The 72,089-nt window shown below is 36.1% G+C and overlaps 2 protein-coding genes and 5 long non-coding RNA genes across 7 annotated transcripts in view; all 7 read right to left on the bottom strand.

The window, feature by feature from the left end:
* The window catches only part of LOC124329310, a 458-nt gene extending 433 nt beyond the window's left edge, over positions 1 to 25 (bottom strand). Inside the window, exon 1 of the long non-coding RNA XR_006916745.1 lies at positions 1 to 25. This exon is cut by the window's left edge and continues 11 nt beyond it. This is a non-coding gene — a long non-coding RNA (uncharacterized LOC124329310).
* A 32,960-nt stretch (positions 26 to 32,985) lies between these two features.
* LOC124338623 lies at positions 32,986 to 34,084 on the bottom strand. The gene is made up of 4 exons (XR_006917911.1): positions 33,968 to 34,084; positions 33,733 to 33,896; positions 33,429 to 33,669; positions 32,986 to 33,359 (listed from the first exon to the last, which is right to left on the bottom strand). It is a non-coding gene; the product is annotated as an uncharacterized LOC124338623 (long non-coding RNA).
* Positions 34,085 to 43,450: 9,366 nt separating this feature from the next.
* LOC124321047 lies at positions 43,451 to 44,244 on the bottom strand. The gene is made up of 2 exons (XM_046783957.1): positions 43,510 to 44,244; positions 43,451 to 43,465 (listed from the first exon to the last, which is right to left on the bottom strand). The coding sequence occupies exons 1-2, from the start codon at positions 44,242 to 44,244 to the stop codon at positions 43,451 to 43,453; spliced, it is 750 nt and encodes a 249-aa protein (XP_046639913.1).
* Positions 44,245 to 47,347: 3,103 nt separating this feature from the next.
* LOC124330080 (Bloom syndrome protein homolog) lies at positions 47,348 to 48,349 on the bottom strand. Its single transcript, XM_046788685.1, has 4 exons — positions 48,246 to 48,349; positions 47,921 to 48,185; positions 47,769 to 47,814; positions 47,348 to 47,705 (listed from the first exon to the last, which is right to left on the bottom strand). The coding sequence occupies exons 1-4, from the start codon at positions 48,320 to 48,322 to the stop codon at positions 47,545 to 47,547; spliced, it is 549 nt and encodes a 182-aa protein (XP_046644641.1). The 5' UTR covers positions 48,323 to 48,349; the 3' UTR covers positions 47,348 to 47,544.
* Positions 48,350 to 48,634: 285 nt separating this feature from the next.
* LOC124321304 lies at positions 48,635 to 51,228 on the bottom strand. The gene is made up of 7 exons (XR_006914244.1): positions 50,598 to 51,228; positions 50,169 to 50,538; positions 49,497 to 49,589; positions 49,234 to 49,415; positions 49,038 to 49,122; positions 48,795 to 48,972; positions 48,635 to 48,735 (listed from the first exon to the last, which is right to left on the bottom strand). It is a non-coding gene; the product is annotated as an uncharacterized LOC124321304 (long non-coding RNA).
* Positions 51,229 to 51,245: 17 nt separating this feature from the next.
* LOC124321303 lies at positions 51,246 to 51,606 on the bottom strand. Its single transcript, XR_006914243.1, has 3 exons — positions 51,564 to 51,606; positions 51,369 to 51,418; positions 51,246 to 51,275 (listed from the first exon to the last, which is right to left on the bottom strand). It is a non-coding gene; the product is annotated as an uncharacterized LOC124321303 (long non-coding RNA).
* An 11,097-nt stretch (positions 51,607 to 62,703) lies between these two features.
* On the bottom strand, positions 62,704 to 63,404 carry LOC124329306. Its single transcript, XR_006916743.1, has 3 exons — positions 63,093 to 63,404; positions 62,896 to 62,981; positions 62,704 to 62,750 (listed from the first exon to the last, which is right to left on the bottom strand). It is a non-coding gene; the product is annotated as an uncharacterized LOC124329306 (long non-coding RNA).
* Between the last annotated feature and the right edge of the window lie 8,685 nt (positions 63,405 to 72,089).

Below are 72,089 nucleotides of genomic sequence, written 5' to 3'. Positions count from 1 at the left end.
TTGGTCAAAATAAGTTTTGATTCTTCCACCTTGGAAGAATTTCGATCGTTTTCCTGCATCTGATTATCAGCAAAAATTTGTTTTGGTAACAAAACTTGGTTTCCACTTTGTTTATCTTTCTTTCGACTCCTCCTTGAGATTTTGCCATTCATCAGTGACTGTCAATTCAGTGTTTTGTACAAGATTGATGGGAGTAAATAGGATGGCCGTCGAGTAACAAACGCTCACTTTACGATCCTATAAAGATTGCGTGTCCCATAATTGCGCCACAGACGAGAGTGGCAGCTGGCACGACTTTTAATATTGTTGTCTGCTGCAATCAACGAGTTTATCATTCGATTGCTACTCGATAGTCGATACGATAGTTAGCTTCAAATTTAAAGAATAAAAAAACCATAATTCAACTTAACTTTTTAATTATTTTCCGGCAAATTTTGTCCCCATTGCTAAGCGCACAGTTGGTCACAAAGGTTTCCATGGAATAAATAAGTATAAACGAAATTCACTGAATTAAGTTCAAGTTACCTTATTATTAACTTTAAAGGCCTTCAATATGCTTTGGCTTCTTGAGGGAACCCATTCATTGGAACAAGTGTGTAGTGTTTGCTTCTATTTTAAAACCACCTAACTCGCTATAATGGAATATTTTTAAGAGGATTTGAGTTGCTTATTGTTGTGCACATTTTCTAAAATGCAATAGTCTTTCTGACAAAAGTAAAAGCGCATTAATTGTAAGAGTGTTTTTTAACGTAGTTTTATCAAAATTTCAAGGGTAACATAGCCAAGATAATCTAGACCAACTAAACTTGAATAAAAAAGTTCACGGTACCCATTTTAATCGATGAAGCTGAAACTATACGAATTTAAATTTGACAGTGCGCATATGAGAATGCACAGGATTTTTGCGTTCAAATTTAATTTAATCTCCTCTGGTTGGCTCTGCTTGAAAAAATTAATATGAACAGTGGAAAAAAGGTTGAAAATTTGAAATTCGTTTGTATTCATATTCGCAAAATGGGAATTAACTTTTTACCTTTGCGTTGATAGCGATGGCCATAAATGAAGTTCATAGGAAGTAAAATTTGAACGAAATTTTGAATGAAAATTACGTCAAAGTAGAACGGTAAATCCCCCCCCCCAAAAAAAAAACCTCTCCGGTATGGAGAAACTGCAAACTGAAACATAATATATAAAAAATAAGTATTATAAATTAGAAAAAAACACATACTTAATTTCAGAAAGTCTACTTCTGGGCTACACAGAATTACCACGTGGAATTCTTAGATGACCCATCCAATGATATTGTCTGTTTCGTCCACGATAACCCGCTGTTGCTATAATTTGGTGGTCCCCACATTTCCATACTTTCCTAATTTTCAGCTTACTTTCTACGGTTCTTCGTAGAAATAGACACTCACGAAGGAAATTTAAAAGTATTCATCGTCGTCGGTGGATTCGAAAAAGTCTTCCGAGAAAACTTTTTCGTCGCTGGAAACACTTTTGGTCATGTCCAATAGTCTGTTTCATTCCCACATTTTTTTTTATTTTCATGTGGGCCTTTCTGGATCGAGGTTATTTATAGTTATAGGTTGAAATACTGCCCTATTTTTTTTCTTAAAAAAAATAACATCTAGACCCCCCGCCAACTCATAAAGTGTCACAATGTGTGTTTTTACGGTTTTTCAGCGCGCTTGTTCTGTGTGTTAGTTTAAAAAATCGGACCTTAACAAATTATTATTTAACTAGTGAATCTACATATTTGTACCAATTTTTAACTAAATCGTTTTTAAATTTAGACCCCTTGCGATAAGTTTTAATATTCCGTTTTTTATATGAAAAGATAACTCAATGACTTTACCTGTCGGGTTGTGAAAACTTCCCTTTAGTCTTATGTCATCAGATATAATAATATTAGGCAACAATGTAATGAGTCATTAGACTCATATCCAGTCACCAAGCAGTCTGATGTGAACCTTTTTTCATGTGCCTCGCAGTGAAGTGAAATATTTTCAAATGCAGAGCCATTCTATTACCGATATCATTATTGGATGCATAGAAAATGAAAGTCTTGCTGACAAGTGTAAGCTTCCAACTAACAGAAGTGTCATGGCCCGTTATTTGCACATGAGAACTGAAAATTCTCTTAAACCCAACAACGATCTAATTAGTTTATTGTTTGGTGAAATGGAAATTGTGTGGGCGAAATCTGGCTGGTGTTTTAATCACTTGGGAATGGATACTGTATCAAATATTTAAAATAATTATGAATGAACAAAGTGAAAAACAAGTAATTCAAGATAATAAAAAATGTAAAAAAAGCTATTAAACCGCGATCAAATAGACAAATAATTCAACATTATGTTCATAATAAAAATATAATATGAATACAAGTTAATTTTGATTAGGTACTACATCCAATAGTTTTCTATTATTTTCCCATGTGTTTATTCCCCGTTCTTGATTAACACATTTCACTTTCATGTACAGTATCCTACAAAAAAATCCGAACAGCGATTTTGTTGTTTTAAGCCACCTATCCATACATCGGGAAACTGTGTTTGGCTTTTGACTTAAATTTAGGGGGCTAGGAACAAAGCGAAAGGTGGGAAGAAAGTAAAGACTGGAATAGCCTTAGGCTCGTTGTCCATTTTTGGACGTGGAAGAGGGGGAAGTGACGAAAAAACCTAAAAGCTGACAAAATCTTGCATATAAAGCGGAAAAATTTCAAAGACATCGCCATAAGTCACTTGTCAAAAAGTCGAAAATGAGCTTAAGGTGGTTATTCATTTTTCCACGCCATGAAAATTCCAGACAGTCTGTCTGATTTTGTTCATATTTTTGAGGGGGATGGGAGGGGAGACAGGACCACGGGGTAATCGAGCCTGTTACTCTTTTTTTCTTTCTTCCCAGTTCCTACCATTCGCTTTGTTCCTTGCCTCCCGAATTTGGGTCTAAAGCCAAACAGTTTCCCGAAATTTGGATAGGTTGCTCAAAACATAAAAATCGCCGTTCAGATTTTTGTGTAGGGTACTGTACTTCTCAATCTACTTCCCCCTTACAAAATCCAACTTATCAAAATGGGAAAGGGGGATATCTTCTTTGATTGAACTATGCCCATGGAGATTACCTGGACAAAGAATTAGAGTACGTAGGCTGCAAAAACCTGCCACATCGTACAGCAACTACGAGAGCTTGGACGATAAACCTATCAAAAAATGAAATAAATTAATCTTCAATGTCGATCGAAATGCTGTATGAAAAGACAAATAATTTTTGTTTTCTGTTGTTTTCAATTGAGTTCACCCAAATATTCTTACTTTATCCGACAGGTGACAGCTATTGTTGAAACAAAATTGACATGAAACTAGATGACTCATCTGGTGTCCGCCAGTTTCGGCACTTTTTTTTTGGCCCAGCAGTTTTGTCAACTTCAGCACCCTAAATAAATACACATTCCTCCCATATTAATTAAAGCATCAGTTTCGGCACTAACTTGATCACTTTTCGGAATCAATAAAAATATTTTCTGTTTTTTAAGGCTTTTATTATCTTAAACAATTTTAATTTCTTTTATTATTGCAGGCTTTATCACTTTAGTCGTCACTTTCTGTTTTTTGTTGGTGTTTTCGTGGTTTACTTGTTGACGTTTTTTCTTCTTTTATACTTTCTAGCTTTATACTTTCAATAATAGTTTTATCATATAAAAAATTTAAAATTACAATAAATTCATAAAAAATATATTTCACGAAAAAATAACATTTTTACAAACAAATCTAGGATTTACATACAAATTCATTGGAACTTTTACTCTCAACTAAAAGAAATATTATTACTGTATCAACCTTTTTTGTGTTCAACCATTTTCCCTTCACACAATCTATAATTTAATTTACATGATTAAAATAATAAAGGGGTTTAAAGGAAGACCTGTTACTGATAAATCCCATAATAAAAAAACTAAACATTGGGAGAAAAGCTTTGTTAGCAATACTTATTGACATTTTACTTCTGAACACTTTTAATTTTGAATAAACTGACGTAAAACTGGCCTTCTTCATTTGTTATGTAAGTTACCAGCAAAAGGTTAATGAGAATTCCATGCAGGCGATGCAGCCTTAACCATTTGATGTAAATGCTGATGACTGGATGGCTTCCATATTTTAAAAGATGCCTGCAAACTGCAATGGAACATTACAATTGGTAATTTATCGTGCATTCGTGTACGGTGTATTACGTTTGACGTGATCGAACATTACAAGCATAACCAGGGGAATGAAGAGAATAATTTTTAATGCTATTAAGTGTATCAAAGACCAACCACACAACTGAAACTTTACTTCTGCGTAGAGAACGAAAAACCAAGGAATTAATTTTCTGGCGAGAGAAACAGAATGGAAAATTGTGCAGCGCAGTGTGCAAAAAAAGTTTTGCTGGAAAAGTGAGAAGAAAAATGAAATTAGACGAATAGAAAAAACCGTGCGATCAATTATCGCGAGGACGACGACGATCGATTAAGCCTGCAGATAAATAAAAATATTTTAACGCATGCACAATTATTTGAGATCTTTACATTTATTTACCATTATCGCTGCGACGAGAGACGAATGGCTGGAGAGTAAGAGGAATCCGATCTCCACCGGATTACTCGGGCGCAACATTAAGTTAGTGATGAAACAGCATTAAGAAGCGAACTGAAATAAGCATCGACTTCCACATCGACTCCGTCAGCACTGCCCCTGAATCCTGCCAAATTTGTCTTTAAAAGGTTGAGGACCGTATCTCCGTTCATTTTTGCAGTGTCGAGATGACTTCCAGCAGCATGCACAAGAGCCCGGAATATGGGCCAGTTTCCATCCCGATAAGCCACTCTTCTACCTGCCATAACGTAAAACGGTGTTTGGCCATCGTCGTCTTTGGCCTTAGGATCAGCACCGAGTTGAAGAATATACTGGATGAGATCGGTTTCCAAGTTTTTTTCGGCAACTACCACGTGAATAACAGTGGTCCTGCCTTCGAAAAAGAAGTTTCGGATGTAATTCGAAAGATGCCTTTCTATTTGATGCTTGTCTTGGTTGTTTAGACGAGGGAAAATTTTCTCCAGGACGAAAACCAATTGAAAAATGATTTGGCCGAAACCGCGGTGGGATTCCGTAAATGATTGTCCCATAAATTTCAGAATACATTCAAAATCCGTGTTAGCTTGAAATACAATTGAAGACATCCCTTTTGGATTCGGACAAAAACCTTGCAATCTCGCCGATGTTGGTGAGGGCCAGAAGATTGGCGTGGGAAAGAATTACTTCTCTTCCTGGATACCCAAGCCGTTTCTTTGCCAAAAAGACTAGCCAGTAAGACGCCAAAACAAGGATTTTGATGAGAATATCAAATGATTTTTTGGGGAGCAGTTGTGGATCGAATTGATCATTCACTTGCTCCAGGATGATCAGGAAGGTGTGAATCCCTATACCATTCATCAAAGTAAAGCATTTGATGGCGGTGGTATTTAGATTTTCAACTTCTTCGTCGTCTTCGTCTTCATCTATGTCTTCATCATCTTCGTTCATTCTCAAAAGTTCACAAACGTACTCTCACTATGTAGAATTATCGGGGATAATTCCCTACCAGATTTCTCTGGGCGGTTCAACGGATAAACCGTTTGACGGGTTGTTCTAATTTAAGAACTTACTTCTCGGAAGATTAGCGTGTTTTAAGTTGAGACGATGCGTTTAGCCGAATCGCTGCTAGTTCAGATCTAAGGAGAAGAGCATAAGTCTGGTTAATAACTGGAACTGTACCGTTAATAATGACAATCAGCAAGGCTGTGGGTTTCCTGGCTGTGACACAGAGTCAAACCGAATAACTGCTATCAGAGGCGGGCTGAATGCAGGAGAATGAGGAGATGACCGTCGAACGGAGTTTTCTGGTAACCGAGGAATTGAGTCTGGGTGCAAGGTGTCTCGAACTCCCAGCAGGGCTGCAACTCTTGATCAATAGACAGAACGATCTGAATTCTGATACTTAGAAAAATATCCCTAGCTCGAGTAAATATTGTCTAAGTCCTGCAACACAAAATAAATACAAGTCCTTACCCACGACGGAGACCGGACAACATAGACAGAATATAACGGATATACAATGAGCTACTGCCCAAGGGAATTGACTCTAGACCCGATACCCAAAGGAGCAGTCTTAATAAGAACTTACTAGTTTGAGTGTGTGTGAATGAGACGGTAATGGTAATAAAAAAACGACAATACGAGATGAGACGATAATAAAATAACAAAAAATTTAAAATTTCATTTTACATTTGTCACTGTTTCGACATTGAAACGGAATTTTCATACTTTTTACATCTTATATGTTGTCACGTTAATTTATATCAACGTGCATTTCCTATTCCACCATGAATAATATACTTTTCACAATTGTTTTTCCAAGAATAGACTGACGTGACCAGTATGTCTTTGAGATATCACAAGGACACCAACGTTGTAAATTAGAGAAAAGGTTTTAACAAGCGATCCGCCACTCAAAGAGACCGTTTGGGGGGTTTTTGATTTAGCGGAAATCGTCGCTGGGGGTTCTAAAAATAAACAAATAAATGGGTTTTGTGCAAAATTTTTCGCTTAGTCGATTGCTAAAAACCGCAATCGCCTAGCTTTTGTAGTTTGGGAGATATTTAAAAAAAACTGAGAGGGGGTAGCCGAAATTTGGACTTTTTTTTCGTTTTTTGTGCAGCAGTTTTCTCGTTTTTTTCAAAATTTCAATCATTAATATCTCGGCTTCTAAGCCAAATATTTTTAAAACATTAAAATGGTTTGAAGAGACGGGCAATCCCATCATTTTAAACCAATTGGATTATTTTTAGGTGCAGCAGTTGACGAGAAAACTGCTGCACAAAAAACGAAAAAAAAGTCCAAATTTCGGCTACCCCCTCTCAGTTTTTTTTTAATATCTCCCAAACTACAAAAGCTAGGCGATTGCGGTTTTTAGCAATCGACTAAGCGAAAAATTTTGCACAAAACCCATTTATTTGTTTATTTTTAGAACCCCAAGCGACGATTTCCGCTAAATCAAAAAACCCCAAAACGGTCTCTTTGAGTGGCGGATCGCTTGTTAAGTCCTTGCGTCATTGAAATTTGTACTGATGTTGTTGGTGGAGTCGCAACCTTCTGCCTGTTTTGTCAATAAAAAAATATAAAGTAAGAGAAATGCGTAAAAAAATTTGTCAATTGTTGCCTCTACAGGTTTTGCAAGTAAAACATCTATGATGGTTTTTTCTTTTATGGTTTCACAGCGCCAATGATTCCATCTTTGGCAAGCGTTTTTTTTTTATCTTCGGGTCTTTGGAATTATCATTAATATCTTTTTAACAGTGTTGGGATTGATAATGAAGCTTATTTTGGTTATTTAGCTTCTTCATTGTAGAATGACCACATCATTTGAACACATTTTTTTACTAATGAATTTATAATTTCAATAAATAATTAAAATAAATTACGCATAGAAGTTTAGAAAAAAATACACAAATGCATTTTCTGTGGCTGCCTACAACCGGAAAATCCCAACAAACCCAGTTAGACTTTGCCCCCTAAAAATAGCCGGGTGACCGTTTTTCGAGAGGCGGGCCTTAAACTAACTTTAAAATTTATTTAAGGCTAAACCTTACATTTTCCCTATAGAAACATGATTCACAATCTCTTCTAACTCGATGAGTTTGATTACCTTCGTTGCCCTCCTTTAAAAAAAACAAAGGCGAGAACTCAAACGTGGCCTCCAAGATCAGCGTTGATTTTAAATGCAACTGCTTTCCCCCACGCTGTCACATATGACAGAAAGTAATAAATAGAAGAGAAAAGCGGAGAAACTACTAGTTGGGTGTTAGCAGTTGAAGTAGAAGCCGTATGTTACCAGACAATTTTTCTGACTGTACTTAGTACAGCACTATCCTTTATTTTAAATAAAAATACAAATACTGTATTTTAATGTAAAAATGTTGCTTTACTCATATTATTGGAAATTTTTACGATTGGAAAATTCCAATGACAATAGGGGAAAGATGAAGATTAAAAAAAAACAAAAGAACTCCCCTGCGCGAAAAACATGAAAACACAACGGAAGAGGACAGGAATGGTACAATCAAAATCGATGATAAAGTTAATAAACCTGGAGCTGCTGATTTTTAATCAAATGCAATTGGCAATAAAAATCAAACACTAATTCAAACGCACCGCTTTTTCCCTTTCAATCACCAACTCTTTTCCAAAATAGCAGATATTTTTTTGTTCGGTTATGAAATATATTGCCTGTATATATTAAGAAATGAATATGTCTATATTAATTATAATTTATATATATGAAGGAGTAATATTCTTTGTAAAAAATATGAAGTACAGTATTAATTTTTTTAAACAATTATTAAGTACTATATCTGATAATTGGTTTAATGAAAATTCAGTCCAAAAGCGATGGCAATGTGGAGGAAGAAAACTGTATGTTAAAACCCCCACAATCAAAATTTGGAAAGAGGAAAATGGAAGATGCCATTGTGGATAAACAAGAAGCTGCTGATCGAGAATCTTAGGCAAGTGGATGTTCTACCCCCAAATCAGCGAGGTCAAATCTCCTTTATATACTTTAAAATCCAATAAACAAAGTAATTTATGTATATTTTAAAAGTAGTTTATCTGTTCGTAAAAGTGAATTCAATATAAATTGTATTTGAATAGTCACGATGTTTAGTGAACATGATTTAAGTGGAGAAGATTTTGTGAAACACTGACCGAAAGAAGTTAAACCAATAAAAACAATCTCACTATCAGAATGTATGCTATACATATTTAATTTTCTAACCCCTGTCCTATTTTTTGGGTGTGTTTTGACCCACACAATGATTGTCGTTACTAATCAATTAGTCATATATTGACCGTGCTGCTGTGCAAATGGCACTGTCACTGAGTGCTGTGAATAAGAATTTCTGCTAGGCCAATCAAGCTTTAGGGGAAAATTCTGATGAGCAGTCTTTTTCACAGCAAACTTTCAGGAATAAATTATTTTACTTGGAGGGCGGGGTTGGGAAAGACTGCGAAAAAGAATTTGTGTTGGATCGTTCCAGAAATAGAAAAGAAATCTTCTTCGGAGTCTTGTTACCCAGAAACTTTCAGGAATTAATGAGTTTGCTTAACTGCGAAAAAATAATTATCTCCTAAAACTTGACATGCACATTAGAATTCTGTTTCACACTCACTACAGTATCATTTGAACAGTAGCACTTCAAATAAGATTCTTTAGGAACAGCAACATTTTTGGTAACCCCAAAACTATTGGTTGCCACCAGTTTTACGGCCCAGTGATTTCGTTAAATTCTGCACCACTTTAGTTATTTTTGCATTCGTATTTGTCATTTTCGGAACCTCTAACAGATTGAGACATTCTTACTTAGTCAGGAGTCGAGGTGAAACTTTATTTGCTTCTCACTGTGTTTGTGTGTTTTTTAGGTTTGTCACCATCCCTAGAGATGTGAACCGGATGAGATCAGACCAAATTTAACGATCGGAAGGGTTTTCCTTTTTTTTGTCTGGCCTTTGGATAAAAAAAAAAGTCATTGCCCGATTACGGAAAAACTTCAAACCCGATTACAACGACTTCAAAAAAATTCAACTGTGGAAGGAGAAGGAAGAGAATGATATGGCCATCAAATTTTCTTTTACAATCTGTTCAGTTTCAGTCATCAGTTATTTTCTTCTCAAGCAAAGTGCCGAAAATTGTGGACACCGTGAATTTTTGTTTGAATTCAGGAGTGTAAGTTTTTTTTTTATTTAATTGTTGAATTTGTTTGCAGATGGGGATTCCTAAGCTGAATATAGAAACCCAAACTTACAGCATCATCAAGCCCACTCTCGACCCATCAAATCTTAGTGAGACTCTCCCTCTATCAGATAATATTTTTAAATATTTTCCACTTTTTGATATAAAAGATGATTTGATTCCGTAATTTTAAGACTGTGGATCTATTTGCTGTTCATCATGGATCCCCTTACTCAACCAACTTACTCAACCCCTTACTCAACCACGGAAATGGGTCAGTACGAGAAGCTGTTAATCAGGTAAAATTGCAATTGAAAATAATTTATTAACAAGACATTTCATTAACGATGATTATGTTTTATTTGTTATTCATATGCAATATTGTGAGAAGCTCTTCTCACAGGGAAGCTGCAGACTTCATTCGATGGTATATTCCCGTAAAACGTAAACATAATTCAATCAAGTCGATAAATGCCTCAAAATATTGGAGGAATACACACAGGCCGTAGCCGTATAGCCAGCGTCAAGCATAGGAAAGACACAAATACGACAAGTTAAAAACGGGGAACGAGGAGACCAATAGAAGGTTGAATAAACGGCCTGACAATTGACTCGCCAAAGGGTGAATCAACACTAGACTGGGTGAACAGCCCAGCGTTGACTGAAGGAAGAATGCATTTGATGGGGTGTTATGGCAAATGACTTGTTTCCAGAAAAGAGGGGGGGGGATATTTTTTCCAAGAAACAGTGAGCTGTTGCATTCCTTACAATATGTACTCGTAGCTGAATGATTTGCATATCAAAGGATAAGGCGCTCGAAAGGTTAAGAAGGAGGAGAGAGGACGTAAAAAGGAGACGTGTTAAATGATAGGACGGGTGTAGGTCCCAAGTAAATAAATAAATATTTAGTTGTATGAGTTTTAATTTAAATTTATTTGTTTTTCCCATAAGAAATTTTCAAAAATTCAAAATTTAATTTTTCGCCCCGTATTTTCCCCTTATTCATGAAATCTATACGATAACTTCTATTTAATTGAAAAGTAATGTATCTTTAATTTTTTTTTTAAATATACTATTGATGTAATAATATATTGACATTTGTTAAAGTAAAGGAATTAAAAGTAAAACAATGGAACGAAAATATGGGTGGAAGGTGAAGAACCAGTTTGAAGTGGTGGAAGCTAATAAGGGAACTATGAAATAATGAAACCAGAAGAAGAAAAAATCCTTAAAAGTTGGGGCTGGAACTGGAAGCGTAATGATTTCCCACAGTTTCATCCAAATTTTCAGTTGCGAAATTCTGCAATGATAAAGGTGGTATAGAAAGTACTAAGTAGTAGGTAGTAGAACCGCTGAGTGTTTTCAAGTCTTAACAGGTAATATCTCTCTGGAAGGCAGGGACAGGGATTACAGGCATTTCAATACAATACAGGAAAAAAGAAGCAGATGGCCGGTTCAGGAAATTAGATCATGTTTTTGCCAGAGCTGCTCAAAAGCCAATATTGGATATCTTCAAAGAGATTTGTAAAACTTTTGACTTTAGATTACCAGTTTTTCAGAAACAACATCCCCTCAGTAACACTAAAAAACTCTGTGTATGAGTTTAACAATAAACAAAATAGGTGTTCCAGGTAAACACCTATATTTCAAGTTCTTGCCTCAACCAAGTTCATCTCTATACCTATTTTACATCCAGTCGTAGGCATTGGGAAAACCATTGACAAAGCCAAGTGGAGTCCTGCTGTAAAGATGTTAATGGAAATTAGGAAATCAACCCAAAATGGAGAATCACTCAACGAAGTTAAAACTCCAGAACTTGTTAACTGCGGGAAATGGTTGTAGAATTCCTTTTTATTAGTAGGTATTCTTTATTAATTTTTATTGTTAACAGGATGAAAAAGTATCCATCTGTGAAGGCTTTCATTCTCCACGAAGAAACACCAACTGAAGATCCCCGTCAAAAACATTCCCGTTGGATTCTCGCAAACTGGCTGAAGGAAAGACGTCGAGTCATGCCTTTTTACATGTGTGTTGCATTTGAAGACTTCACTTTTTCCATTTCATGTCACCACGCTTGTTACATAACTAAAGGTTGGGTCAACAGTCATTTAAAATTCAAAAATTTTCGATAACGACTCACTTTTCTTTCTTTTCAGGTGAAGGACAAACAATCGCGGATGGAAAGAACAATGCTGCATCAAAAATGTCGTGTGGAAATCTCACGTGTAGAAATCCCAAACGAGTTCGTTTTTTCAGTTAGCATTCAAAGTTGATTTTTAAATTCAAATGATTCGGATTTAATTTGGCTGAAATAAAGAAACAGTGTTTAACTATTCTGGGACGTTTTCTGATTTATTACTACAGAATATGGTATGATGGTATATTTTACACAGCGGTGTATTTTGCCACAGTGGTTTTGTTGCAAAAGTGTCACAAAGAATCAGGGGATCGTTAATTGTTAGCTCTAGAGTGCTTACTTTGAGTATTATGCGATGTTGACAAATAAGATTTAACAAAAGAATTAATGTTTTGAAAAAAAAACAGAAAAAAATGTTGTGCCTTATTTAAAACCCCTTAAAAACCATAAAACAAATTAATACATTGATTGAAAATGTAATCTTTTTTTTTTATTCTTATTTGGCCCATTTCGAAGGTATTCGATGCCAATTACAACTACAGATATAGTCTGTTACAATTTGGCGTTGCCAATACAATTTTTGCTGGTGCATGGCGGCATAGATAAAGACGTGGTCTTTATCTGGCGGCAGCTTTGTTAGGGGTATGGAGAGTAGGTATGGGGGTCTTTTTATACCCCTGGCTTTGTTAAACACACTTTTTGTGCCATGTCGAGAGTAGGCATGGTCGAGAGTACTCAAGGCATCATCTTATTGGTTAAAATGTGGCGTCACGTGACTTTTGGCAACGTCTATTGGGAGATCGACTGTGTGCACACTAAACGAACCCCAGGATATGCTTCGAAAGAAAATGTATTCCAGATGGCCTCACATAACTACTGAACAAATGAACTTGAGTCGCGTAAAGTGTCCGAGCAAATCCTACCATAAAAAAAGAATTGGCTGGAATATATTTTTGTATTAAGTTTAAATTCTCTTTTTTAGTTAGCTACATTAAGATCGTCCGTTTAAGATATGTCCATTCCTTTTTTGAATCCCTAAATGGAAATTCGCAATTGAAAACATTTTTGAAATTTTTAACTATAATTTCGTTGTTTTTACTTGTGAATGATTAATATCGACAAATCAAGATGTGCAAGTTAAGCTGCAAAAATAATTTGTTTGAGCCATAATTTTTTTCTCTTAATACCATTTAGTGGTTGTAACTTCAAACCAAAGTGGCAATAGCTGATGAATTCGGTAATAAACGACAAAATAGTTTTGTGGGTGCGTTAGCGAGTACAGGCTAATATACATAATTTTAGCAAGTGTAGTGGCTATTGATGACTTTTGGGACCTAAGGTTTAGCAGCTGCTGTTGTCGCTGAACGATAGGTGTAGCGAGTGTACTGGATAATTTAAGAATTCGCTACACCCGCTACGCAGCTGCTTGCATCGTCAAAGTTAATAAATAACATGGTGTTAGATTTAGAGTTTGAACCTTTAACCTCCAGAGTCATATTACGGCTCGGTAACTAATAGATCAAAGAGAACTTAATAAACCTGGCAATATGAGTGTTTTGTCAAAGTGTTTTGTCAAAAGTGTTTTCTCGTTTGGCCTTTCGGTGGCACCACCAGGGGCGCCACTAGGAGAGATCTAATCAGAATTAATTTGGGTACTACTACCCAAAAAGTACAGCTTCGCAATAAGCATCACCAGCATCGCCTAGATGTGCGCGACTATGTTGAGAAAATATTGATGTGAGTGCGTTAGCGAGTGTATTGGCTATTGTCTTAAGTTAGCGAGTGTACTCACTAATGAAATACGAAAGTCTATATGAAGACTGATAATAAGGTTACTGGCTACCCAAAAACTGATATTAATATAAACTTACTCACTATTTTAGCGAGTCGGGTGGAGGGGATTTCACAAACTCCCAAAGTCATTTCATGAAGATAGATATCCTTTCCACAAGTAATGATTGTGGTAAATAGTACGGAAATTAAAGCCATCTTTGATACAGGGGTGTCGCAAAGTCTACTACACGAGACCGTGTATAGGTCATTCATTACCTCCTTATATACAGCTGGACAGCGCAGAGACCTCAGTAACATTTTTTGATGTGCACAATAAACAGTTGACTGTTGAAGTATTGAAACAAGAATTGATTGTTACGAATGGAATTACGGAAATGTGCATTTTAGGAATAGACGCTATTTTAAAGCAAGACTTTGTCTTATGCGTCAAGACGAAGGCAATTTCTATTGCATACAAGGATGGGGGTGATCGTTCCACGTATCACAGGGAATATAAAATGGGCACCGTAAACGAGGAGATATTACTTTTACGTCCGACTTCCGAACCACTAGTACTCGGTTGTACCTCGCTGAGTATACGTATTGGAATGATTTTTTTAGTTCAATGACTTCAATAAAAAAAAATTGGCCAGAGAAAATTTGGTTACCGCAGTTTTCGCTGATTTTATTGACGTTCCAATTCCTTTAAAGGATTGTGTTCCGATTTCAATTGAAATGCAGACTCCAACATGCCAGTGATTTTTCGTTTATGTTGTGGTAAATGTAACATGGTGACAACATTAAACATTAACGACAACATTAAAGCTATTTTTTATTTATTTTTGTCTTGGTTTGTCGTGGTTTTACTAGAAAATGATGTCATTTCTTCGTTCATCTACTAACCTAATCACGCATTTCGTTTTTTTTTATAAAGTTATCTAAAAAACATTTTAACATTACCTTTATGTATTAAGAACTTATCAAGAACCTCTAAGAGGTGTACATCAATTCAACAAACTTCAAATTTTGTAACGATGGTTTTCTTTTTCATAACAAAAAAAGTTTTACGGAAAACATCGGAATTCCCTTTTCATTCGATGTACACGGCTGCTGCTGCTGCTCAAACAGATCAGCATTAGACCTTCGGGTAATCAATTTCGGTTGCAATCCTTTTTCATTCAGATAAATAAATTTTGTATCATCTTTTCCGAAAAAAATTTAAAAAAAACTGTGGATATGGAATACGTGGAAGTTTACCGTCTCGTGAGGATAAACATATTCATTTTTAGTTTGATTGTCGACAAAGTCATTCAGAGACAATAATTTAGAAGTCTTGAGATTGTGATTTAGGTTTGAGTGGAATTCTTTTTTACTGCTAATAAATCCAACGTATCATTTGAAATGATCGTTGACTTAAGTTGGAAAATTCGCCCACCCCATAGTTAGGATTTTGGATGTTAACACTCTTCCATAATCAAGGAGCCTGTAATGAGAAAAAAATAATTTAATAAAATATTATTTTTGCGAATCCTCACGAGAGGATTTTCTTTTTTGTTACCCAAATTGTAATTACTAATTACCATTTAATTTAGACAGCGATCAGGCCATAAAAGTCAACAATCCTCCGTCCGACATTATCCTACTCTCCATTTCCGTTTAGTTTCATCCCCCAACCTGCAACATATATCATTATTTGAAAATCTCTTCATGTTTCAACAAACTTCATGTTTCTTTGCCGAGTATGATTCAATCTGGCCACCCTTCCCATGATTTTTTGTTAAATTTTTCTTCCCTTAACTGCTTTGATTGTTTGTAAATATTTTTATTCAAATAAACCTTATATCGAAAAATGAAGGTCAAAGTTAAAAAAGTGTTAGAAGCCAGGAAGCATTTGATCTCATTTTGATGTCGATTTACAACTCCAATGTCATTTGACATTCATCGTCACGTTTTTTAACATTGACTCGATGTTTTCATATTTTTTACATCTAATATGCTGTCAATAAGTTAATTTATAATGACGTTCATTTCCCATTCCAACACGACTAATATACATTTCCCACTTGATGTTCCAAGAAAAGACTGACGTTGTAACCAGTATGTCTTTGAGATGACACAATGACACCAACGTTGTTAATGACGTAATTAGAGAAAACGTTTAGTCCTTGGATCATTCGAGTTTGTACTTATATTTTTTTAGTGGAGTCGCATTATAATTGTAGTTATAAAGTAAGGAAAATAGGTAAAAAAATTAGTCAATTGTTGGCTCTACAGGTTTTGCAAGTAAAACATCTTCTTTTGGGTTTTTCTCTTATGGCTTCACAGCAATAATGATCCCATCTTTTGCAAGCGTTTACAAATAACAGAATTTCTTATCGGTGGGTCTTTGGAATTATCATCATTAACTTTTTTACTTTGGTGGGATTGATATTGGAGCTTATTTTGGTTTTTTAGCTTCTACATTGTAGAATTGCTACGTAATTTGAACACATTTTTTGCTATTGAATTTTTTATTCCAATAAATAATCAATATAGACTTACTCAACTTCTAAGCGACATCCCATCCATTTTTGTAGAAACACTTTACAAACTGAGGAAATATTTTGAGAACTTCCTTTTCCTCTAGGGCTCTAGGGATTAATTTGTTCTGTCATGTTGAAGATCATATTCTCAGTTACTTTCTTGTTTTTGCTTAACAGTATATTTTATTTGATTTTCCGCCTGCAACCAATGTTAAGGTCGCTATACAGAAAATACATTTTAGAAGATTTATTTATCTAATTGTTCCTTGCTACTAGCTAGAGGCTTGTTCAAAAGTATTTTCTGAAAACAATTTGGGAAAAAACTTGATATAGTGCCTTATTCTTCATTCTCAGTCTTCCAATTCTACGTTGATCAAGAGGGGTTGTGAATTCTTCCAGTTAGCTTTTCTGTTACCGCAGGCTAAGATTGATCACTTGTCTTGTCAAAAAATGCAAGGATGCCCTGTTCCCATATAAATGAACAATTTCAGATGGTATTAGTATTTAATATGGCAGACATTGAATATTATGTAACCGTCAACAAATACTGCTGGTCCCTCTTATTCATATCTACTGTTCAGATTGCGTAACATATTCACACAACCAAGCATAACGGGTATTGGAAATCCCTGGACGGTTTTGCTAATTGATGCTAAAACTGAGTTTAGCTCCGCAAGTGCATTCCAAACATACGGTTTTGAACAACGTTTTTTTTTTGGGGACCAGCTGCGATATTGACGATATGTTGTTCTCTTATAGCAAGTAGCTCTACTTCAGAAACGGATTTGGAAACTTCCCATCTTTGATACCGGGATAGAGTTCCTTGTGTTTTTAACACAGCGTATAGAATGTGGAAAGGACGGTAGGTGTAGTTTTTTCCAAATCAACACATACACGTTCTGTAGTCGTCGTAAAGGAAGTAGTACGGTTAAAGGCGCAGAATATCAAAGAAAAACAATAGAAAAGATACGAAATGCAACTATAATAGAACATAAGAGCAGGAAAATGTGAGCGCGATGTCAAATTGGCGAATTTTTTCCTTCTCTGTTCATCACAAGAGTTGGCATACCCCCTTCCAAATTTTGTGTTTTAACTTGCATAAAATAATTATAACGATGTCTTGCACCAAAATTTTCGAAATATTTTTTTACTTTTTCACCAAAACTAAAAGTCTGGACACAATTTTTTGAAAATATTGTCAAATCATATAGTTCAACCCAATAAATTTATTCTGAACTTCTGACTTCTGATTCACGTATTTTAAAATGAATTTCGCTTTATATTTAAAAAAAATGAAAATATGACAGTGCTCTTGACCATCTAATTTTATTTTTAAATACCAGGTAATTTTCTATAATTAGCTTACGATAGTGGTTTCAAGTAGTTTTTGAAGGACACGGATAATAATAGTGCTGATTATGTCGATGATGTTTCACAAAGTTGGCGTTATGTTCAGTAGTTTTTCCAAAGAGAATATCGTTTTTAATTACTCTTGTGGTTCTGGGAAAAGAACAGAAGCCTTCAGGAAAGCATAAACAGATCCTTGACCAGATTTTTCTCCACATTCCCTTATCTTCAATTTTCTGCATTCTTCCTCTTCTTGTCTCAGATTTTTCATAACCAACTTGTTCATCGGATTTCCGGAAAGTTTTGCACAAAACGTTGTAAACAGTTGCACACAGTCATGCAAAAAAATTTGGTTTCGTTAAAACACCAAAAATATAATTAGAAGGAAGTAATGCTTGATATTCCTTTATTTCTGATCGGTGCTAACAGTAATAACCTGGAGGGATATTACCAACCACTCTACCACCTGCATAACCAAAGCCGATGAAGGCAGTAAATTCCACAAAAGATAAGCCCCCGACAGCTCAGTGACAAAGACACAGCTCATGACAAAGTGCCACAGAAACATGCGAGTCGCTAGCCAACAGGATAAATAATATAATCATTTCATTCTGACGGGTGGTTGTATCACACCCCCAAAATCTAATTTCAGCTTCTTATCGTCTCCTGGCTATCTGTTTTCTTTTAAACATCTCAAATCCGAAAAAAACCGGACATAAAGACCCTTCCTGGGACGATCAATCATCACCGGATTCCCAGGATTTTTAAAAATCCTAGACGAATACCTTGCCACTCTAGCCTATTCTAGATCTAATCCCGTGATTTCACAAGACTACTGATCGCATTAACCACCTCAACGACATACAAGGCCTACCAGACGTCTCCATCCTCTTTTCAGCAGACGTCGAGTTTCTCTATCCAAGTATACTATGTAAGAAGTTTTTAAGCTAGAATCCACATTCTTCAGCGGACAGCACGCATAGAGAAGTGACTTCCCCAATTAAGCCTCAGGATTCAAGGTCAAAGTCAAAGTCGAAGATACAAGGTTTTCAGGTGCTCAGTTTATTTCACCAGTACCTCCAAGTACTATAGGAAAAACAGCTCATTGAAAACCCATTGAAGAGGTTTATCTACCTAGGTAACTATATAGACGACCTCATTGGGATTCGTCTGCTATCGAGCGCCCTGAGTGGCTGCACTAGTTTGACGGTCCTGACTTGTATCATTTTTCCTGGTTATTTTGGTGAAATTAATGTTTGAAGGTTGGTTAATCTGTTATGGGGTATCTTGGGCATTTCTTGTGCAACATTTCTGCTCTCACGTCTTGTTCATTTTTACTCTTGCGTCCTGTGAGTCACATCATGCTGGTTGACTGTTTACTTTCTGCTCCATCGTCTGCTACCAGATTTTGTGTGCTTATTTCTCGTGAATTTATTTTGAATATAGGCAAGAACTCTCCACTTTCCTCATTGTGTGAGGTCTGGTGTGAGCTTGTTGACACACTTGGTATTGCAAAATCTGGTTCTCATAGTTCTAGTCAATGGGATGAATGCGGTTGGAAAAAAGGCAGTAGAAAATGGAGGAGTGGAAGGCAGGCAAAAAGAGCAAGAGAGGTGAAGAAATTTTTATCTTTTGGCCTTGTTAATGCAAGATCGGTGTGTTGCAAACCAGATGTAATCACGCACCACCTATTATCCAATAGACTCGATATTTTGGCAATCACTGAAACTTGGCTCACTGTTCAACATGGTGAGGATAAACTACTTGGAATTTGTCCGGATGGATTTGTTGCTGTTCACAATCCTAGGATTATGACTTCAGGTGGAGGTGTCGCGTTACTCTTTCGAAGTACCATTCGTGTTGGTTGCTTGTTTACTGTGAATTTTACAGCCTCGTCGTTCGAGTACCTGGCCACATCTCTTACAGTGAACTCTGTCTGCCTGCGTGTTGTGGTGATCTATCGTTCGACAAGGGAAAATGCTTGTCATTTTACTGAATTCTCTAACTTTCTTGATCTTTTAGTTCTATTGCCTAGTCGCCTGCTGATTGTTGGAGATTTCAACATTCATTAGGACAATCTGCCGACTCAAAAGCTATCAAATTCCTATCCTTTGTCGAGTCACATGGGTTTTTTCAACATGTAAGTGCATCCACTCATATAAGAGGCCACATCCTTGACCTTGTGCTAACGAAAGTGTCTGACAATCTGGTGATCGGCTGTGAGGTTGAGGGCTCATAAGTGACCATCTGGCAGTGACATCATTGCTGCAACTGCATCGTCCTCTCCGTCTCCATCACGTTCAGGAAACTGAAAATGATTGATCCTGTCAGGTTCAGAGAAGATCTAATCTCCATGCCTCTCATTTCCAACCCAGCCGATAATATTGATGAGATTGTTGAGAAACACAACACTATTGCTCATGTGCTTGAAAAGCATGCTCCATTAATAAAGAAGATTGTCACAATTCGCTCGGATAAACCATGGCTGACGGATGAAATCAGGTTGGCAAGGAGTCGAGCTCGGAAACTGGAAAGAAGATGGCGTCTACATGGACTTGAGTTTGACAAGGAAGAGCTGATGATTTCGAAAGATGATCTGAGAAGGTTGATTAAGGAAGCAAAAGAATCGTTCCTTAACTCCAAGATTGCTGAGTGCTCGGGCAAGAAGTCTCTGTTTAAGATCGTAGATTCTTTTCTACTGAAGAAGACTGGGCTCAAGCTACCTCAGCATGTCTCCTTGGCGAATCTTCTGAATGACTTCGGCTGCTTTTTCTCTGATAAGATCTCGGACATTCGGGCTAGTCTGGATGCTAAAGGGCCACTGGCGATGCCTGAGGAGCCAAGACTGGTGAACATGTTTTCCTGTTTTTCTCAAGTGACGGTTAGTGAAGTTGCATCCCTTCTAGACAAGTTTCCATCAAAGTCCTCGCTACGTGATCCAATTCCTACTTTCTTGTTGAAAGAATTTTCTGATATCCTTGTTCATCCCATCACAAATATTATCAATTTGTCGCTATCATCTGGTATTTTCCCTGATGAAATGAAATTAGCATTTGTCTCCCCGCTGTTATAGAAATCGGATCTTGACCCAAATAAGCTCTGTAACTACCGTCCAGTGTCGAATCTGTCATTTTTATCCAAATTTGTTGAGCGAGTATGTGTAAAACAAATCATGTCTCATCTCCAGTCATCTAATCTGCTGGTTCCAGTGCAATCTGCATATCGACCAGATCATTCCACGGAGACAGCGCTGCTTCGAGTCATTAATGATCTGCTCATGGCCGTCGATGGCGGGAATGCTGCGATCCTCGCACTGCTTTATCAAAGTGCAGCGTTCAACACAATCGACCATTCTGTACTTCTTGATCGCCTATCAGCTCGTTTTGGTATTTGTGACTCGGCCCTTGATTGATTCAGTTCCTATCTTGCAAATCGCTCCCAGTCTGTTCAAGTATTTGGTGTCACGTCTCTCCCGATTTTCTTAACTTGCGGGGTACCGCAAGGGTAAGTCCTAGGCCCATTGTTTACTCTGTACAACAACCCGATCCATGATATTGCCGTTCATCATGGTATCAGCGACCAGTACTATGCTGATGATGCTCAACAACACAAGACCTTCAAGCTGACTGTTGATGGGGTAGAACAACGCATTGCATATGCTGCTTTGTGAAACTGTATTGGTGAGACAAGGCAATGGATGTCGGCGAATCGGATGAAATTCAACGAAAGCAAGACGGATGCGCTCCTTGTACATGGAAACCATACGCCCCATGAACATCCTCTGATGGTTGGTGATGTGCCAATTATTCCGTCTAAAAATGTCCATAACCTTGGTGTAATTTTTGACTCTCGCTTGACTATGGAACCCCAAATTAATTCAATGTGTCGCAGGGCATATGCAGGCATATTTGCATCGTATTTTGCGAATTAGGAAATTTCTTTCTGATTCTGCGGCTGCTCAACTTGTACATGCTTTTGTTACATCTACTTTGGATTATGGGAACTCCCTTCTTGTTGGTCTCCCTTCGAAACGACTTGGTAAACTACAAGCTGTGCAAAATATGGCTGCGTGGTTGATGGCCAGACGGAGGAAGTACGATCATATCTTTGATGTTCTAATAAATTTACACTGGCTCCCGGTCTCTTCTCGAATAACTTTTAAGATTGCTACCCAAACTTATCGATGTATTAACAATTGTGCCCCCGTGTATCTGTCTGAGCTGATATCTCGAAGGAAATTTCGCTCTTCTCTCGATTTGATTCTGCCTAAAACCAAACTAGTCAATTATGGTGATCGCTCATTTGCAAAGATGGCACCCAAGATCTGGAACAGTATTCCTTTGTCCATCAGAGCAGCCAATTCCTTATCTCAGTTTCGATCAATGTTGAAAACATATATCCCAATGCCTAATGATATGTCTACTTTGTTCTACTCTTTCGATGGAGTTATAGCGCCTTTTATCATGCTTGTAAAAGGCGCTCTATAAATTAATACATTACATTACATTACATTGGGATGCAAACTTTTGCCCCACAAAACAACCCATCATTCTTCAACCAAATCCTTGATGAATCCCTTAAACTCATTTCATTCTTCGGCGGTGATAAGTTGGAAGCAATGGACCTCCAAATCTTCCACGAAACGGATATATATCCCTCTTCATACATATCCTTATACTTATCCCTCTTCAGGAAACATACCCATGGTCTAAACTCGTCATAAAAATGGTAAGAAGCCCTTCGAGTGGCAGCATGCCATCACGGATTCTTGATTGCTTTCAAGAAACATTACGTAAAATATAAGAGATGTGTATCACATCTTGATTATCTGAAAGCGTCTTTTTATCAAGCTAAATGTCATAAGTCAATTAGAATAATATATAAATATAGTTTTAGAAAGGGAAATAACATTGATTGGTTGTTGAAGAGAGTACTCGGAATTGTTACTTGATGAATCCATTTACTTAAATCAAAGCGTAAACCAATAGAATCTTTTAAAAATTTAATCAAGACACAAATTAAAAATAATGTAGCTTTACCATGAATTTGTCAAGTTCAATGATGCTAAATTCACTGAACTTTAAGTGACCTGTTGAAATTTGTGTCACAAATCATTCAAAATTTATTTCAAAATTGTAACGTAATAAGTAAAAAAACGTCCACCTAACTTACTTTTTATAATATGTAAAACGCATTATGTTACGTCAGTAATACATCAGACTTTTATTGATGATCTATATACCTAGAAGTTATAGACACCAAGAGCAACTTAAAAAAGAATATTTCAAGAAAACTGCTAGACAGTTTTCTCCGTAGAACTATAAGAATCAGGGCGGCCAGACTGAAAGGACGCTTCACTGATACTATTGTAGTAGCATTTGTTCTTTGCTTCTGACTGAAAAAAGAGAAATCTTTATGGATGATATGGATAGAAACAACCGTAAACAACCTGCCACTTTGCTGCGACAATGAAACTCAGTGAGATGTCTCATGCCCTAAAGAAGGCACATTAGGACAATTTTTTTGTTTTGGTCTGCAATGCTTTTTTCTCAAATGTAAACGGATAAAAAACTGGATATGTATAGTCAATTACTACAGATGTTGCGCTTCCCGAGGTTTGCTTCTTCAAAAATAATCTCACTGATGTTGATGATTTATTTAGATGAATAACATTATTTTTCTCTTTGTAACTCAAATTTCTCACTGATTCAGTGTATGAGGACGAACTGCGATTTATTAATAACAATTCTGATTTCACATCTTTCTCTTTTGAATGACTTTTCACTCACCTGATTCTTCCTTTTGTCAATTTGTTGGCCAATAACAAAGAATATTTGGATAACTTGCAAGCCCTTTTTATTAATTTTTTTATCTGCAATTCAGAAGACAAAATACTTTTGAGCAACCGAAGGTAGAAAAGTTACCGCTCCAACTCGAGCTGCAATCTGTAAGACAGACAATCCGGCATAAAGTTCAAATTGTTGGAAGGGTTTCGGGTTGCAGCTCGAGAAGCCGCGAAACGAAAGGCTTTGGTGTTCGAAGAAGCTTCGTTTACTGAAGAGGATCTTAGTTTTAACAAAGACCCCAAGACTTAAACATTATGCGGCAGAATACCGAAGAAATTATAGCAGTACGCACGCCAGACGTCTCAACATAGGCTGGGGAACACCCGAGTAGCCTGGAGCAGCCAAGAGCATCCAGTCCTGACTTTCCCGACGTGGATAGCAACAGTTGAATTTGCCAAAACAAGGTCCTTACGTCTACACCCAAATCAGTTCTACATCTCGCCCGGAAAAAGCATGATCGCGGCTGGTTAGTCAAGAATAGTTCCCAGAACACCCTATTCCTGCAACCCATTCCGGAGAAGCACGTGGTAAAGTTGAAGGCTCGCCAAGCTTTGAACCAGCAATCGCCTGTAACGGCAGGGATCAGTCTCTTAACCGTAACACCAGAGCGCAAGGCTCTGTTGGTTAAACGACGCATTGACCAGTCAAGTGCAACTCCAGGTAAGGAGTTGCTACATTGCAAAAATAGCTTACTACCTTTTGTATCGATTACAGAAGTAGCCGGACCATCCTACCAGACCTACCAGGAGCCAGATTCGGAAGGCTAGGGATTTTGGTCTACTTGAGTCGTGGATCATTTTTTAAGACCTGACAACGTTTGAAAAGTAAAACAGAATTTTTAAACGTAGCATTTTCAATAAAGAAAACAACGTTTATACCGCAAGTATTGTACATGCTTAAGGTAACCAGAAATAGAGGAATTAGACATATGTTCCTTTAGTCTGACATAGAGATGCTGCTGCATTGCCGGTCGCACAACTCGGATGAAGACTGCCGGATCATTATATTACACTCCCCGTCAATTTTCATTGTGGTTTGCTTCTCCTTCTATACAGTTGTCGTTGTCAACACCGCCCATCCACTCTTTTTCTACTTCAGCAGTCAGGGTATTAACTACAAGCTCTTTACATTACCCGCTGCTCCTAATGCAATAATGGGTATGCTATGTTGGTATCTACACATATCATCATCATCCGTGACACTCGTTAGTCATTAGCAATACTTTTAGCGAGTCGGAATTATATTGTTACGTTTCAATTTTTGAACTTATAAGCAGTTGCCATTGAAAACGGAGAGCGGCTGTGCACAGTGACGCACGTTGGTTTATTTTATCACTTGTTCAGCTGTAATTTTCTATGAATGGATAACATAAATAGAAATATACAGTCATGCCTGTAAGTTTCTTGAGCAGGCAAACTCTTCTATGTAATTTTAATTAAACTTGATGGAAGGTATAGCTTAGGAAGCACACTTCCTCTAATTTTGGTTCATTTTAGTGTGAAAATTAAAGGGAGAAAGGAAGGGAAGAAGAGAATGGAAAAGTGTAAAAGGAATGGAAAAAGGGGGTAAGGTGTGCTTTTTTATATACCTTCCGTTAATTTAAAATACAATGATATAGAGCAATTTGCCTCCTCAAGAAACTTACAGGCATGACTATATGTAATGTTAACACTAGGAACAAATATTGAAATGAACAATTATAACCGCGAACTGTTGAATGGTATTATCCCAAAAGTTTGGTGCATCGCACTATTGGTCAAACAGGTGCTGTCTTGATTGTACGTTGAACGGACTAGCCATTATTTGATAGGGTAATCAACTCCAGTGCTGGATGCCAATTGACTGAAATATGACATTAAAAGATATGTTATTCAATTTTGTTAGAAATAGCGGCTATGGCACAAGAAGAACCCCTACGAATTTATCTATATTTTATCCATCCACTTTGTTGCTCTAAATATAAATCTCACCCATCTTTGGCGAAAAACTTATGAAACGAGAGGAAATATTTTGATTACTTCTCTACCACTATGAAAGGATTAATTTTCTCTGGTATAGTGAAGATCATTCTCAGCAGTCAAATGCTTGTTTTAGATTCAAAGAATATTTTCTGTAATTTGGCCGCCTGCAACCCATGTTAAGATTACGAAAGAAAACAAATTTTTACTTTTAACTAATTTTTCCTTGCTGCTTACTAGGGGCGTGTTCTTCAAGTGTCATTTCTGAAAACCATTTGGGAGAGAACTTTTTGTGATCAGTGCTTTCTTCATTCTCGGTCTCCCAACTCTACGTTTGGCAAGACAGCGTATGCATTCTTCTTTATGGACTGCAGCAGCCTCAGCTCAATGTACGGCATGTACATTTGGGTGTTTGGCAAGTTAAGTTACGACCAGTTCAGCTTCGGGTACGACACTGTCTCGTTCTTGTATGACAGATTCAATTTTTGGTACATCAGGCTCAGGTTGATATATATCTCGTCCAAAAATTCAAGGTTGGCACTATCCAAATGAACTCATTAGTAGTTAACATTGCAGAATTTGAACATTATGTTGGCTTCAACTAATATTGTTGGTTTACTTTGATTTCCATTGGATTTCCTACTGTTAAGGTCGCATAAAATACTTCACACAACCAAGCATAACAAGTAGAGAAAATTCTTCGACAGCTGTCCTAATTGATGCTAACGCTGAGTTTAGCTCCGCAAGCGCAGTAGAAACACTGTTTGTAAATTTTTCAAATGAGCTGTGATAGTGATGATGGTGATGGTGATGAGGTTCTTATCTTGTAGTAGGTAGCTCTAATTCAGCAATGTTGTTAGCAACATCCCATCTACGATAGGGGGGTAGAGATCTTTCCAATTTTTACACAGCGTATAGAATGTGAGAGCAAAGATAGGCGGTAGTTTTTTTCCAAACCAACACGTACACGTACTTTAGGCGCTGATAACGTACACCATTGCAGATACCAGACTGTGAAGTGAAATTTAATGTGCTTGCATAGAGATCTAAATAAGAAAATTAAATTTACTTTTGATCTTATATCTTATGGCAATGTTACTCGGAAGAAATACCACTCTGTAGCTGTAGGAAATTTAATTTTTAACTGACTGCTCCAAAACAAATTGAACCCAAGAATGTTAACCCTGTAGCGTAGTAGTTGCAGCGTTGGAGTTGTTGTTGTCGTTGGAAACCTGATTTCATCTTCTAAAGCCTTTGCGCCTATGTTCTGTATACGCTTGAGCGCAATGTAAACCAAAACCTCAACTACGACTTTAAACTTTTCCCAATCTTTTTGAGGTCAGTTTAATCGTCAAGTGGTATGTATTGTTGAAAAATATGGTTAGTAGAACCATTTTCAAAATGAAAGTATAAATTTCTATATCTTTTAACATGCGATTAGTGGTGTTGTTACCCAACGTTCATAGACCTTTTCTCTCCTCAAATGGTGAAATTTAGATCTACTTTTCACTGAACCAAAAAGTATCAAAGTAATTGTCAAGATTCCTATCGTGTGTAGAAATTAAAACATTAAAAAGTGAAAACAATTACTGTGACAAATTTTTACCGAAACACAAAAGATATTCTTGATACTAAATAAATGTGTGGATGGATTCTGTATACAGAGCTTCACGGAAAACTGTGTAATTCTTTCGAGAAAAAACATGAAGATTCTAATACTGTTTAATGTTAGTCCAGCGCATTAAAAAAATGAAAGTGGCAAAGTAAGTGAGTCGCATGGGAAAACAACTGTGTACTGCTCGCTATTTCAGCACAGTCTTCGTGCGTCGTTCTGTAAAGAAAACCTCATTAATAGTTGTTGCTCTGGAGATGTTAACTAGGGGTTGTCTGTTCGCCTTCTTAGGTCCCTATTCCATTAATATTTGATTCAGTAGCAAAAGTCGGTGAGCATAAGCGAGATTACATGAGTTAAACGAGATTACATACAAAATCTAGAGAGAAAAGATCAGAGATTTTTAATGACACAAAATTGAATACGTTCATTAATAATGAATGCTCTAAAATGGAATGCCTTTATTTGATTCGTTATTTGCTTCAACGGGATGGCTGTCTACTTAAATTAGAGGAAAGCGTACTTTGTAGTCCCTATCAACCCTTCCCAACATAAGTTTTTTTTTATTTTCCTGGAAGGGGCATATTTACGCTTTGTGCAAGGGGGGATACGCTCAGTCATCTATGTATTTATGATGTGGATTTATGATATTTTGTTGCTGAATGCATCGAAAGAAAGGGTGCTGGAGGACCTTGTGGTCACATTCAAGTTGATCCAGAAACTTCGTAATTCTCTGGAAAAAGTCCGTTTTAATTCCAAGTCAGGGATGGAATATTTGGGCTTGATTGTCAATTCCGTCAACCTTTTATTCTCACTACCTGACGGCGAAGTCTTGGCCCTTCAATATATGTGTCGCTAGGCACTATACTCAGGTAATATATCCCTAGGATGCGTCACATAAATCTTAGAAAACTTTAACTGGGCAATTCACCATTTCTTTTGCCCAAGCTTATTACAGGTCTACATAACGCTTTAAAATCGACGAAGCCAAGAAAGCGCAGAATGACCTGGGAAAATTCTGCAATATGACGGCGGAAGCAAAAAAAAGGTGTTAGATAAAAGCAGTCACTAGATTTGTACAGTGGTGGTCCACTTTTTGAATTGCCTAATTATGGAACCACTCCTGATATCCCTTAACCGACTGCAACAACAAAAAAACAGACGATAGAAGAAATGTTTTATTCATAGGTTTTGGTATAGTAATTTATTATCCCGACACACTTTAGACGGTCCAAGTTGATTTTGTCCCGACAGGTGACAAATGGAACCCTAAGGGCTCTGTCACGTTTTAGCGCCACTTTCGGCGTATTAAATCCCTAGATCAAATTTTTAGTGGTGAGATCTTTTCATGAGACATAAAGTAATGGCAATAAACTGCCTGAATTTATTCAATTTTTAAGGAGAGGTAAAAAACCAGACAGCGTAAAATTACAAAGGAATCAATCTTTCTTAGTCAAAATGAGGAAAGTTAAACCAAAAATAAAGTCGCAATATTGCCTGTCTGTAAAAAACAAAGAAAAAGAAATTGAACGTTAAAATAATAGAAAAAAATTAGCAGTTTATAGCAACTATTTTCGGTGTTTCAAAGTTTCATTTACATCGAATAAGTATAAATCACGAAAACATTGCGAAATTTATAGAAATTATAAATTTCATGTTTTAAAATTAAAAAAAAAAACAGATTTGTCAATAAGTTTTTTATACAGAACTAGACGACGAAGTGTTTTAGTGGAATTAAGGATTGAGGAATCCAGCCATTAAGTGGAAACAATTGCCCCTATGTCGTGCCCGAAATCAAGCCCTTGCAGGTTCTAAAGACAAACTGAGAGAAATATTGAATTTCAAAGCTTCGGATGACTGGTTTGAAATTGGCAAAATTGGATTTTTAAAGGTCCTAGTCTTCGTTTATTTCAAAGAGGCTGGTGGTGTAAATATTAAGGAACCACTCATTCAGATTCAACTATTGCTTTTTATTGTTTATTTGTTTGCTCATATATAATGGCCTTTTGTATGATGTATATGTTGATAACCACTGGTACCGTTGGGGCATCATTAGATAAAAATTAAATGGTGTAATGAAGATACTACGATTCATCAGGTAGATTGTCACTAGGGAATGAAATATTTTTTCGATTGATGAATTATTTTAACCTGCCAAAAATTAAAATATTCAAGCGTGGCTGATCAAAATTAATTTCAATTAAAATGCTATGATTTTCTGCTCATTAATTTACGCTATACATAATTGATCAGCTTATGAATTAAATTTATTATTTCTTATATTATTCTTATTATTTTCTTTATATTTTCTTATTCTTATAAAAATTACTTTTTATATAGGATGTATGTTAACACGTGTAAGCTAGTTTAAGATAAAAATTGTATAAGTATAATAAATAAAAGGAACTACAAGCTTTCTGAGATACAAAAAAGAAAAGTAACACTAAGTCAAGCTTTTTTAATAAAGTCTTTACTAACTTTAACGCTGGTTATGAAAATCCATGTTAAGAAAGTACAACAAAGCATGGATGAGTCGAGAGTATCGTCGTATTTTTCCAAGAAAAACACACACGACGAAGAATGGATAAACATACGTCGAATAGACGGATATTAGACCAGAGGGGCTAGCATAGATAACTCATCATTATTATTAGTTTAATTTTAGAAAGCCAAGACCAATTTGGCTTTCAGGAATTACCAAAAAGTTCCGCATTTCGTTGTAAATGTTGTTTGCGTTTTGTTGTAAATAGAAAAGCAAACATTTTCAGGTATAGTTGTTAATTTGACCACTAGATGAAGTAGTGGCGTTTTTGTTGTTGTTTTTTATTTTTTGCCGAATAAGGATATATTAAATGTCATGTTTTGATAATCACATTTTGTAGCACGGCATTGCTGTATATTCCGCCTGATATCCTGTATCTCAGTTAATGAAGCGACAGCCATGTCAGTAGATAGTTCTGTTAAAAGATAAAATTAAAGAAATAAAAAAACAATTCATTTCTTGAAAAGTTCGTAGATGGTTTGATTGCGTTGTTGACGGGCCCCCCGTGACTGTTTGTCTTATAGATGCCGATAAAATAGGAAATTTTTAAAACAAAATAAAAATCTAATTAGATCTAAGCTTTTTTTGAATCAGAATTTATTTCTGTGTTATATTAATTCTTTTTTGTTAGTGAAAAAAGTTTATTCTGATCTCCAAAATCATGACATTTGCTTCATCTTATGCTTTTGTCTTTTCTTTTTTCGCCTCTTGAACGCCGGTCTCGCGGTTATTGTTGCTCTTCACGCTCATGCTCCTGCTCTATCCCCCTAATCATATCCCTCACCTGCTCTCGCTCTATATCTTCCTCCAATTTTTGCATTTCCTCCAGGTTTAGAATCATCTACGCTCTTGCTCCTCCAGCTCTCTATCATGCTATTCTAGCTCTCACTCTTTCTCCGGCATTCACTTTTGTTCTCGTTCTTGATGTTGCTCCAGTACTCGAAAAAGCTCCCAATGTTCTTGCAGCTCTTCCTGTTTAATTTTAAGTTCCAAATCCTTATAAAATTTGTCTTATTGTACGTTATGTTTAGTAACTTCAATTTGGCCAACATCGATATCAACTGCTCCCGTCAAAGTTCTTAAAATATTATCATTCCTTGTACTAAAAATGTAAAACATATTCTTATTAGTTTTCCAAATTCATTAACAAATCTTATAAAACCTAGGACTCAAAATAAAGCTCGGGTGGAGCGTCCGTCCGATACCGTAAGTTGTAGAGATACTCACAGAGACGAACGTAAAGGAAGTCTCCCGGAGTAATCGAGTAAAAACGCAAACACAGCCCAAGCCTAATAACAAAAAGGGATATAAAAAACTCTGGCTTACCTGTGTAGACAAACTCTCTCTAATGGGTATTGTAATTCAGCATCTCTATTCCGACTATTATCTGGGACATAATTGACTAGAGCTGGTACCGGTCTTCTTCTAAAAAAATTATTAAAAAATTATTGTAACAATGGAATCAGTTTAAGACCGTAACTTGTCTGTCTGCTAGTGTAGCCTGTAGACGCAGCTTTAACAGTTAACATTTATTTCCTTTCATTGGAACTTCGTTTTCTTCCAAGTGGAAGAATCTCGAATGATAGTCCACTTTTTCTTTTGCTTTGGATCTATCACTCTTTCTCATTTTAAACGAGTAACTTTTAACAAAGAGAAACAAACAATAAATTTATAAATTCAGCAAAAGAATCAAATTAAATTTTTGTCACTACCATTTGCAACATAACAAAATGATTTTAAAAAAGACGTAAAAAAACAATAAATAGTGATTAATTGTAAAAACCAAACAATTAAATTAATTTCTAAATTTAAATTTATTCAATATCGAAATTTGTTCTGTCCATAATTTTATTTTCGTAGTATTAAAAAAATGCAAATATTAATTTAAGCCGCTTAGCCATTATGGAACGGTATTTGGCTCACACGTATTTGATCGAAAATATCGAAAATATTTTTAAAAATATAAGTATTTTTTTCGTATAAAAGATAACACCACTATGCTACCGCACAAATTAATGGAAATAACACCATATACCCATATTTTCACGCTGACTCCAAATATGAAGTCAGAAACAATATCATTTTACTCATGCATCTGTAATCAACTACAAAAGGGTTTTCACTTTTTAATTAAAAGTTTACCGCGCAGCTCTACCGTGCATGTGAGCGATTTCACGCATGTAAGGGATTGCATTCGCTGGTGTACGTCAAAAATTCAAACGTGTCCTAACACGCCTAAGCTGCGAACTTGTTCGGCAAAGTTTGGAGAATAATAACAAAATAGCATCTCAATTAGGCTTACAGCAGGGAGGAATTTTCTAGTAGCCTGTACATAGTCCTCTCGTTCAAAGGGGCTATATTTGTAATCAACAACCGGGACACAGTAATCTCCTTGGACTTGCCGAGTGCATGTAGGAAGCGTGAGTGTGTTGTAACTTATTTAGACATTTTTAAATAAGCTGTTTGCTGTTTGTATTCTAAATATTAGTGTATATGGCGAAACGAAATGAAATTTCTACGTACAGAAAACGGTATGTATAGACTTATTCGAAACTTGTGTTGCCTTTATTGGTCTTGCTATCTTTCGCCGAGCCGTGTGCCACGGCGCACTTTTGTGTTGATACGAGTGCGCAGTTGCAAATGTTTTATTACTTGACTGTATTAGGGCTACACGGCAAGTAATTAACTCCATCTGATTTGAAACCGGTAGATGATGATATAGAATGTCAAAGTGGTTTCTACCGCCTGCCAAAAATATAAACATAAGTTAATGCAATTTATTCAAGCCGAGATTTAAGCTATTGAAACAAACTTGGAATTTAGTTTCTTACTTTAGAAAAATGCGCTTGGAGAGTTGCATCATCCCCAGTAGCGTTACATATATTTCACAGTTGTAGAGTTCGATTATGAGTTGAGTAAACTAAAAAAAAAATAATCATGCAAACGCCATGCAATGTCACTAGGGAAAAATATCTTTGGATTTTCCAAGTTTAATTTGAAAAAGGTTACCGTGATCGCTATCCAGGTAGCGGCAGCAATAAAGTATCTCATTGGAGATGTTAAATCCGGTCGTTTCGACAGACGATCGATCGTTTCCAAACTAAAAAAATTACAGTATCGTCTCACGGGGAGGGTAGGACCACAAACAATGAAATGGTCGAACCACCCAGGAATGATTTTGTCGTAGCTACGTATAAACCAACTTAAGGCGTCGAACCTGACAAATTGCTTCGTAAAATGGATACTTCGACTGCTTTCCCCAGACAAGGCATAACTGATCCATCAAGTTTCTTTCGACGAAAACGTACAGCCCGTCCTGAAATTGAGTGCGAAACTAAAGCAACTAAAAACAAAACCAGAAAATTGTTCGACAGGTCTATTAGTTAGCTGAAGAAATACGCCGATTGTTTTCAGGGAAAAGCTGAAAGGCTAAATGGATTAGGGAAATCGTTTATGAAACAGCAACACATGTTACTGACTTGCTGCAAGTTAAAGGCGACCGCTACTACTCTTTAGCTCATCATGTCTTTACAGCTCATTTCAGAAGAGTAGCAGTAATGACGTTTATTTTACAATGCAATCTCATCCCTGTTACTTAATGCGAAAATTGCAAATCTTTTGGCAAGGGTAAATTTCTCACTTAAATTGTCTAATTCAACTGATTGTGGATTAACAATTTGATGAAGTTCGACGAATTCTTCAGCGTTCAAGGGATTAGTGAATTTGGGGACTTCTCGTGCTTGCCGGAATTGCCCGACGATCGATTCCAAATACTAGATGTCATTGAAATTATCCGGAAGATGGAGAACATCATCCTAGAAACAACATAATTTTTTTATAAGTCCGTTACACAACTTTTATTAATTAAATGGTTCAATAGATACCTGGAGAAGTTCAACCCGTGGTCGGAGAAATTGTCCTTCTTCTTGACGTTGCTTAAGTGGTACCAAGCCGGAAACATAAAGCTGATTTGGAGTTTTTTTTCCTTCCGTCCGTACAGGATGGTTGTTCCAAGAGTCTACGTATGTTTCTAAAGTCCTCTGGAATAGATTAGTTGCCAACTGATGTAAAATCAACAGATCTAGTTCGGAGTCACTTTGGATAACACCCGCATTCTCCATGTCTCTGTAATTCCCAAAAAAAATTGTAAGTGATGGTATAATTAAAACAATTTAAAATGAATCGTACTTAAACGTGTTCAGTAACGGTCGGACACCACGTTGATTCGTGTCTCTCCACTGACGTCAAATTCTTTGATTCCGCATGAAGAGCCAGCGTAAAAACTGAATCTATTTACACCCCGTACATTTAACATGTAATCAGCTGCTGCATTTTCTCCTCCCCGATCAGTTCTAGAAAATGAGACCAGTCATTTTAACTTGCACAAATGTGTATGTGGCATATTAGTAAGAAAGGCTGTCACCTTAAACAAGCTGGAGTTCCCAAAATGATGCAGCTGGAATGCAACAGTTTGAAAACAGTTTCTGAGCGGTTGTTGTCACTAACTTGCATTCCCACTATCGCCTTACTATATTCATCAAAAATTGTATGAACAGCAAATCATGTTTTATTGAGTTGAATAAAATGTCATAACACAATAATTACCCATCAAATTTGTGGAATCCATCCATGTGCCACATTTGTAAAGGGGAATTTGCGTGATGAACCACACGAGGAATCTGTTTCAAGCCAGGTTTAGCTTTCTTCAGCCCAATTCTAGCATGGGAAGCTCGCAAACGCTTCTCTTGTAATTTGTACCCATCTGCAAAAAATTTTGCCTTGCAACAACTGTAGACCTGCGTTTCAAAATACAACTTCAGTAATTGTAATGCTCAAAGGATTTAAAAAAGTAAGATTACCAAACTTGGGAAACCTTTTGAGCACGTTGGCAATCACAATATCAAGATCATTATCAGAAATGTTGGAGTAGCTTTCTCTTTTCCAGTACAGAAGTCAGGAAAACTCAGTCCTGAATTGGATACATGAAAAATTAATACAATGAATGTAAATTTAAGAGTAATACTGACATTGAGGTTTTGACTTGTGAACGACACACAAAACAAAACAAATGATGAAACAGAATGACCGCAGAATGTGTGCCTTTCCCGCAGAATGACCGTCTGCATAAACTGCCGGTTAGCAACTCGCCTGCCTTCCACCAGATGTCGAGACAAGACATCCCAGACCAAACGAAACCTGAATATGAATTTTAAAGTGAATTTGATTTTTGAGTTGATTTTTAAATTTTGACTTTAAAATTTTGGTTTGTTTTTTAACTATTGACTTTGGGTTTCACTCCACATCTGAAAAGATTTTCAAAATATTTTACATTTCGTTGATGGTCTGATTTTTAAAAATACTGATATTTTTAAAAATGTTTTCGATATTTTCGATCAAATAGGTGTGAGCCAAATACCGTGCCATATAGCCATAACCTTTATCCTGAATGAGCGTCACTTTGCTGAGAAGAAGAGACGCCAAAACGAAAAATTCGTTCCTGACAGAAAATACTCAATAAACAAAAAAAACAGTTTTTTTTTTCATGGTAATCCTTATTGTTAATCAAAAAATATTGAAATTTGTTAACGCGGGAACAAGATTTGTTGAAGGTAAAAAAATTCAAAATAGTAGGCGGGAACCTCAAAAAAACTAAACTAAAACTAAATTCTAAAGGAAAAGGTTGTTTATTCCTCCTTTTCTCAGGTGAGAGATGCGGGGATTCGGGAAAGTTGGTCAGGAATGGCGGACCCCGTGGGTATCTAGGACGAAAACACTGGGAATTCCGTTCATCATCGATTACATCTCATCGTTTTTCTCTCTTAAGGAAAACAGAGCTTCTATTCTCTATTGGCAAAAAAGGCAGAGGAGGTGGGGTTCTCATTCAATTTGTATAGTGTGTCCGCAAAGACAGTGGATACGACGCCATGCGATCCGTCGCCGATCGAAGTAGGGTGTACTGGGGTCTTCTACTATTACCTCCACACTACACCCCTGGTCCCGTGGTGGTGTAGTTACACGAGTTTCAAGGGAATTACAAATTTTTCACTCTACCAAATACTTTTAATATTTAAAGAGAAAAAAAGGAGAATAATCGTTGGATTTTTGGTAAATGGCAAACGAAGTTTTTTTACGCTTAAGTAGTCTCCCCTACCAGGCTTTATTGAATTCCATTTATTGTTCTATTTTTACACTCTTAGTCATTCTTCTCATCGCTGTCTCTGATTTTAAAAGAACCCATCAACTGAGAAATGTTTTACTCTTTTGTTTGTTTGAAATATGCCCATTTCCCCCGCTCTCTCTATCTATCTCTGTTTTCTACTTACATGATACTCTTTACTTTCTCAAAATCTCTCATCTACGTATTATATTAGATATTATTTTTTAACTTCTGTGATAAATGGTTTCATCATTTTTTTCTTTCTTCCCCCTATTTGTCTTTAATTTCTTGATGAACTCTTGCCCAATCTCCTTTGTGTTGTCAGATATATTTCTTTATGTCTGGAAGGAACTGATTCACAAGAATATTTTCTTACTTAAACCAGTCTCAGTCCACATAAAAAACTCGAAGAAAGGAAAAAGAGTATCCCCTACATGTTTGAACCAAAATTATCTATTCCTGAAGCATAATACTTACTTTTGCCCCTGTCCCTGTAGAAGACAATGAAAAAAACTACCACCATCTGTAGTAATCATGTTGACTGGGGGTAAATTACGTTCACCAATGTTGACTTGACATGAAGAACGGTAGGAAAATACCTTTTGCGCCGCGTACACTCAATGCAACGCTAAATTTTTTCCCGCGTAGGGTGAGGGACCCCCTGCACATGAACTCGACCGTACTCAACTTCAAATATATCGCGTAGTGAAATTCAAACACTTGTTAATCCTCACTATAGTTTAAAAACAAACTTTAAGTAGAACTATCCTGACAAATGAAATTGCTACAATAGGAAGTTAAGCGGAATCAGACAAACAGCTGATGGCTTTTATCTAAGAGACAAAATTCGTTCTTATTGTCGGCCATCTTTGTGTTCCGCAATTTCTGCTATAATCAACGTCAACAGCAAATGTAAACTTGCTATAGCTTCAAAATAGGAACTGTATTTTGCCATTTAATCTGCGAAATTGAAGACGTATTTAGCAGTGCAAAAATTTGAATTAAACCAAATCTAGTGATTTAAATGGATATAATTTTTAACCTTCTTAGTACAATTTTCCTTTCAACTCTCATTGCTTTACACCATTCCTCCTTCATGTTTACGCTTTGCCCTTTTTGATGATTTGATCATTGGCTTTTTAAAGGAAGGAAGCTGCTGGGGGAAATTGCTGTTGAATTTCTGCAATATATAGATTTTGATGATTTGAATGCAGCTGAAAGAGTGTCTGCTTTAGCTGCGAGGATTGCCTAACAAGGCCACGGGAGTGCGAATTACGCTTGTAAAATTTAGTGTTTATCAGTTTTAAACCAATCAGAATACGGGAACTACTACTGAAAAAGTACCGACGCAGCTTCGCAATAAGTATCATCTAGATGTGTGCAACCATGCTGAGAAAAATATCTTTTAGAGTGCGTTAGCGTGTATAGTTGCTAGTAGGCCGTAGCACTAGCGAGTGTATTGGCTATTGTCTTAAGATATCAAGTGTACTTGCAAATGAGAGTGACTGATATTTAGGTTACTGGCTACCAACACTGATATTAATATCAAATTACGCGAGGGGGATTTCACAAACTCCCGCACTCATCTCATGATGATAAATAAAGCTCTATATATGATAGATCTTTCCACGAATAATGATTGCGGTAAATACGCATGACTTAATCTTAGGCGGTAAGACAAAGGTGATTTATATTGCAGGCAGAGAAATGGATGATCGTTCCACGTACCACAGGGAATAGGAGATTTTCCTTTTACGTCCGACCTCCGACCCGCTAGTACTCGGCTGTACCTTGTTAAGTGTACATATTAGGAGGATTTATTTAGTTCAATCCAAGAAAAATTAGCCAGGGCAATTTTTTGCCTCACTTTTAGGTGATTTTAATGACGTTCCATTTCCTTTAAAAGATTGTCTTACTATTTGAATTGAAATGCAGACTCCTCCGAATGGCAGTGATTTTTCGTTTCTGTTTTGGAAAATGTAATATGGTTATATTAATCATACTCTTTATTTATTTTTGTCATGGGTTGTCGTGGTTTTACTTGAAAATAATGTTGTTGCTTTGTTCATCTACTAAGCTAATCCTGCAGTTCGGTAATTTTTTGTTAAACCTATCTAAAATATATTATTACACAACCTTCATGTATTTAGAACTGATCGAAAGCTTCTCAGAGGTGTACATCAATTTTAAAGAATTTTTAACATTTTACTGGTGGTTTCCTTTATGATGACAAAACGGAAAACATAGGAATTCCTGTTGCGTTCAATGTACACGACTGCTGCAAGGGCTTCAAACCAATCAGCATAGAACTTCAGGTAATTTATTTTGTATGCAATTTTTTTCAAGGAATCACTCACTGGAATGAGAGGGAGTTTCTAACAAGTATCCAGTCAGATCAATCAGCTTCTTTAGATTTAATAATATTGTAATAAACATTAATTTTAGACAGTTATCAGGCCTTAAAAGTCAACAATGCCCCGTCTGACATTATCCCACTCTACATTTTCGTTTACTTTCATCCCACTTCTGCAATATATAAAATAATTTGAAAATATCAGACAACCTTCGTGATTCTTTGCCGAGTAAGAGTCAACTTGGCAACCCTTCCCATAATTTTGTGCTAAGTTTCTCTTCCCTTAACTGATTTGACTGTTTGAAAATATTGTCATTCAAAACAAACCTTACATCGGAAAATGAAAGGTCAAAGTTAAAAAAAGTGGTAGAACCCAGGAAGCATTTGATCTCATTTTGATGTCGATTTAAAACTCCAATGTAATTTTACATTCGTCACGTTTTTTACATTGAGGCGGAATTTTAATACTTTTTACATATAATATGCTGTCGCGGTAAATTATATCAACGTGCATTTTCTATTCCACCATGACTAATATACGTTTACCACTTGTTGCTCCAAGAAAAGACTGGCGTTTTGACCAGTATGCCTTTGAGATGGCATAAGGACACCAACGTTGTTAATGACCTATATATTAGAAAACGTTTAGTCCTTGCGTCATTCAAATTTTTACTTATGTTGTTGGTGGAGTCGCAACCTTCTGCCTGTTTTTTTTTCAATGAAAATAAGTTATAAAATAAGGGAAATGGGTAAAAAAATTGGTCAATTATTGGCTCTATCGGTTTTGCAAGTAAAACATCCATGGGTTTTTCTTTTGTGGCTTCACAGCACCAATGATTCCATCTTTGGCAAGTGTTTATAAATAACAGATTTTTTTATCTTTGGGTCTTTGGAATTTTCATCAATCACTTTTTGACATTGTTGGGATTGATAATGAAGCTTATTTTTGGTTATTTAGCTTCTTCATTGTAGAATTACCATATCATTCGAACACATTTTTTACTGGTGAATTTTTAATTTCAATGGTGACAAACTTATACTTAAATTCAAAGCTTGATGCCACCCATTTTTTGAAAACTTTACAAACTGAAAAAATATTTTGAAAATCTCCTTTTCCTCTAGGGCTAGAATATTTTTTTTCTGTCTTTTTTGCTCGACAGAATATTTTCTTCGATTTGCCGCCTTCAACCCACTTAATTTTACTATACAGAAAATACATATTATTTGATTTATTTATCTGGTTGTCCCTTGCTACTAACTAGAGGCTTGTTCTCAAAGGTATTTTCTGAAAAAAATTTGAGAAAGAACTTGATCTAGTGCCTTATTTTTCATTCTCAGTCTTCCTGCTCTACGTTTGTCAAGAGGGTTTGTGAATTCTTCCAGTTGACTTTTCTGGCGCAGGCCAAGGTTGATCACCTATCTCGTCCAAAAATTCAAGGATAACCCCATATAAATGAACTATTTCAGATGATATTAGTAGTTAACATGGCAGAGTTTGAATATTATGTTACAGTCAACTTATACTGCTGGTTCATCGTATTTCTATCTACTGTAAAGATTCCGTAACATATTCACACAAGCAAGCATAACAGGTATTAGAAATCCCTGCTGGACTGTTTGGCTAATCGATGCTAACACTGAGTTTAGCTCAGCCAGTGCAATACGAACTCGTTTTTTTTACTGATCTGCTGCGATAGTGACGATATGTTGTTCTGTTGTAGCAGGTAGCTCTACTTCAGCAACGGTGTAGGCAACTTCCCATCTATGATACCGGGTTAGTCCCTTCTGTTTTTAACACAGCGTATAGAATTTGTAAAGGACGGTAGGCGTAGTTTTTTTCCAAACCAACACTTACACGTTTTGTAGTCGCCTGATACCGTAAAGGCACTTGACTTGCCAGATAGCACCCAACGTCTTTTGGACGTCCATACAGGGTCTCAACGTCCCACACCTGAATGGGATGTTGTATGTACGTCTAAGGGAGGTGCTTAGGCTGAGTGTCTAGACCGTAATATAATGTTTCACGAACGTCTTGGGGAGGTTGCTTTTTACTCCAACTGTCTTAACGTTTTTTTATGAAAAAAAGAGGTGTTTTAGGACTTGTGAATATTTTATCTTACATGGCATGGTTTACTCACTGAATATGGAGGGCATTTTTTTTTTATTTAAAGGCGTACTCAGACTTGAGTTTTGCCTTCGCTCTACTTTACAGTTGCAGACTTAGATAGATTTAAAACGAGTTGTCAGTACAAATAGCAAACAGGGGGGAAAGAGACATGTATAAGAGCAGGGGATCGTTTCATACTATAATTGGATGGTTGCATATGTAAAAATTTTTTGTGTAAGATAAGGTGTATAGAGGATAGTAGCGCAGGAAGTTTGATGAAAATATGGTTGGTGGATATTAAATTGGGAGACGGATTTAGTGATAGTGATATAGTGATAGATGCGTGTGTAATTTCATGTGAGTTGGACGGTGGATTGACTTTGGATATTGGCTTATTTGGATTGAGGTAACGAAGGAGTGCATTGCCCATGGGTGGTTCTTCGAATTTTTAGCCATTCCGACGACCGGATGAATATTTTGAATGCATTCCATATGTTCCGGTTGTTTTGAATGACATCGAGTGAAGTTGGGAAGGGCTTTTTGTTTCGCAGACACGCTTCAATGAGGAGGGCTCTTTGTTCTGTGTCTTGCCCACATTAACATATGGGAGATGAGATTTTGTTGATTTTGTGTATAGGTGGTGATTTAGTCTGCAGTGCCCAGCGAGGACTTCGGTTAGCTCTTGGTTGATGTAGTTTTTCTTGGAGCAGGTAGCATCAGTTGGCCTCGGGAAAAATTCCTTCGTACGTATGTACGGGGGGGCATTATCAGGTTATACTAAATATTTAAAAGAATTAATCGTTTTGTTACGAACATTTCTAGCCAAGTATGCTAAAGTATGCTAGCCAATGCTAAGTATTATAAGGACAGTTATGGTGTATTTGTATCGCACTGATATTGCACCAGAGAGACTGGGTCTGACTCTTGCCACAGTAAACCAAAGTCTTAAAATTCTCCAAAAAATAAATAAAACTGAGTGTTTACTGTACACATATGAATAACAGGGTGAATGTGAAAGTATCTATTTGTTCAAATAAAGAAAAAATCTACGCTAAGTAGGACATTTGACCTAAATGGGACATGATTGAGATCAATAAGTTACGTCCTTCCTCAGTTAAAATATAAAGGGTGTTACGACCTTTGTGACAACACTTGAGTGGGGAGTTGAATTTTTGTAACAGATTGTGACAAGAAGCAAGAAAGATGAAAAAAGCCTAAAATAACTTAAAGCCATATGACCGTTCCCTAAAATGGATGTACTTTATATTTTATATTACAAATTAATATTATTTTTAGTCAAATAAAATTAATCTTAATGCAAATCTTGTAGTTTGTTTAAAAGAAGAAGACATCTGAATTGCAGAAGAAGCTTTACCAGCAGTACTTAAGTAAAAAATATAACAAACTTTGACGGCATGCATAATTTCCCTGGGCTGATTTTCATGAGTTGGGAAAGATCTGCACCCATCCCAAGGCCCTGATCGATAGTCGAATTGCTGATAACCTGATAACCAAGAACAGGATGAAATGGAAGTGGCTCCCTTCCAGTGCAAATCCAGCACCTGGTGGTCTCCATTAGTCAGAGACAAAGATATGTCCAAGATTGAACATATAGGGGGAAAATTACATTACTTATCGATATTCTTCGCTGGTGCAGTTGTGAAAAAGTCTTGGTTTTTAGCCAGTCTCTTCATTCTTTGAATTTGGTCGATGAATTTCTTGCAGGAGAGGACAAAAGAAACAAGACGAGCCTGGAAAACAACGAAGTAACTTTTGTTTCCAGCAGTAATTACATACCAGTAATTTCTTCATATTACGTTCTCTTGATATAATGCCTGATCTTTTGGAGACGTGGCTTTTGGGCTGGATTACTACGCCTAAATGGGCAAACCACACTGGAAGAGCGTAAAAATGAGTGCAATGCATTTAACATCTCATTCAATCCATGTTCCTGACTAGACGGTATAAATTTGGTGGCCACGAACCGTATAATTCTTTTTGACGTGTTATATAATAGTTGAAATCAGTTTAAACGGCATCTATAGCCTCAAGATAAATCTAGATTTGTCTGGATTGTCTGACCCATTCGATCTGACTCCCTCACATCATACCCCACACCCATTCAAAAGCCACCAGACAAAGCGAGGCACAATGCCCGAGGTTCTCTATAGCAGATAAAAAATTCCAACAACTGCTGCGTTGGGAAAAAAGGGAAGAAACAATAAGCTGATTCAACAACTGATTAAACACCAACTGATTGAACTGAACGAAATTGATTCGAATCGAAACGAAATTGAACTGATCAACTGAACGAAACAGATCCAACAACGACTGATTCATCTCAATCAACCAAAAGTTGTTACTTTGTTACCTCTCATTACAACATTTAAATTTCCTTCGTGTAATTTAAGAGGTAAATATTTACAAGCATATCTGGATTCCAACCCAACTGATAGTTTCAATGTTCATCCATCTCCCGCATCTCCCGCAGTCCATCAGCGTTTTTCTCAGTGATGAGCTAATTGACACCAATAGATAGTTTTTCGTAAATTTGTGTGACTTTCTTTCCAGTAACTCTGTCAATAATTTTGAACGAATTGATTTCTTTGTTGAGAATTCCGTCTACCAGCAGACGTTGAATGAATGTCTTTGCGTTGCTTTTTTCCAAAATATTCCTATTAAGAAAAGCGTATAATTTATCTCATAGAAAAGCCAATTAAACAGATTTAATTAAATTTCGAAATAAATAAATCAGACAAGTTACCATTTTTAGAAATTGCAGTGCTCTTTTGTTGTAAACAAACATGTCAACTAGTTTTATAACGGTAATTTTTAAGTTTGGGTTGGCTCTGATTGCATCCTTACCCACTCAACCTCTTCGGAAACATAAACCTTTGTTGCAGTTTTCTATATTGCAATTGAAATCAAAGAATTGTAATATACCACCACATCTCATTAGTAACAGTAATACATTGACGCAGCAATTGTCACAGAAAACGAGTGAATCTTCGTCACATTCCTTTAGGCCGCTCTCCAAGATGTTTTGGAATTAACGAATTGTGACAATCAATAACGTTTTCTCAAAACGACAACATTTCAAAAAGCTCTTTTTAATCAACATCCCTATTTTCTTTGAGTTTTTTTCCTACATGAAAGTAATCATTAGTCATTGTTTTGATTACCTGGATTCACGCATCTTTTTAAGTAAAAAATGATTTTTTTTCTTTCTGCTAGTCCTTTCGGACAATCCCTCGGCCAGTGGATTTGACCGCAGAAGATGAAGGGCCTTTCACAAACTATCCAACTGGGATTAAATTTAACATTCTTAGTTTTTAAAGAAGATTTAACCTGTGGAGGTGGATTCGCTCTGGCTCCCACTGCTAGTTGTGATGCTGTTGCTGGCGGTGGATCGGACGGTTTTGGTTGTTTAGGAGATGGAGACGATTTCTCCTTTTCCACACCTTTAATCCTGTTGTATCTCTTGGCTGCATCGATTTGTTCTCCAATAAACCTGATAACTCCTTCGATGTCCGTTGTTTTGTTAGTTACCAATTTCGCCCATTCTAGTTGTAGCCTGGAAAGAATCAATTTAATTAATCTTGCTCCGAGGAGTCCGCCAAAGGAACTTGTGGGGACTCTTAACATTTCCGAAGCGCTTATGAGAAAATGGAGATTCAGTTGAAAACTCCTCAGTGCTGGTACATCATTCCCGTCCTTCATGGGCTGCAAAGTATCCAATTTTTCGAAGTGTGCGTCGATTAGGACGTCCTTCCTCCCGTACATTTTCTTAAGCTCGTCGATAGCGACTTCATAATATGCATCTGAAAGTTCAAGATTATTTACTAATGGATAGGCTTCGCCTTTTAGATATTCTTTAAGGTAGTCAAACTTTTTCACGTTCGAAAGTGTTGAGGAATGCACAGCTGCATTGAAGGATTCCCAGAATTGGGTCCACTCCAGCACATCCCCTCTAAAATGCTTTATTTTCCGTTGCGGCAATCTGATTGACTGTATTGCTGAAGCTAGAGCTGGAGCTGTTGTTATGTTTACGATTGGCGTTGGAGGTGCCGGTTTGGCCGCCATTACTTGTGCTATAAGGTCTCTGGTCATCTGAATTTGATTTGCCTACATTTCTTCTTTCTTTTTCCTCCTCTTTTTTGTCTCAATTGCTTTCAGCCACTCTTCTCTTTTTTGCTTGATGATAGCACTTGCTCCTAATACTTCTTCTTGAGTTTGGAGAGTGATGTTCTGCTTCTCATCAAGCTCCTCTTGCGCGGCTTTGATTGCTTTCAAATTTTACTCGATTTCTTTTGATGCTACTTGGTATTTTTCGTAGAGACTTTTTAGTCTTGATTCATGTACACCTATGCTGTTGATGTCTTCTTGGGTCATCACCCCCTACTAAAACACCGCATACTAATAACGTTATATGATGGTCAAAAACGAATGTGTACAACCACATCGATTTTTCGAACGTTGTATTTATCTAATTTTTGTTCGAAGAAATTCATCTTAAATTTTAGATTCGCTTAACGTTCATAGCATGTACGAATACAACAATCAATATCAGCACCTAAAATGAACATAAATTTTAGGAACGGATTTGAAGGTGAAATCTAGAAAGTAGATATTTCACATTTGTAATAAACATCTTACGTTAATAGAACATTAAACGCTGAACATATATCTAATCCGCAAAATCGTATATTCATGTGACGTGCGGGATCGCATGTAATATAGGAAAATTATGCTTCTATTTTGAATGTTGGGCGAATGTTCATATAACCTTTCCATTTGTACAAAGGTGTATGTGATTCTAGCCTCTTGGCGCCATAACTATTTATAAGAACATCTAGCTCAATGGTAGAGCACTAGCCTTGTAAGCCAAAGGTCTGTGGTTCGATTCCCAGCTCCGACTTCTCTAATATAACGCTTCGGAAGCATGGCAGATTGGATATAGATACCAATGTATGTGTATGTTTTTTTTATGTTCTATGAACATACCAAAGGTATTCAGAAGAGAACTATAATAGTATATGACTAAATGGACATTGAATGCGCGGCAATAGGGAATCAAAAATGAACATTATATTCATATACCATTTGAACATCCACATACTTTTTTTGAATCTCACATTTACATGCAATGAACGTCGACGTTTTAGTAGGGCCTTGTGGCGAATCCATTGATTAGGCCTATAGCCCTCGTCATGTGGTCTTTTGTGCTTGATCTTGAACTTTTTAGTTGTTGAACCATTCTTCAGGTTGATGTGGCTCTTAAAGAGCTGTTGTGGTTACCTGGGGAAAAGGAGAGAAATGAAAATTTAATTTAATTTTTGTTCACTTGTTAATTGATTAGCCCGTTTCTTCTTCGCATATATTCCTTGGTGGCGCGGAAGCGTTTCCGTTTTTCTTTCCACTTTATTTGAACTCCCTGTGATGGATCTGTAAAAAATGGATTTAAGTTTGGAGCTAGGGCGATACCCTGGCTTCTTGCAAAAACCCGGGCTTAAACCAACTCAATTGAGCGAAACTGATTTTTTTTTAATAGTGGCGCCACTTGATGTGGTTTCACTATGCCGAGAGAGAGCTGTGTTTTTTTTGTGGCGCTCCTTGCGGCGTGCCACTACACTGAGCGGGAGAGAAAAGAGTTTTTTTGTTGTTGTTGGTGGCGCCCCTTATGGCGTGCCAATACACTGAGCGGGAGAAAAGAGTTTTTTTTGTTTGGAGGCACCGATTTCTCGGGCTCCTTATGTAATCAAGTTTTTTTTTTAAAGAAGAATATAGAAATAGAACATAGTCATTAAACAATTGTACTTAGCAGTGTAGTACTGCCATATTCAAGAATACAATTTGTTTATTTAGTTGTCTGGATTCCTTGTCTCCCTACCTCTTGTGTTTTTTCTTGACCAGAGGTGGCTAGGACGAGCACTGAAGTGGCCACGTTGACCTCTCGCTTCTTCACTCCTGGCGTTTGCTGTTCTGAGAGCTGGATTCCTCTCCAACTCTCTTTCGAAACCACACCTGTCCTCGTTCGTGGAGCTGTTGTCGTCTGATGAGCCCTCGAACGAGCTTAGGTGGCGAAGCTGGAGCTCGTCGTCCTCTTCCAATTCCTCTTCCGACTCTTCCTCCGATTCCTCTTCGTGTTCACCCACTCTGGCTGCTTGCTTGATTGGAGCTCCAGCTACTGCTGCTTGCTCCTGAGGCTCCAGATGAACTTGTTCCGGCTCAATTGGAGCTGCAGCTGCTGCTGCTTGCTCCTGGTGCTCCTGATAGACTCGTACTGGCCGCGGATGTTGGACGATGTCGGGCAGTCTTCGATGACGTCCGGCAATCGGGACTGAACAGGCGGTGGAACCGGTTGTGGGGCCGGTTCCGGGACTGGCGGGTAGCGACGGTCGTCGTAAAATCTTGGCGGAGAGCGTTGGCTTGTTGCTCTGCGTTGAGGAATCTTCTTGCTATTGGCAAGATTCCCTGCAAATGAGGGGCTAGGGAACCGGGTGGCAGCTGGTCGTCCGGGAGCGGCTCTCGCGGTGGAGTACGAGGTGGTGGTTCCACCCAGGCCGGCAGCAGCCCTTCCCGGCGCAACTGCACTCTCTTAATCCGCTGGCTTCGTTTTCCTATTTCAAAACTGTTTGGAGACCTTTCGGCTCCACTAATTTTTTGTTGAGACAGGAAAAAAAAGAAATATTATTTCTAATTCAGAAGATCAATAAGAGCGAAATGTAAGGGCATGGGGAGACAACACACGAGCAGAGAAAAAGACGAGTTCGCGATTTCCTAGATTTAGGCCAATCTGTAGGCCTATTTGCAGAGTCGGCGTGGCTAATGGCCGCCCTCTCAGGCTAGCCCGATAGAGAAAGGCGAGAGATTGAGAGGAACGTAAATGAATTTTTGAGCAGAGATCCCCCCCCCCCTATTCGTCGTTTTTTGTGCGTTTACAATTTAATTCACTTTTTGTTTTAACAAATGGGAAACAAAAACTTCAACGTTGGTTTTTTTTTGTTTAGCCCCAGCCGGTTTTACAAGTTAAATTTGAGTGTTTGAGTTGAGAGGGAGGACACGGTGTTTCACTGGTTAGATGATTGTTTGAAGGGCCATGTAAAAACTATATTATATTTGGTTGGCGTGTACTACAGTTTTTATGATGAAATAAATACGACACAAACGACCACGTCCTCTCTCAACGATAAATTTTTACTTTAATACAGCAATTTTAATGGGGCGTAAAACAATTAAAGGACGGGAAACAATGAGTGGAGTTGGTTCCACCTAGCAGCGGCCCCCAAGGCAGAAGTCGCAGAAATGCGCCGGTGTGCAGACGCGGCGTCCGGATCTTGTCGTCGTCGTTTGTTGGGATTTATTCCCAACAATCACAGTAATTTATTCCATACCGTCAGATAAACGTTTAAAAAAGAGAAGATTTGAGAAATTGTAAAACATCACGCTTGACGCAAGGGACCCATCTTGCCCTGCTCTTCCACATTCCTGATAATAGTAACTAAGCGAACTTGGCATGGTGAGATGATACACAAATTCCAAATCTTAAAAATATTTAAAAAAATATTTCAGAGCAAATAATTAAATTTCAACCAAAATATAATTACTGGGTTTGTTTACGCCCATTCCAAAAGCGCTAGTAGCCCAAATTATCTGTGATTACAAAATCAGAAAAAGCTTACTTACAAAAGAGTTATTTTAAAAATTAAAACAAATTTTTAAAAATATCCATTACAATTTAAAAAAAAACAAACAATACCTGGCACAGTCCTGCCATCCAATTTCCCTGTGAAAATTCTCTCTCAATATCAGAAAAACTGGCATGATATGTAGCGGCGGTAAAACAAGATTTAACAAGATGAAAGGAAAGCGATTCGCATTCAAATCGGGAAGAGCAGTACACAATACCGCATTCTGAATTGTGACATTCCCCAATCATTTCACCCACAGTTAGATTGTTAACTGACGTTGACTTTCTTATCAATTCGAGTTGCAGGTTATCTCTAACGCAACTGTTAATTGACCTGGTTGAAAATATGAATCTTCATAAAACATTCAAATTTGCAGAGATTTCGACAAGTTACATGTAGGGGTCGTGTAGCAATAGCGAAGTACAAATTTTCATTTGGTTTTTGGGATTTGCTGTGCCAGTAAGAGCCATGATAGGCCCATGGAAACAATCTTCGTAACACCCCAAGCATTCCGTATTCTATAAAAGCAAAAAGAAGACATTTTTATTAACGACAACAGTAATTAAAATTTTAATCGTCACCGAAATTCTGTGCCGAAGAACATATACAATATGCTTCGTCAATCACGAACCGCAACAAATAGCCTTTCTGGTCAAGAATCATCATAAGTTTTTGAAGTTTGTTTCGTTCGCCAACTTCAATTAATGTCTTCACTAACTTTTCAGGTGTGAAAAAAACAAATTTCACGTATAAAAAATTAAAATTTGCAATAAGAAATTTCAATTTTTAAATATAGTAAATAAAAATATTAATGTTGCGTCAGAGACGTGAAAAATTCAGTAGCATTTGCATCGTTTTCAACGCAATCAAAACTGGCCTTTATCTAAAACAACATTTCATCAAATTGCACATGTAATTGAAATGATTATTCATTTTAATTACCCCTAGACTTTTCAAATAGTTGACTTGATCAAACATCAAAGATTTCAAAGGGGAAACGACAAACGTCACTCCACGCTCAAACAATCCCGGTAGAAGAAAACCGGTTGACATTTCGACGAGGCAATCTAGTTTGGTCAAAGCTGGGTCGATTACTTCAACTTGCTGTGGATTCAAAATACTAGATAAATTAAATAACACCTTTTTCATGAATTAGATTTACAATTCATGAAAATTTTGGGTTACCTGAAACCAAATAACTGCATTGCAGTGGTCAGTGTGTGTGTTTCAACAGGTTTAACAAAAATACTTCCTGCAACTACCACATCGACTGACGACATCAAAGAATCATCCATTGAAATTCAATTTCCATTACATTATAAAAAGAAAATGTCACAAATCAATTTTACTGAAAACTATTGCTTGATAACCGGCAACTTACTCGCTATCTTCATTTTCGACAGTTGAGTTTGGTACTGCGTTTAAGGACATCTTCTCAAATAGTAGATTCAATAGTAACAAAGCATGCTCATGTTTCTCAAATGTCGGAGGAAACATTGGATAAGCTAACATATTTAAAGCAATAATTTTCCTGTCCAATTCAGCCACAAACAAATCTCTTTCCTATAATTGCAATATAACATATGATATTGCAATTAAATATTAATTAATCCATCATTTTTACGTAAACTTATTTAAAATTACGTGTTTGAAGGTAAAAATGTCTGTGTTCACAGTGCTCCACCAGACAGAAATTGACTCTTAGAGAGTCATTTTCTTCTCCACAGTGCCCTGAGACTGTAGAAAATAAAAAAAACGAATCTTATTATAGATGTAAACATCACAATATAGTCACGAAACACTTAATTTTGCACAAAAAGTCGAATTAGGACAACAATGTTGATTCAAACAACGAAACAACACTGGAAAAACAAAGGCTACACTCAACATGAGACGAAACTGGAGAAAAACCATCGACGTCATCCATATTCCTTTTACTACTGAAAAATATTTATACAATCACAAAAACTTTCACAAAATTTACTGCTTTGAAAACATATCCAAGTCAAATTTGAAAACAAGACTACATCGAAAAACACTGGGACTTGAATCTCATCCAAACACAAAAAGATTTGCTAGTGCAACGGTCACAGATATAATAAATGTTTCCATAATGCAAAAAATTTCCTTAAACTACATTTTCATTGGAAAATTCACTCATTACTTGAATAAAACTTTAGGAAATTTGAATTTTAGAAAATTCATTTAATTTCCAAAATCTAAGAAGCGTTATATTCATTAGATGTGAAAAAATTGAAAGAGAACTGAAGAAGGAAATTTCACATTAGAATAATAGATGAAAAAGAAATTAAATACCACTCTTCTTGGACGCTTTGTAAGCAACCATATCGGCCTATAAATATACAAATAATTTTAATTAATTACATAACATGTAATTAAAATGTTTTTCCTTAGCCTTCTCAGTTTTCCTGAATATGGTATTACAACTTGACATTTGTATAACGCAATTTATGTGGTTGATTCGGCAGCCTTTTTCAAATCTCTTCACGAATGACTCCGCAACGGCACGTTTCACAGTGAGCTCGACGAATACAGTCTTTTTTCCTTCTTTAGACGTTAGTCTCTCAATGTGATCGACTGGACCACATTGAGAACAAAAGTCAGCTAAATGAGCATCAGTCACATCAGCACTGACACTGTAAAATCGTACGACGGATGTCGCAGTCTAAAAAAATTACAATTAAAATTTAATGTTTATTGCAATTTTGAAAATTTCAAAATTACGAGTGTGTTAGGCATATTTCTGTTTTGCTGGGTCAGTTCCGACTGCATAGAGGTAGAAAGCGTAGTTAGATCGGTAACACACGTTGGCGTTGACGGAGCAGCCATTGTTTCAAAATTTATAGCTTGTACACTATTTGACAGAACTACCTGAAATTTTAAGTAATATTTCAATTATAAATTAGGTAATTGAAATATTAAAAAAAAAACTGGTGCAGGCATAGTTGAATATGGCATTTTTAATTTCACAGCAATCTTTCCAGGAAACCTTAGGGATCGTCGTTCCATGGCAGTTAAAAGATTGTTATGTTTTTCAATTGGTCCAAAAACGACTCCAGTAGCAGATAGAATATCGCTTTCATGAAATTGATGAACGCTGACAGCGATTACGAAACCCAGCAACTTTTTCATATCTTTATGAATTCCAATTGAGCAGCGATCAGTATAGAGATCAGTATAGAGAGCAGGTCAGTATAGATAATTCTGAAGGCAACGATGAGTTTCCTGACTTGACTAACAAGTATATGTATGTCAGAAGCATTGAGGACATTCCTGATCGGGAAATAATTGGTGGGGAAATTTAAAAAAAAAAAAAACATACTTCAATTAATAAAATGTTTTTGTATAGATGTGATAGGGATCTTCTACAAAAAAAAAGAAGAAGGTGATATCGTTGCAGTCCTATACCAAAGAAGAGCATAGTATTAAAATTTTGGAAGACAAAGGCAAGAAGATGAGAAGTAGGAAAGACAACTTTAAAATTCTTGATAATACCTTTACTTCAATTTCAGATGGAAGTGGGTTGCTCAACAATTGAACAGTTCCTGCAAAAAATGAAAATAGAATAGTTGAAGACCATTATAGGACTCAAAGGAGTGTGGTTAGGAAGGGAGAAAACCTAGCCTGTGTCACATATTACGACACAATTGTAGAAGTAAAGAATTGCTTATTACAACACCTCTCACTTACTTATACTTTATCGTAGATCAATCCAGTAACCAAGCTGGCTGAAGAACTGAAAAAATGGATGGCGGCTGAAAGTTCAGATGGAGAAACTGTAGAAGCCACCAAATAATTAAGGTTTTCCATTGCAAATGACTCGGCAACTTTCTTAACATTGAAACGTCCTTTAAAGACTAATAAATTTTGAAGACCTTTCTACTTACTTGGAAATTAAGATGTTAGTCTGTTGTAGCATTCCCTCTCTATTCGGGAACGGAAAAAAATCTGTAGCGACAAACTTAACAAAGTCGACTACAATTTTTTGGAATTGCACTAGTGGTATTGTTTTCTGTTCAATCTAGTTAAGGGAAAGAACTTTCTTTTGATTCGGGAGATGAATCTAAGACAAATAGATCCTAAGAATTGGTTGTGGTCTATTGACACTTGACAGTTGGGAAGATTATTGCGCGAATTACGACACTGTAGTATGGCAATCCGTTTCACACTTTTTCTCTTTTACGACACCTCGCCATCTAGCGCTCGCTCTGCAAGTTCAGCTAAAAACAAAAACAGTCTGACAGAGCTGAAGTAAAAAGCATTTTATTGTAATTAAACTCGCTGTTTAGGTGAATTCCTGTTCCAATTTTAACCGGCAAAATTTTGCACATACAGTTAATAGGCGACCAGTGATTTGTATTTTGAGATAAATTTTGAAATGCATTTTGAATGATCGAAACTAACTTGATGTCTCACTATATGAACGATCCTCCGTCTCACAGGATAAACATGCATTTCGCTCAGGACTCACTACTCATGACATTCTTTTAAACTTTCCCAGTTAAAGTGAATTTAATTACGGGAACTCAAAATTTATGATGGGCTGTAAAGAAACGACCAGTAATTTTATTCAGGGGGAAAATATAGTATTGAAACCAATTTAAAATTGAATATAATCAAATTCATTATCCATTTCGTCACCCTCATATACATCTTAATTTCTCGTCTTCATAGTCAGCTTCGGTTCAATCAAATCATAGATTTCAGTACGATAAGATTTGATATTTTTCTTTAGGAATGCATGAACTATTAGATGACAATTCTTTCATAGATTGCCCTGGCTGTTCATCATTCCTTGTGAGCAGTATCTAACAGTCTATTAGTTTAAAGTTTTCTCTGAATGAACCTATAAATAAATCAGAATTTTTACAGTTAATACAAAAATTACATGTAGATGTTTTTTTTCGTTAGGATCCACTCCCCGGCGTATAAAAAATGCCCGAAGGACATTACCGAAGGAATCTTGTTTAAAAGAGAAAGCATATTTTTAAACCAATTTCGGTTCGTTAAGAGTGTGAAACGACGAATATACGTTTTCAACTGTAGATTGATCTAGATTTCCCACATTATCTAAAACAGATTGTTCAAAAGATCCAAAATCAGGTTGCCAATCGTCTTAATCAATGTCTCTGTTGGGGAAATTTTAGTTATTTAGGAAAAATAGCAAATATCACAAAAGTATTTACTGTTGGTTGTTGTTGGGAATGAATGTGGTTTTTTCCAGGACTGAAGCGTCATTTGACGACGAAGGATATTGTACCATTACATCTTCTTCAATAGCTCTATAGATGAAATATTTGTTATTTTAAACTAAATAACAAATATGATTAGTATCATACCGTTCGTTAATAGTAGAAATTTGTTCTATTACCTCCAAGTCCGTATCTTCATTCCGTTCGTTCTTGTTCGTTCCGTTCCGTTCGTTCCGTTCGTTCTTGTTTCCGATTCCGGCACTTCCAATGCTCTGTAAATGAAAAATATTTGTTATTTATGAACAAATAGCAAATAAAATAATAAACTTACCGTTCATGTTTGTTAGCTTCTCGTCCTCCATGTAACCTCAACTTGTGTTTTTCAATCGATTCTTTTCTTCCGGCAACAACTTTACACATATAACATGAATAGGTTAAAATTGTATGCTTTTTGATTTCATGATTTAACCTAGATGATGCGTGAGAAAACGGAGATTCACACCGTGAAAATCTACAAATGATTTTTGTAATGTGTTTTTAACTGTTCAATGTTATTTCTTTTAGATGGCCGATGATACAAAATCAAAAAATCAAAGCTGAAAGAAAATTTGACTAAGGGCTAAAATTACGTCTATGAGTGGGATTACAATACCAGAAATACCACCTCTCGAGTCAGTAGAAAATCAACAATATTCTCGAAAACTCGTTTCTCACACGTTTTACTAGCATCATATATCGTCACTCCATTCCCATAACAAAATGTTCACAACAACAAGAACACATTTACTTTGTTTCTTCATATCCAGTTTTTTGTTAAAAACGACAAAACCATTGGGTTGTCGTAGGTTGCAATTGCATGAATGATTGATAAAAGAAAGCTCACTTATGAAAATTATCAGGAAATAAACCAGTGTAGACGATAGTTCTTCATTTATCAAGTTCCCATGAAAGGACAGCAATCCTTCTCATGATTCTCAGGAAATTTAAAGTCAAAATTAAAAAATTTGAACAAAACATTTTTGGTAAGAAACCGAAACATTTCTTGATGCATAAGGAAAACACGTAAACTTCTTAAGCAATTTACCAGTTTTTCTTCACATTGTTACTAAGAATTTTTAGAAAAAAAAATTGCAAAAGGGCTGATTTTCTTAAATGTGGCTTTTGGGACCCTCATCTCCTTTCAACATCTTCTTTTTAGTACCATCACAATCTAATTAAAAAAAATCAATTAGTCTTATTTCTTAAAATGTAACATTAAATAAAAAATTTACTAGATTGCCATTATTCTTCAAAAGCCTCAGCAATGGAACTTACTTTCTCATTTTACTTCTTTTTTACTTCTTCGTACTTCTTCATTTCTTCCTTGAACTTCTTCTTTTCTTCCCCCAGTACTTTTTTTTACCCAAGACTCTTCTTTCTCTGTACTTTTTTTCTGTTTTCTATATTCTTTAGCTTTTTATGACTTGGACTAGGCTTGGCTACACATAATTTGTTCTTGGGGTTCTGCACCGTCATCATTGCCACCATCAGGTTGATTTTCTTTTTCTTGGCTTGGATCAGTTTCATATATTGCTTTCCTGGTTCGTCATTATCTTCTTCTTTATCATAACTTCCTTCATCATTATCTTCTTCTTTATCATAACTTCCTTCATCATTATCTTCTTCATAATTTTTATCCATTTTCATAGACATCGTTGACAGAGAAGGGAGCATCAGTTTCTAAAGAAAATGCAAACGTTTAATGTGATAATTTTGGATAAAAATTCACTGACTCTCTCAATTCCTACGACTGCACAGACGTCTCAAATAAGGGTGGGGACGCATCCGGTTTGTTAGTGTAACGAAATGGACGAAAGACAGTTGGAAGAGCTCAGTTGTTCTTGCTCTTCCTTTGACTTATCCGTTGATGTATATCTGAGCTATTTGGCTCATAACACTTTATAACAAAGACAAAAATCACAAGACAGGTTTTACTATTTTAGATCTGTAATGTTGTTGACTGAAACCGACTAAGTTAAATACTCAAAAAGAAGAAATGAATTTTTCAAATTTCAGTTGTCGAGTCCAAAAAATTGTTGGGTAAAAAAACAAAATATTGTTTATTTAGTTTTAAGTTTTTCGGTTTTCTTTTTTAAATAATCTGTAGAAAAAATAGTCTAATTACCAATACTTAAAAAAATAACATGGGTTGCATTTATCTTCTAAGGATTCAGCCAGGATGCTGATTTCTTCTTCAGTAATATTTTTCTTCTTCTCTTACTCCACCTTGTCCTTCCTCAATTTCTTTTTTTCCTTAATCAACTGCCTCTACATCACTTTCTTCTGAATTACTGAAGCTATTAAGGGATGACTCACAATAAGTTTCTTAAAAACCAAACAAACAAAAGATTCAAATTAAATAAGTATGCAAAATTATGAACTTAACTTATTACCACATCTAAGAAAAGGGAAGCCTACAAACTGTGTTCCGACGTAATTTTCTAATACCACATTTAGAAAGAAAAATTATTAATTGATATAGTTTTATTGTTATTTATAAGTTACTTCAAACAAATCCACGGCTCTTTTAAATTCATTTTGAATACATTTACAGTCTAACCAACTGACTTCAAGACAACGCGAAAATGGCTTGTATAATTTAAGCAATAGTTCCATTTTCCTCTACTAACACAGGTTTTTTCCTGAAAATTGTTATAATTTACTCTGCGTTAAACGTGTTCTGTTTGTTTCGGATGTGGCTGGCCATATGAATTGTAATTTTTGGTAATTGAGCATTCAAGAAAACTGAGTGAACGTACCCGTAAATTAAAAATATTAATGAATTTGTGAAATTTTTGCAATGTTACAAATTTATACCAACTAAGAAAGTCCTTTTGACTTTGAGAATTGCTGTTTTGGCAGTGTCGAATCCTTTATTGAGACTGCGTCGTAAACTCTTTCCTAGGTAGGCAGGGATTCGTGATTTCTGCTGTTAACTTTTTGAAGTCTTCTTTTCCCTCTTCCAGAAAAACATTGCTTCGTCGAGGATGTAGGGCATCAATTCCTGTATTCAATATATGCAAGAATTCCTCTGTATACAAGTTTTCTACAATATCAATATATTGCCTATACAATACGTCATCAAAGAGCTCACCCAGAAAGGAATTACCTAATGCTCGGTGAATTTTGGAATAGGAAAGAGAAGCCAAAAATGATTTATTTCTTTCTAAGCACTATAAAAGATCTTGCAAAGCTATCTATCGAAGGTTTTGAGTAGAATCTACACGGGGAAAAAATATCTCCCAATGTTTTGTACTAGGAGCCTGTGCAGATGCAGTAGCAAGGTGCATGATGCAGAAGTTTATTCAATTCATGGAACTTTTGGCTGTCCATGGGGCCATACAGATTGAAAACGATTGCCTTGTCAGGTAAAGAGTGATTTGCATTTATGTTTGCTTAGCTGGAATGGACGTTCATATTCAATGAACGTCAGATATAAAATCGAATAACAGCAGATATAAAAGAGAGATTAGTCAGCCCAATGCCAAACCTCTGTGCCAAACACTTAGTTATTGAAAGTTTCTCGATTGAAATTGTGCTTAAATACATTTTCCAGTTCATTATCACCTATCCCCAATATCACCTCAACAAATCCATTCTTGTTTCTTGTTAGGTTGAAATAAAACTTGCCAGAGACTTAACATTTGTTATGGTAACATTCATTGAATATGAACCTACAAAAAGAACAGTGGTTTTTGAAGTTAACAATTTCTGGCAATTATGGATTGGATTTTGATGGTTCTTTGTATGTGGATACCCTTTGAATAAATATGAGGTGTCAATTACAGTCCAAATAATCATAGCTGTAATGACACATTTTCCGTATTATTATCTTTCCAACATTAGTATGACATAGGCAGTTTGTTTAAAACATTGCATTGACGCCCTTAATTTTAATTTACATGACATTAGTTTGACTAGAAATCACATTTTGTCAATAAGATGAAAAATTAAACAAATTCAGTAATAAGTTTTTGATTGACTTGACGAGTTGAACCTGGACGTGGTTTGACAGGAGTATTGCTGCTATGTATAACGTATTTTTTTTAGCATCTGCAATGTGGAAGGCAACTGGCTTTCCGTTTTGAAGAAACCTCCTAATATTGTATTCAAAAGTTGTGACTTCATTTTTAATCTTTTGAAGCTAATCTAATCTTTTGAAGGTAATCTGACCGGGTTCTCTAACAAGCTATTTTATCGTTTATCTTCATATTCCTTATCTTTTTTAGCCTACTGAGGACATACAATTTAGTATGTAAAGAATAGATTATATGGACTCATATAGCTTTAAAAAGGTAGTTGACTAACTATCGTTGACTAATAACCTTCGTTACCTTTGTTTTCTGCCAGGTTGTTCAAGCCAATGATTTTAGATAAGGTCTACCGGAAAAGACGCTCGTTTGAAGAAAAAAAAACAAGACGCTTGTGATGTGGATGGTCGCGATGTTTAGTGAAGATGATTTAAATGTAGAAGATGTTGTGGAATACAGACCGGAAGAAGTCGAACCAATAAAAAAATCACTTACTATCAGAATTTTAGCTATACATATGTTCGAGCCATTTTCTTATTGCTTATGTGTGTTTTGACCCACACGATAGCTTTTGTTTCTATAATCAATGAGTCATATATAGGCAGTGCTGCAGTGCAAATGGCACTGTCACTGAGTGCTGTGAATAAGAATTTCTGCTGGACCAATTAATCAAGCCGTAGAGAAAAATTCTTTGTGCGCAGTATTTTTCAAAGCAAACTTTCAGGAGTAAATGACGAAAAACTGTTAAAAAGAATTTTTGCTGGATCGTTCCAATAATAGGAAAAAAGTTTTCTTCGCAGTTTTTCCCAGCAAACTTTCAGGAATCAATGATTCGCTGGTGTAGAGACTGCGAATAAAGAATTTCTCCAAAAACTGGACCGACCCAGCAGAAAATTTCTTTCGCACTCACTGACAGTACCATTTGAACAGCAGCACTTCAAATAAGATTCTTTAGGAGCAACAATATTTGTGGTAACCCCAAAGTTTTTCGTAACAGCGATTTCGTCAAATTCGGCACCACTTTTGTTCTTTTTTGCCATGCATTTGTCAGTTTTGGCACCTCCGACGCATTTAGCGATTCCTACTTAGCCAGGAGTCGTGCAGTTATATTTGCTTATTATTGTGTTTGTGTGTTTTGTAAGTTTGTCATCATCGCTAGAGATCTTGACCGGATGTGATCGGACCAAAGACCAGGAGGTTTTTCCTTTTTTTGTCTGGTCTTTGGATCAGAAAAAATTCTAGCCCGATTACGAAAAAATTGAAAACCCGATTACAATGAATTAAAGAAATCAACTATGGAAGGCGAATGAAGATGTGATTTAAAATTTGATGATATGGAAATCAAATTTTTCTTTTACATTCTGTTCAGTCTCAGTCAGTTAACTTCTTCTAAAAAAGTACCGAAACTGGGGAACACAATGGATTTTTGTTTGATAACTACTATTCAGGAGTGTAAGTTGTTGTTTATTTTATTTTTGAATTAATTATTGAAAAAATCATTATTTATTTTAGTTTGCCTTGTTAACAGATGGGAATTCCTAAATTGAATCGAGAAAACTTAAACTAACAGCATCATAAAGTCCACTCTCAAGAAATATATGAGTGAGACTGTTATTACGGAACCCTGCCCACCAAATAGGCCTGGCAATGCTTAAGAAATGGGTACAATCTATTCTTACATCGTGAATGTTAAGGAGAGAAAATACGGAGGACCTCCGCCAAACTGGATGGTTCCCCATCCACCAAGCAGCTGCAAAGTAAGTTTTCCCAACCCTATATATTAACCAAAAATGTTAACTGCATTCTGTTAATTATCTTTCTATCAATTTTTTTTAAATTTACCTCTTGATGTTTAGAAGATAATTTTATTCCGTAATTTTTAGACTGTGGATCTATTTGGTGTTTACGGCTAATCATGGATCCCCTTACAACACTCAACAGCGGGTATGGGCTTGTAAGATTTACTGCAATTAAGCAGTACGATAAGCTGTTAATCAGGTAGAATTGCAATGGGAAATAATCCATTCATAAGACATTTCATTAACGACGATTATGATTTATTTGTTATTCATGTGCAATTTGTACTCGTAGCTGAATGATTTGCGTATCAAAGGATCAGGTGCTCTGCAAGTTCAGAAGGCGGAGAGAGGACGCGAAAGGAGATGTTAAAGAGTGTTAATTGAAATGACGGTGCTAGATCCCGACGAAAAAAAAGAGAGTAGTTCACATGATCTAGAAGAGACCACTTCTTGTGAACTATGAACAGAAGGGGACGCAGTTACTGTGTTACATGGAGATCCTGTATGTCGCCGTATGTAAGTGCCCCTATATTTGAACTCTGAATCACTCGGATGACAAACATTCCCTCTCCTATCCCCAATTAAGATTCTAAAATTAACAAAGAGAGTTAAATACCGATCATAAATTATATGGGATAAGAGATAAAGGTACAGAAAAATAAAAGTTTTAAACTGGTGCCGAAACGGATAATATTAATGCCAAAACGGACGTTTTATTAAATATTGGAGGAAGATGTATTCGTATAGAGTGCCGAAACCGACGAAATCGCTGGGAAGAATAAAAAGTGCTGAACAGGACACCCAAAACTTCGTTAAATCAACATTGCATGGCCCAGTAGGTTGGATCGAATTGTTTTTTTTTATGAATTCAAAAAATCAGCCAAGTTATTTTATTAATCTATGTTTCAATATGTTATGTTCAAAATTTGGGGGAAATTTAACCACTGGTGTGTCTCCGCCGCTCGTTTATGTCTTGAAAAAATGCGGAAAATTGTTTACCTTTCATAGGTTTTTTTGAATAAAATCTTTACCTTACCAGCTTTGTTTTTCAAAATTAGAGGTCTTATTGAGCAGATAATAAACTTTAAGAAAATGTATTTTTTAAATAGTTACTAGTTACTGAGAAAATTTTATAAAACTATTAAAATGTAGTGGTTTTTCTTTTCTTATGAGAAATTGCACTGTGGCGCTACTAGTCTTTAGCTTTAACTCAATTTTCTCAATGACTGTAAAATGAAATGGCATCAAGCTACATAAATTTTTAAAGCAAAAATGATGAGCTATATGCTAGTTTCTGTCGGAATTCAAATATAATTGAGTGTCATGTGATGTCTGAAGCCATTGATAAATTTTTTCATCGCCAAATTCCAGTAATGAAGATAATGGAACTACTCATCAATTTGAAGAGTAACCTTCACGGTCCTTCTATGTTGAACCATTCTGAATGGTTGGATAACAGGGCCCAAGTAGCCCTCAAATCCACCTTGTCATCTCGGCAAGACAAAATCATTGCACTTGAACTGATTGGTGCTTCACTACACAGCTATGTTGAAGAATATGGCTTTGTTGCGAAGTTTATGAGCTGGAGAGAAGCCATGACTCTTCGTTACTTTTATGGTGATGTTCTGCCTAAAACAACTGACGTGTCTGCTTCATCTGCTGCATCTTCTGTTGTCTTCGAAACTACTGAGGAATTCATGTCAACGGAAGACCTGTATATATTGGAGGAACATTTCAAGCGTGACGTAGTTGGCCTTGGCGTTGATTACCCTGATGTGGAAGTGCATAAAAAATGTATCGTTGAATTAAGGTTTCAATCGCTTCTTGTGATTCGAAGAATCGGCAACCTAGCGAATCACGGTCCTTCCTTTTACATCAAAAGTTTGTACGACTTTGTGACAGGCAAGATACAAGATGACAACGCGCCCTTTGCTGTGATGAACCCCATCGTTTTCAACACTTTCTTGCTCATCCTGGAACAAACGACTAAATTCGATCCAACGCTACTTTCCCGCAAATCATTTGATATTTTTATCAAAACCCTTAATTTTGCGTCTCGTTTTTTTGCTATTTTGGCAAGGAAACCGCCCTAATTTAATGGAAGAAAAGAAATTTTATCCTTCGAGAATCTTTTGGTCATCACCAAATCCATCGCAACGATTGCAAGATATTTCTTCAACCCAGCAATGATATCTGCCGTGAACTTTGAGGATGAAGATGTTGTAGACGGTGAAGACGATGACGACGATGAAGATGATGAAGACGCTGATGAAAGTGAAGACGAACGATTCATTGATTTCGAAGGAACTCTTGATTCGATATCAGAAAATTTGAACTCTTTGGTAGATGAATCTATTTACAAATTTGCAAATATCATTTTTCATTTAGTTCTCGTACTGGAGTCCATGTTCCCTAATGTAAAGAACCAAGAAAAGCAGCAATTGGAAGAGTATCTTTCGAATTACACTATAAACTACTTTCTAGAACGCATGACCACTGTTCTTCACGTGACCTTGATCTCATGCAACTCTTTCTTAAACTTGGAGCTCGAGTAAGCGCCATCGACTGCCATTGACCAACTCCGCTCCACTATCCGGTCAAAAACAAAAGGGCTTATTTAAATGTTAACCTGGCCATAATTCGGGCTTTGGTGTATGCTGGAGCTCATCTCCACCTTGGCTGCAGATGACAAGAAGACCGTCATCGATATTTTAAAGAGTTATGGGAATATGTACAGAGGAAGAGGCAGAGGTGTCGCATCCGATGCGTAATCCGATGCGTTAATCAGTATTGTGTTTCCTCTTTCTTGGCATTGTGCTCTAGTCATCCGTCGGGACAGAATTCCCTACGATGTAGATGGGCTTCCTCGTCACCTCCAGGAACTCCTCTCTCGTCAAATTCGTCGTTAAAGGTAAATTTAAAAGATTTTAATTACTTTACTTATGTCATTATATATTTTTTTTTATTTAGATCCAAACCATTTAACTCAACCTGATGACCACGCTGATAATTGATTTCGCTTTCGTCTTTGGGTCGTTAAATTTAGTCCGAGGATTGATTCGAGGGGTCGGAAGCTCTAAAAAGTAAGGTTTTTGGCGGTAAAAAAGCCAAAGAAAAACGAGAAAATGTTACAGATTGTTTTGAGGAAAGAAAAAGAAAATGAAAGGTAGAAAAGGCAGAAATGGGTGTTACAATAAGAAAATAAGCGGGAATTAAGGAAAAAGGAGAAAGAAAAGGGAAAAAATAGATAGAAAAGGGGAAAATCCGGTAAAAAGAAAAAGAAAAGGGGAAAAGTTACGGAAAAGAAAAACTTTTCCATAAAATGCAATTGATGCAAATCACGGAAATGGGCCTAAGGGCTGTCAGCTGATTTTGTTGAATACGCCCAACAACACCAGCTGGACTCATCAACTTAGTTTCTGGCGTAGTGTTTGATCCTGATCCACACGTTGGGACTATTGTTTAAATAGTGAAGTGTGGGATTTATTAGTTGTGATGGCTAAGAGTAATTTGGAGGAAGATATTTTTAACGGGTTAAAACAACGAGGTATTGAGCTTAACACTCACGTTGAAAATATCTTTCGGTTTACTGGATATAATAATGCAAGGACTCTAGCCAATTTCAATTGCGCAACCGGTGTGCAAGAAATTGAAGAATGTGTGCACTCCACTTTGGGAAAAAAGGAACGTCATGTCAAGATGGACTGCCAGACAAAGGCAAGAAGGTGAGAAGTAGGAAAGACAACTTTAAAATTCTTGATAATATTTTTACTTCAATTTCAGATGGAAGTGGGTTGCTCAACAATTGAACAGTTCCTGCAAAAAATGAAAATAGAATAGTTGAAGACCATTATAGGACTCAAAGGAGTGTGGTTAGGAAGGGAGAAAACCTAGCCTGTGTCACATATTACGACACAATTGTAGAAGTAAAGAATTGCTTATTACAACACCTCTCACTTACTTATACTTTATCGTAGATCAATCCAGTAACCAAGCAGGCTGAAGAATTGAAAAAATGGATGGCGGCTGAGAGTTCAGATGGAGAAACTGTAGAAGCCACCAAATAATTAAGGTTTTCCATTGCAAATGACTCGGCAACTTTCTTAACATTGAAACGTCCTTTAAAGACTAATAAATTTTGAAGACCTTTCTACTTACTTGGAAATTAAGATGTTAGTCTGTTGTAGCATTCCCTCTCTATTCGGGAACGGAAAAAAATCTGTAGCGACAAACTTAACAAAGTCGACTACAATTTTTTGGAATTGCACTAGTGGTATTGTTTTCTGTTCAATCTAGTTAAGGGAAAGAACTTTCTTTTGATTCGGGAGATGAATCTAAGACAAATAGATCCTAAGAATTGGTTGTGGTCTATTGACACTTGACAGTTGGGAAGATTATTGCGCGAATTACGACACTGTAGTATGGCAATCCGTTTCACACCTTTTCTCTTTTACGACACCTCGCCATCTAGCGCTCGCTCTGCAAGTTCAGCTAAAAACAAAAACAGTCTGACAGAGCTGAAGTAAAAAGCATTTTATTGTAATTAAACTCGCTGTTTAGGTGAATTCCTGTTCCAATTTTAACCGGCAAAATTTTGCACATACAGTTAATAGGCGACCAGTGATTTGTATTTTGAGATAAATTTTGAAATGCATTTTGAATGATCGAAACTAACTTGATGTCTCACTATATGAACGATCCTCCGTCTCACAGGATAAACATGCATTTCGCTCAGGACTCACTACTCATGACATTCTTTTAAACTTTCCCAGTTAAAGTGAATTTAATTACGGGAACTCAAAATTTATGATGGGCTGTAAAGAAACGACCAGTAATTTTATTCAGGGGGAAAATATAGTATTGAAACCAATTTAAAATTGAATATAATCAAATTCATTATCCATTTCGTCACCCTCATATACATCTTAATTTCTCGTCTTCATAGTCAGCTTCGGTTCAATCAAATCATAGATTTCAGTACGATAAGATTTGATATTTTTCTTTAGGAATGCATGAACTATTAGATGACAATTCTTTCATAGATTGCCCTGGCTGTTCATCATTCCTTGTGAGCAGTATCTAACAGTCTATTAGTTTAAAGTTTTCTCTGAATGAACCTATAAATAAATCAGAATTTTTACAGTTAATACAAAAATTACATGTAGATGTTTTTTTTCGTTAGGATCCACTCCCCGGCGTATAAAAAATGCCCGAAGGACATTACCGAAGGAATCTTGTTTAAAAGAGAAAGCATATTTTTAAACCAATTTCGGTTCGTTAAGAGTGTGAAACGACGAATATACGTTTTCAACTGTAGATTGATCTAGATTTCCCACATTATCTAAAACAGATTGTTCAAAAGATCCAAAATCAGGTTGCCAATCGTCTTAATCAATGTCTCTGTTGGGGAAATTTTAGTTATTTAGGAAAAATAGCAAATATCACAAAAGTATTTACTGTTGGTTGTTGTTGGGAATGAATGTGGTTTTTTCCAGGACTGAAGCGTCATTTGACGACGAAGGATATTGTACCATTACATCTTCTTCAATAGCTCTATAGATGAAATATTTGTTATTTTAAACTAAATAACAAATATGATTAGTATCATACCGTTCGTTAATAGTAGAAATTTGTTCTATTACCTCCAAGTCCGTATCTTCATTCCGTTCGTTCTTGTTCGTTCCGTTCCGTTCGTTCCGTTCGTTCTTGTTTCCGATTCCGGCACTTCCAATGCTCTGTAAATGAAAAATATTTGTTATTTATGAACAAATAGCAAATAAAATAATAAACTTACCGTTCATGTTTGTTAGCTTCTCGTCCTCCATGTAACCTCAACTTGTGTTTTTCAATCGATTCTTTTCTTCCGGCAACAACTTTACACATATAACATGAATAGGTTAAAATTGTATGCTTTTTGATTTCATGATTTAACCTAGATGATGCGTGAGAAAACGGAGATTCACACCGTGAAAATCTACAAATGATTTTTGTAATGTGTTTTTAACTGTTCAATGTTATTTCTTTTAGATGGCCGATGATACAAAATCAAAAAATCAAAGCTGAAAGAAAATTTGACTAAGGGCTAAAATTACGTCTATGAGTGGGATTACAATACCAGAAATACCACCTCTCGAGTCAGTAGAAAATCAACAATATTCTTGAAAACTCGTTTCTCACACGTTTTACTAGCATCATATATCGTCACTCCATTCCCATAACAAAATGTTCACAACAACAAGAACACATTTACTTTGTTTCTTCATATCCAGTTTTTTGTTAAAAACGACAAAACCATTGGGTTGTCGTAGGTTGCAATTGCATGAATGATTGATAAAAGAAAGCTCACTTATGAAAATTATCAGGAAATAAACCAGTGTAGACGATAGTTCTTCATTTATCAAGTTCCCATGAAAGGACAGCAATCCTTCTCATGATTCTCAGGAAATTTAAAGTCAAAATTAAAAAATTTGAACAAAACATTTTTGGTAAGAAACCGAAACATTTCTTGATGCATAAGGAAAACACGTAAACTTCTTAAGCAATTTACCAGTTTTTCTTCACATTGTTACTAAGAATTTTTAGAAAAAAAAATTGCAAAAGGGCTGATTTTCTTAAATGTGGCTTTTGGGACCCTCATCTCCTTTCAACATCTTCTTTTTAGTACCATCACAATCTAATTAAAAAAAATCAATTAGTCTTATTTCTTAAAATGTAACATTAAATAAAAAATTTACTAGATTGCCATTATTCTTCAAAAGCCTCAGCAATGGAACTTACTTTCTCATTTTACTTCTTCTTTACTTCTTCGTACTTCTTCATTTCTTCCTTGAACTTCTTCTTTTCTTCCCCCAGTACTTTTTTTTACCCAAGACTCTTCTTTCTCTGTACTTTTTTTCTGTTTTCTATATTCTTTAGTTTTTTATGACTTGGACTAGGCTTGGCTACACATAATTTGTTCTTGGGGTTCTGCACCGTCATCATTGCCACCATCAGGTTGATTTTCTTTTTCTTGGCTTGGATCAGTTTCATATATTGCTTTCCTGGTTCGTCATTATCTTCTTCTTTATCATAACTTCCTTCATCATTATCTTCTTCTTTATCATAACTTCCTTCATCATTATCTTCTTCATAATTTTTATCCATTTTCATAGACATCGTTGACAGAGAAGGGGGCATCAGTTTCTAAAGAAAATGCAAACGTTTAATGTGATAATTTTGGATAAAAATTCACTGACTCTCTCAATTCCTACGACTGCACAGACGTCTCAAATAAGGGTGGGGACGCATCCGGTTTGTTAGTGTAACGAAATGGACGAAAGACAGTTGGAAGAGCTCAGTTGTTCTTGCTCTTCCTTTGACTTATCCGTTGATGTATATCTGAGCTATTTGGCTCATAACACTTTATAACAAAGACAAAAATCACAAGACAGGTTTTACTATTTTAGATCTGTAATGTTGTTGACTGAAACCGACTAAGTTAAATACTCAAAAAGAAGAAATGAATTTTTCAAATTTCAGTTGTCGAGTCCAAAAAATTGTTGGGTAAAAAAACAAAATATTGTTTATTTAGTTTTAAGTTTTTCGGTTTTCTTTTTTAAATAATCTGTAGAAAAAATAGTCTAATTACCAATACTTAAAAAAATAACATGAGTTGCATTTATCTTCTAAGGATTCAGCCAGGATGCTGATTTCTTCTTCAGTAATATTTTTCTTCTTCTCTTACTCCACCTTGTCCTTCCTCAATTTCTTTTTTTCCTTAATCAACTGCCTCTACATCACTTTCTTCTGAATTACTGAAGCTATTAAGGGATGACTCACAATAAGTTTCTTAAAAACCAAACAAACAAAAGATTCAAATTAAATAAGTATGCAAAATTATGAACTTAACTTATTACCACATCTAAGAAAAGGGAAGCCTACAAACTGTGTTCCGACGTAATTTTCTAATACCACATTTAGAAAGAAAAATTATTAATTGATATAGTTTTATTGTTATTTATAAGTTACTTCAAACAAATCCACGGCTCTTTTAAATTCATTTTGAATACATTTACAGTCTAACCAACTGACTTCAAGACAACGCGAAAATGGCTTGTATAATTTAAGCAATAGTTCCATTTTCCTCTACTAACACAGGTTTTTTCCTAAAAATTGTTATAATTTACTCTGCGTTAAACGTGTTCTGTTTGTTTCGGATGTGGCTGGCCATATGAATTGTAATTTTTGGTAATTGAGCGTTCAAGAAAACTGAGTGAACGTACCCGTAAATTAAAAATATTAATGAATTTGTGAAATTTTTGCAATGTTACAAATTTATACCAACTAAGAAAGTCCTTTTGACTTTGAGAATTGCTGTTTTGGCAGTGTCGAATCCTTTATTGAGACTGCGTCGTAAACTCTTTCCTAGGTAGGCAGGGATTCGTGATTTCTGCTGTTAACTTTTTGAAGTCTTCTTTTCCCTCTTCCAGAAAAACATTGCTTCGTCGAGGATGTAGGGCATCAATTCCTGTATTCAATATATGCAAGAATTCCTCTGTATACAAGTTTTCTACAATATCAATATATTGCCTATACAATACGTCATCAAAGAGCTCACCCAGAAAGGAATTACCTAATGCTCGGTGAATTTTGGAATAGGAAAGAGAAGCCAAAAATGATTTATTTCTTTCTAAGCACTATAAAAGATCTTGCAAAGCTATCTATCGAAGGTTTTGAGTAGAATCTACACGGGGAAAAAATATCTCCCAATGTTTTGTACTAGGAGCCTGTGCAGATGCAGTAGCAAGGTGCATGATGCAGAAGTTTATTCAATTCATGGAACTTTTGGCTGTCCATGGGGCCATACAGATTGAAAACGATTGCCTTGTCAGGTAAAGAGTGATTTGCATTTATGTTTGCTTAGCTGGAATGGACGTTCATATTCAATGAACGTCAGATATAAAATCGAATAACAGCAGATATAAAAGAGAGATTAGTCAGCCCAATGCCAAACCTCTGTGCCAAACACTTAGTTATTGAAAGTTTCTCGATTGAAATTGTGCTTAAATACATTTTCCAGTTCATTATCACCTATCCCCAATATCACCTCAACAAATCCATTCTTGTTTCTTGTTAGGTTGAAATAAAACTTGCCAGAGACTTAACATTTGTTATGGTAACATTCATTGAATATGAACCTACAAAAAGAACAGTGGTTTTTGAAGTTAACAATTTCTGGCAATTATGGATTGGATTTTGATGGTTCTTTGTATGTGGATACCCTTTGAATAAATATGAGGTGTCAATTACAGTCCAAATAATCATAGCTGTAATGACACATTTTCCGTATTATTATCTTTCCAACATTAGTATGACATAGGCAGTTTGTTTAAAACATTGCATTGACGCCCTTAATTTTAATTTACATGACATTAGTTTGACTAGAAATCACATTTTGTCAATAAGATGAAAAATTAAACAAATTCAGTAATAAGTTTTTGATTGACTTGACGAGTTGAACCTGGACGTGGTTTGACAGGAGTATTGCTGCTATGTATAACGTATTTTTTTTTAGCATCTGCAATGTGGAAGGCAACTGGCTTTCCGTTTTGAAGAAACCTCCTAATATTGTATTCAAAAGTTGTGACTTCATTTTTAATCTTTTGAAGCTAATCTAATCTTTTGAAGGTAATCTGACCGGGTTCTCTAACAAGCTATTTTATCGTTTATCTTCATATTCCTTATCTTTTTTAGCCTACTGAGGACATACAATTTAGTATGTAAAGAATAGATTATATGGACTCATATAGCTTTAAAAAGGTAGTTGACTAACTATCGTTGATTAATAACCTTCGTTACCTTTGTTTTCTGCCAGGTCGTTCAAGCCAATGATTTTAGATAAGGTCTACCGGAAAAGACGCTCGTTTGAAGAAAAAAAAACAAGACGCTTGTGATGTGGATGGTCGCGATGTTTAGTGAAGATGATTTAAATGTAGAAGATGTTGTGGAATACAGACCGGAAGAAGTCGAACCAATAAAAAAATCACTTACTATCAGAAGTTTAGCTATACATATGTTCGAGCCATTTTCTTATTGCTTAAGTGTGTTTTGACCCACACGATAGCTTTTGTTCCTATAATCAATGAGTCATATATAGGCAGTGCTGCAGTGCAAATGGCACTGTCACTGAGTGCTGTGAATAAGAATTTCTGCTGGACCAATTAATCAAGCCGTAGAGAAAAATTCTTTGTGCGCAGTATTTTTCAAAGCAAACTTTCAGGAGTAAATGACGAAAAACTGTTAAAAAGAATTTTTGCTGGATCGTTCCAATAATAGGAAAAAAGTTTTCTTCGCAGTTTTTCCCAGCAAACTTTCAGGAATCAATGATTCGCTGGTGTAGAGACTGCGAATAAAGAATTTCTCCAAAAACTGGACCGACCCAGCAGAAAATTTCTTTCGCACTCACTGACAGTACCATTTGAACAGCAGCACTTCAAATAAGATTCTTTAGGAGCAACAATATTTGTGGTAACCCTAAAGTTTTTCGTAACAGCGATTTCGTCAAATTCGGCACCACTTTTGTTCTTTTTTGCCATGCATTTGTCAGTTTTGGCACCTCCGACGCATTTAGCGATTCCTACTTAGCCAGGAGTCGTGCAATTATATTTGCTTATTATTGTGTTTGTGTGTTTTGTAAGTTTGTCATCATCGCTAGAGATCTTGACCGGATGTGATCGGACCAAAGACCAGGAGGTTTTTCCTTTTTTTGTCTGGTCTTTGGATCAGAAAAAATTCTAGCCCGATTACGAAAAAATTGAAAACCCGATTACAATGAATTAAAAAAATCAACTATGGAAGGCGAGTGAAGATGTGATTTAAAATTTGATGATATGGAAATCAAATTTTTCTTTTACATTCTGTTCAGTCTCAGTCAGTTAACTTCTTCTAAAAAAGTACCAAAACTGGGGAACACAGTGGATCTTTGTTTGATAACTACTATTCAGGAGTGTAAGTTGTTGTTTATTTTATTTTTGAATTAATTATTGAAAAAATCATTATTTATTTTAGTTTGCCTTGTTAGCAGATGGGAATTCCTAAACTGAATCGAGAAAACTTAAACTAACAGCATCATAAAGTCCACTCTCAAGAAATATATGAGTGAGACTGTTATTACGGAACCCTGTCCACCAAATAGGCCTGGCAATGCTAAAGAAATGGGTACAATCTATTCTTACATCGTGAATGTTAAGGAGAGAAAATACGGAGGACCTCCGCCAAACTGGATGGTTCCCCGTCCACCAAGCAGCTGCAAAGTAAGTTTTCCCAACCCTATATATTAACCAAAAATGTTAACTGCATTCTGTTAATTATCTTTCTATCATTTTTTTTTTAAATTTACCTCTTGATGTTTAGAAGATAATTTTATTCCGTAATTTTTAGACTGTGGATCTATTTGGTGTTTACGGCTAATCATGGATCCCCTTACAACACTCAACAGCGGGTATGGGCTTGTAAGATTTACTGCAATTAAGCAGTACGATAAGCTGTTAATCAGGTAGAATTGCAATGGGAAATAATCCATTCATAAGACATTTCATTAACGACGATTATGATTTATTTGTTATTCATGTGCAATTTGTACTCGTAGCTGAATGATTTGCGTATCAAAGGATCAGGTGCTCTGCAAGTTCAGAAGGCGGAGAGAGGACGCGAAAGGAGATGTTAAAGAGTGTTAATTGAAAGGACGGTGCTAGATCCCGACGAGATAAAGAGAGTAGTTCACATGATCTAGAAGAGACCACTTCTTGTGAACTATGAACAGAAGGGGACGCAGTTACTGTGTTACATGGAGATCCTGTATGTCGCCGTATGTAAGTGCCCCTATATTTGAACTCTGAATCACTCGGATGACAAACATTCCCTCTCCTATCCCCAATTAAGATTCTAAAATTAACAAAGAGAGTTAAATACCGATCATAAATTATATGGGATAAGAGATAAAGGTACAGAAAAATAAAAGTTTTAAACTGGTGCCGAAACGGATAATATTAATGCCAAAACGGACGTTTTATTAAATATTGGAGGAAGATGTATTCGTATAGAGTGCCGAAACCGACGAAATCGCTGGGAAGAATAAAAAGTGCTGAACAGGACACCCAAAACTTCGTTAAATCAACATTGCATGGCCCAGTAGGTTGGATCGAATTGTTTTTTTTATGAATTCAAAAAATCAGCCAAGTTATTTTATTAATCTATGTTTCAATATGTTATGTTCAAAATTTGGGGGAAATTTAACCACTGGTGTGTCTCCGCCGCTCGTTTATGTCTTGAAAAAATGCGGAAAATTGTTTACCTTTCATAGGTTTTTTTGAATAAAATATTTACCTTACCAGCTTTGTTTTTCAAAATTAGAGGTCTTATTGAGCAGATAATAAACTTTAAGAAAATGTATTTTTTAAATAGTTACTAGTTACTGAGAAAATTTTATAAAACTATTAAAATGTAGTGGTTTTTCTTTTCTTATGAGAAATTGCACTGTGGCGCTACTAGTCTTTAGCTTTAACTCAATTTTCTCAATGACTGTAAAATGAAATGGCATCAAGCTACATAAATTTTTAAAGCAAAAATGATGAGCTATATGCTAGTTTCTGTCGGAATTCAAATATAATTGAGTGTCATGTGATGTCTGAAGCCATTGATAAATTTTTTCATCGCCAAATTCCAGTAATGAAGATAATGGAACTACTCATCAATTTGAAGAGTAACCTTCACGGTCCTTCTATGTTGAACCATTCTGAATGGTTGGATAACAGGGCCCAAGTAGCCCTCAAATCCACCTTGTCATCTCGGCAAGACAAAATCATTGCACTTGAACTGATTGGTGCTTCACTACACAGCTATGTTGAAGAATATGGCTTTGTTGCGAAGTTTATGAGCTGGAGAGAAGCCATGACTCTTCGTTACTTTTATGGTGATGTTCTGCCTAAAACACCTGACGTGTCTGCTTCATCTGCTGCATCTTCTGTTGTCTTCGAAACTACTGAGGAATTCATGTCAACGGAAGACCTGTATATATTGGAGGAACATTTCAAGCGTGACGTAGTTGGCCTTGGCGTTGATTACCCTGATGTGGAAGTGCATAAAAAATGTATCGTTGAATTAAGGTTTCAATCGCTT

The sequence above is a fragment of the Daphnia pulicaria genome, chromosome 1 (genome assembly GCF_021234035.1).
Source record: "Daphnia pulicaria isolate SC F1-1A chromosome 1, SC_F0-13Bv2, whole genome shotgun sequence".
NCBI classification, from domain to species: Eukaryota; Metazoa; Arthropoda; class Branchiopoda; order Diplostraca; family Daphniidae; genus Daphnia; species Daphnia pulicaria.
Note: the sequence above shows the minus strand (reverse complement) of the source record. Positions and strands in the feature narration are given on the sequence as shown.

What these genes read in the sequence shown, in the direction of transcription:
- LOC124321047 (XM_046783957.1), bottom strand. Translation starts at nt 44,244, where the DNA reads ATGGCGGCCAAACCGGCACCTCCAACGCCAATCGTAAACATAACAACA.
- LOC124330080 (XM_046788685.1), bottom strand. Translation starts at nt 48,322, where the DNA reads ATGGCTCTTACTGGCACAGCAAATCCCAAAAACCAAATGAAAATTTGT. An exon ending in TTGCTACACGACCCCTACAT is followed by an intron (nt 48,186 to 48,245) that starts GTAACTTGTCGA and finishes ATTTTCAACCAG; the next exon opens with GTCAATTAACAGTTGCGTTA. An exon ending in AATGGGCGTAAACAAACCCA is followed by an intron (nt 47,706 to 47,768) that starts GTAATTATATTT and finishes AATATTTTTAAG; the next exon opens with ATTTGGAATTTGTGTATCAT.